Source organism: Strongylocentrotus purpuratus, unplaced genomic scaffold (genome assembly GCF_000002235.5).
Source record: "Strongylocentrotus purpuratus isolate Spur 01 unplaced genomic scaffold, Spur_5.0 spur5_scaffold_9, whole genome shotgun sequence".
In the NCBI taxonomy this organism is placed as follows: domain Eukaryota; kingdom Metazoa; phylum Echinodermata; class Echinoidea; order Camarodonta; family Strongylocentrotidae; genus Strongylocentrotus; species Strongylocentrotus purpuratus.
In genome coordinates, this window is record NW_022145615.1 from 4602671 (window position 1) to 4674759 (window position 72089).

At 38.5% G+C, this 72089-nt stretch overlaps 6 protein-coding genes and 1 long non-coding RNA gene across 14 annotated transcripts in view; 3 read left to right on the plus strand and 4 right to left on the minus strand.

The window, feature by feature from the left end:
• Nucleotides 1-6670, minus strand: part of LOC115920786 (A disintegrin and metalloproteinase with thrombospondin motifs 7-like) — an 11936-nt gene extending 5266 nt beyond the window's left edge. Inside the window, exons 1-9 of the mRNA XM_030977450.1 lie at nt 6579-6670; nt 5717-5861; nt 5135-5230; nt 4048-4193; nt 3445-3508; nt 2556-2661; nt 1830-1957; nt 1226-1346; nt 343-584 (exon numbers count right to left, since the gene is read on the minus strand). Coding sequence (XP_030833310.1) covers nt 343-584; nt 1226-1346; nt 1830-1957; nt 2556-2661; nt 3445-3508; nt 4048-4193; nt 5135-5230; nt 5717-5861; nt 6579-6658 — 1128 coding nt within the window. The 5' untranslated portion in view covers nt 6659-6670. The remainder of the gene's footprint in view (nt 1-342; nt 585-1225; nt 1347-1829; nt 1958-2555; nt 2662-3444; nt 3509-4047; nt 4194-5134; nt 5231-5716; nt 5862-6578) is intronic.
• A 5-nt stretch (nt 6671-6675) lies between these two features.
• LOC115920667 (A disintegrin and metalloproteinase with thrombospondin motifs 7-like) lies at nt 6676-12499 on the minus strand (the record flags this gene model as incomplete). The annotated part of the gene is made up of 7 exons (XM_030977024.1): nt 12257-12499; nt 11654-11819; nt 9400-9566; nt 8861-8944; nt 8258-8382; nt 7426-7572; nt 6676-6727 (listed from the first exon to the last, which is right to left on the minus strand). Coding segments are annotated over exons 1-7 (984 nt in total), but the record flags the coding sequence as incomplete, so codon positions are not given.
• A 15717-nt stretch (nt 12500-28216) lies between these two features.
• On the plus strand, nt 28217-33481 carry LOC588217. Its single transcript, XM_795402.4, has 2 exons — nt 28217-28440; nt 31917-33481. The coding sequence occupies exons 1-2, from the start codon at nt 28407-28409 to the stop codon at nt 32234-32236; spliced, it is 354 nt and encodes a 117-aa protein (XP_800495.1). The 5' UTR covers nt 28217-28406; the 3' UTR covers nt 32237-33481.
• A 2962-nt stretch (nt 33482-36443) lies between these two features.
• Nucleotides 36444-40496, plus strand: LOC115920694 (phosphorylated adapter RNA export protein-like). Its single transcript, XM_030977141.1, has 3 exons — nt 36444-36526; nt 37992-38923; nt 39611-40496. Exons 2-3 carry the CDS (start codon nt 38027-38029, stop codon nt 40163-40165), a joined length of 1452 nt encoding a protein of 483 aa, XP_030833001.1. The 5' UTR covers nt 36444-36526; nt 37992-38026; the 3' UTR covers nt 40166-40496.
• Nucleotides 40497-44223: 3727 nt separating this feature from the next.
• LOC588178 (complement C1q tumor necrosis factor-related protein 4) lies at nt 44224-54449 on the plus strand. 2 transcript variants are annotated; one of them, XM_003723783.3, is made up of 3 exons: nt 44224-44805; nt 50351-50510; nt 51907-54449. In XM_003723783.3, the coding sequence occupies exons 1-3, from the start codon at nt 44724-44726 to the stop codon at nt 52145-52147; spliced, it is 483 nt and encodes a 160-aa protein (XP_003723831.1). In that variant the 5' UTR covers nt 44224-44723; the 3' UTR covers nt 52148-54449. The 2 variants fall into 2 exon arrangements, with proteins under 2 accessions (XP_003723831.1, XP_792968.1); XM_787875.5 differs by lacking the exon at nt 44224-44805 and adding an exon at nt 48524-48685.
• A 3015-nt stretch (nt 54450-57464) lies between these two features.
• LOC100888587 lies at nt 57465-61425 on the minus strand. Of its 2 annotated transcripts, none has more exons than XR_973223.2 (3): nt 61029-61425; nt 59494-59699; nt 57465-58875 (listed from the first exon to the last, which is right to left on the minus strand). It is a non-coding gene; the product is annotated as a carbohydrate sulfotransferase 11 (long non-coding RNA). The 2 variants fall into 2 exon arrangements; XR_004062508.1 differs by lacking the exon at nt 61029-61425 and adding an exon at nt 60132-61021.
• A 10290-nt stretch (nt 61426-71715) lies between these two features.
• LOC583988 (heterogeneous nuclear ribonucleoprotein A2 homolog 1) overlaps nt 71716-72089 on the minus strand; it is a 15046-nt gene continuing 14672 nt past the window's right edge. For 4 of the 6 annotated variants that reach the window (XM_030977160.1, XM_011679751.2, XM_011679750.2 and 1 more), the window contains one exon: nt 71716-72056. In XM_030977160.1, the coding sequence (XP_030833020.1) occupies nt 71824-72056 (233 nt within the window). In that variant the 3' untranslated portion in view covers nt 71716-71823. The remainder of the gene's footprint in view (nt 72057-72089) is intronic. The other 2 variants (XM_011679754.2, XM_011679753.2) reach the window with 2 other exon arrangements.

Here is a 72089-nt window from a genome sequence, read left to right on the forward strand (position 1 = left end):
TCCAAAACCAGTTTAACCGACAGAGATATTTCTTTTCAACCTGTCAGGCGGGTACATATATTACTGATGGGGTATGTCAAATCCATGGTATATTTGCCTATTCAAAAATGGTTCTAGAAACCTTTTCTTTTCTTTTTTGTCTCGTAAATGCACATTTCAAAACTACTTAACAAATTTCAAAAAGTGAGTTTGTTTGTTTTGTTTAGTATTGCTATTATCGTTGCTTGTTAATAATCTATGTCATTTTTTGTTGATATAATATATCAGGAAATCCCTTCCGATTATTATGATTATTATGAAACACAATCCCATGAAAGATATTCCAGTGAAGCCCCTATTTACATAGATGTGCAGTGGTTCGCTGATGGGACCTAGTATCTCCACTCGTTCTTTGTTGTCTATCCTCTCGTAGCTGATAATGGTCCCTGCGGCCTGATACTCCCCGCTCCAATCAATATACCAATCCATGTTTAGCAGGTCATGTCCTGATGCATTGCTAATGGCCAGGTAGTTTTGGGAAGAGACCAATTCATCCAACACGATGTTCCTAGCACCGGCAGGGATGACGGTGATTTCCACATAACCTACAATAATATAAACTACAATTATAATTGGGGTCTTATTTACCCAGGGTAGCAACATCATTATTAATACTGCTCTTCATGTGGAACCCTGCAATTCCTATTACCCCAGCATTGCCAGGTACCTGTTTACACCTGGGTGGAGAGTGGCAAAAGTGGATAAATGTCTTGCCAATTTACGTTGGTGCCGGTATGTGATTCGAACCCTTAACCATTGCATTGAGGGTACATATATTTTTTTTTGGTGATTTTTTTTTTTTTTTTTTTGTGTGATGAAATTATTGCTTGGATAAAATGTATTAAGTCTTCTTCTAATAAAATGGCTGTTCTCAATTCTCAAGCATTTTTTTTTTGTACAATAAGGTCCCACTCACCAAAACCCGATGGCAACTACATTCGAGAAAAAAAATTCAATCAAGGGGCAAATTCAATACCCTATTGTATATTTCATAGAAATCATGTTCAGATTACATATTACGTCTTTGCAATGTAGTCGAACGTACAAGGTCAGTGAAACTGTCTAAGGTTTATTTTTCATAAGAAGTTGCTATCGCGTTGTTCAAATAAAATTTAGGTAATCATACATTGTATGCAATATAACAAAAAGGAGACATAGATGTATGAATCGTTCCAATCGTACAAACCTCGTCCATATTTCGTGTTGAAACTATCCTGAATTGTAAGGCAGGATGACCCATCCCCGCGGCATACACCGCATCGGTCCTCCACCGCCCCTGAGCTGACAACATTATCACAACCAACCATCTGGGGGGAAAAGCGTATTTTTAAAAGGTACCAATCACTAAAAAATATATTTGTTCTTCAGTATGATTGGGGTACCATATGGCTATGCTATATTCAAAATATGAGCTTCATATAATACTTAAATACAGAGATACTGCAAGTTTAAATATATTCTCCATTAACATAAAATGAAATTATTGTAAAAGTAGTTTTCATGTACTAGGACGGGGACAAGTGCCTTTGATGCACCCCCTTCTATATCTTCTGTTCGATGTATTCCATTTATTATTCATAATTCCGAAAATAAACAAGGTTCATTATTCCGAAGGTTCATTCTTCCGAATATTAGATTTGGTTCATAATTTCGAAGGTAAGTATTTCCGAAAAACGATACAGGGTTTCGGTATTATGAACCCTATCTCGTTTGTTTGTGTTTTGGGGGGATATGAACTTCGAATTAATGAACTTTCGGAACTATGAACCTTCGAAAAAAGGAACCCATACCTGACATATACCGTCAATGCAGATATCACGTGAGAAGCGAGTACAGGGAGTTCCATTGGTCACGTGAACTGACTTCTTCTTTATCAATGCTTGATCACGACGTCTGCAAAACAATTCACAAGGTTTATCTACAAAAAAATAGAACAAGAGAAATTGATTGTTTATCATTTATATTAGCCTATAAGAAAAGAGTGAAAAGACAAAGATATATACAGAAAGACACACTGTCAGAATAGGAAGAAAAGAGCGAAAGTAAAATTACATATTTTCATACATTCCGTGTAGAAGATACTTCTACTACATTTTAAGGAGGAATTCTCCACACTTTTTTCATGATTCAAGCCACTCGGTCACATCACCCCCCCCCCCCCCCTTAAAAAAATCAATATCTATAATTCCCAAGAAAAGTCCCCATGTTATTACACCTTTGTCTAACAATGGAAATGTAGATTAACCCTGGCCAAGGGACATTGTGCTGATGTTCAGGGGCCATTATGAGTGAAAGGAATTTGAGGTGAAATTTTTGCCATGAGCCACTCAGTTTTATAGCCAGTTGACTTGTGGTATTAGACACAGTTAGTAGGCCCCAAGCTTCTTTGAAGGAAGAGTGAATGGGCTGGTCACATCAAAATTTCCCAACCGAATTTTAGTCTCAAACCATCCCTGGGGGGGGGGGTAGGATTCGAACCCTCAACTTTGAAGTGAATGAACCACTACGCCACGCACCTTCGACATCGACTGGAATCCATGCGAGTTGAGTACCATTCGATTGGATTGTATCATAGGTGCTACACTGCATGGCACGAACACTCACAGATTCATGAACGCAATCCTAGAAAAAATAAAAGCAACAATGACTTATATTTCACGGAATCAAAGCCACATACATGTTTTACTTTGAAAGTCGAGATAAGGATGAAACAATTTGGTGTGTATTATATTTGTAATAATTATATAAAGAGGCGAGCGACAACTGGTGAAGGCACCGTTGTACCCGTACCGGCAAATCCATGATTTCGAAGAGTGTTTTTTATTTGTAAGTGACATTGAATACACAAAACATATGTATAATTACAACAAGAAATAGAAAACGAACATTAGCAACCAGGGGTCCTATTAATTGTTAATCCCCCTATACGAAATGTTCATGTCACAACTATGAGACATCTAAGAGGTGCTCCATCCCATTGGTTCTACCACTGATACATATCTAAACATTGCAACTATAACATAAATATTTTCCATCTGTATCATAATAGTGTAAGTCCAAGCTATAGTGTGTCCCGTACGTCACAGACCAGATGATATAAGATGTTAGAACATATGATCATTGTCGTAATAGCAATACTAGAGCTTTAATCAGACCAGATACATTTGAAGTCAGTATAATTATGTTCAGAACTTTATAGCACTTGGTGACGTACAGGGCAACAAATGATCAAAACCTTGGACTTGCCCTTCTCTGCACCGATTGATTACATTACTGCCTGAATGAATGAACGTCTTATCTAGGACCAAGGTACGTAAATCGATGTTTCTGAACCCTATATTTTGTCATGCTTCCATCTATAGTTGTTTTTCAAAATTAGTCGATTTAAGTTAATAGTATACGTACCTGAAGCTTACACATGGTATACTTCTTTCTCTCACCAACACAGTATCTTCCTCCATGAGATGGACTACAGGAGCAATGGTAAAAAAAAAAAAAGATTAATTTCTCTGAGTTGGTATTCGTAAAACTTTACCCGGAATGATTCGTCTGGGGACTCGCTGGCTGTCGCCGCAGTTGTGTTTAATAGTGAAGGAACACCGATCCGCAGGAATATGACATGGTCATTATCCCCTAGGCGCCCTGGACGAAGATTTCGTTCAAAACGCCCATTGGAGCTGTTTTTTAGTTTGCCGATCAGTTTCTCTACAGCACGAACATTACTGCACGAAGTATAGTAAGCCCATGTTACGATCTAAGCTACGACCACTGATCAGATTACGACCGTAACCCAGCGATATCTAAAATTGTGTAGCTGCATTATAATCTTCAGCAGGTTGCACATAGAAAGTTTGTACATCAATCATTGGAGCTCTGTCAAGAGCACATGAATTTTGACCACCTCTACTCCATCGTGATATTTCTTTCGAAGCTATAAACCGTAATACATGTACTTCAAAATCTTATAAGATAATGGAGATGGCAATCCGAAAAGTCAGAAAAGAATACCTTGGGTTGTTACAATGTCTCTCTTTAGACTTGACGGCCCGTCCACACGTCAGGGAACACTCAGAGTACTCGCTCCATGGACCCCATCCGCCATCGATGACCACGGGATGTTCATCGATATCGATACACTCTCCAGATATACACCACTGAACACAATCAAAGAAGAGATATCTTTAACAACAATCATACATAATGTCATTGGCCCTGACAGGATCTAGGCCATTGCATTAATGACTTTGAAGAAAGCAATTCAGTCATATTTTTTTATATAAATATTCGTTTATGTCTATATTTGTGAATGGAATGTTTTTAGGCCGTGAATAAAACAAGCCAGCCAAGCATGTGTAACTATGACGGAAGGTCGAGGTAGGGATTTCAGGATCAAATCGGTCGAGACTGTTTGTGAATGTGACATGTACTCGAGTGTTCAATAACGGATTTTTAAAATCATATTGTTCTTACACTCTTTATCAATTTTGGGGGACGACCCTATATCTACTGACCTCACCTTTGTTTTATAAATTTGCATTAGTTATTGCAAGATCTAGCATAGCATTATGGATCCAAAGTATATTACAATTAATGAAGCATTCATGCGGGAACGGACTGGAACTGAAATTCGGTTGGGGAATTCCGTTGTAACCAGGCCAACTCAACCTATAACCGGCCCTCAGAACACTTATCAACGGGGCCTCAAGCCGAATATCTGACAGCCCGTGGAGAAACTGTTCTAAGCTCCCCATGGCTTAGACATTTCTGGAGGCCCCTATTAAATGTCTAGCTAGGGGTTCTAGGGCACCTACCCCTGGACATCCATCCCCCCGGATAACCACCCCCAGTCAACTATCCCCTAGGACAACCACCCTCTAGATGAATACCCCCGACAACTACCCCCAGACAACTACCCCCTAGGACAATGCCCCAGGACAACTACCCCTACTTCCTCCGGACAACTTCCCTCTGGACAACTCCCCCTACGACAACTACCCCCTACGACAACCTTCCTTTGTGACTTCGGGCCTTATTGTGTGAGATTACACCACTAGATGTTTGAAGGTGACCCTTTATTTTTTTTAACGGTACTAACCTTGTCTTTCCCACACCGAGAGCCCTGTGCAGCTGCTGTCATGCGTGATCTCCTCATGACTCCTACGCTACACCACAGGGTAGTACAGAGATCAGACTGGACTCAGCGGAGTGGAGTGATGGAGTATAAGCAATTAGAGTTTATAGAAAGAGATGAAAATGAAAGTTGGAAAATAAAGAGGGAAAGTTAAAAGATAGATACAGATAGACAAAGAAAGGAATGAAGTGAAGAAGGAAAAGAAAGATTTCAAATAAAAGGAGAGACATGATTTAAAGTAGAAATAAACGCTTAAGATTGTTGGGGTATTACATCAATGGAAAATGCTGTAGTCATGCTCATGAACTCAATTTTAAACATTATCCAATACATTGGAATTTCTCGCTAAAATACTTGACAAAAAGCTAAAGATTTAATTTTTATAATCCCTGCCTAATTTTTTCAAATATTCCAAAACTGATCGACTTCTTGATTATTTGTCTGCCTCGCTCCTCTTATTTATCCATCACAGAGTGGTAGTTGAAATTTGTCCTTGTCTTTGTGATATTACACATGTAAGTGTAAGATAATCGCAAAGATTCTTACTTCAAACATGGGACTGGCAGTTGCATTCGGTCCGTACTGTAGACGACATTGGTGGTCTGCCGAGTACATGACACCCGGTAGAACCTTCGGATATTTGTAAGGTGTTGATGAAGGCATATCCTCCAGGCAGCTACCCCGTCCACTACTGCAGAAATCATAATTGTACGTGCAAATAATATTGAATTTTCACGACATGATTCAGAACAAATTCCAATCACTAATTAACAAAATCATCTTTTTGTAAGAAATGTGAGTAATTTGGTATTCTAAATGCCATAGCTTTGTTTTAAATATTGGGAATTTTTAGGTAAAGCAATCTCTAAATCGTATATTTATTCTTTTAAAGAAAAAAGGTTCTTCTGTCAAGCCGTTCATAGTCCGACTTTCCTTCCATCACACCGCTGTCGCCAATATACTCCAAATAGCAATGATCTACTCTTGCTGCTGGTAGATCATGTGGTGTGAGACCACTATAATTCATGAGGACATCATATTTGAACAGGCCTTATATTTCCATCGCTCCAACCATAATTATACTCTGCTGTACTCTCTGGTACGGTGAACCATGAAGTGGTGTAAGATTACCTCCAAGACATTAAGAATGATTATATCATATCATATCATATCATTTGATCAATCTTAAGTCCGAATGGCCTCAAATCCCACTGCTGCCACCATTATAATTTTATTCTTGCTGAAATTACTCACTGGTACAGTAAACCATGTAATTGGTGTTGGACCACTTGGAACCCGGAAGACGTCACAATAACGGACCGCTGTCCATAATTGATTTGATGTGATTCAAAATATAAAAACCAAAATGGCCCCATGATCCTACCGCTGCCGCCATATTTGTACTTACTCTAGGAAACGAGTGATGTATTCTCTGCTGCAGGAGGACCATGCTGTGGGTGTAAGACCACTAGGAACCCGTGAAGACATCACATATGGGCCACTCGGTCATCGTCAAACGAGCATGGGTTATCAATTCCGTCGTGCTGCATGCCAAAGCTATATGAGGGCAAACCATAACACGTTGTTGGGAAGTTTTTATTTTATTTTACCGTAACGACAAAATACTGATTACATAATCATCACAGTCGATAGCGTATACTTTTGTTAGAACCGTGATCTTAATCATTGAGGCATCTCCCTCAAAAACTAATTACCTGCAGACTGAAATTATGCAAAATATTAAGTTGAAATTAGGAATAGTTAACATGCCTACGTTTTTAATATTTGATGATATTGATATTTGATGATAGTGTAAGATGGTATTAACCCGAGGTGTATTTATGGAGTGCAGAGGCGGGGGAAGTGCCCAGGGTGGTACTTGAAAGGCGCACAAAATAGATAAAGAGAGACAGAGAAAGGGAAAGAAAACCATTAAATTTTAGGGTCTTTAAAGAATATATGCACCCCCAGTCAATGCCGAAATGCGTTATAATACTTTGTTAAAGTCTCATATGCCAACAATTCTGAAGTTTGGTCACGTTACTCTCTCGCATGGGTTTCTTCTTGATCTTGTTATTTGGTACTCCATAAATTGGGGTTTTAACGGTTCAAATTTCAAAACAAATAAATGACATAGCTTTGCTTCCCGACTGTTTCATATTTTGAATTGATAAATTTGAGCAGGGGGTCCAAATGTATTGTTTGCCCCGGAAGTAATTCGGCTAGATATGACACTGATTTACGCTTATTCTTACTTGTGTCCCATCTCATGCGCCACGGTGAACCCAACAGCAAGGCCGTTGTCTTCGTTGATGCTACAGCTTCGCTTCCTATTGCACATGCCAGACACGTGGGCCAACCCTAACGTGAAGCAGATATCAGAACCACGGCACAGGTCCTTCCTTCAAAAAAAATTCAATGATTATAAATGTATCATCATTGAGAAAGATGCTTAGAATTTCATGGATAGAAAGAGTATCTAATGGTATTTGCCATGGCAGGAACAAGACGAAAGCTTCTGAATAATATAAGAGGTCGACAGCTGAGCTTATTGGGTCATGTTATTCGAAAGAATGGTTCGGAAAATCTTGCACTGACTGGAAGAATAAAGGGGAGGAGGAGTAGGGGTAGAAGGAGGATTCTCAGGAGGAGTAGCTTAAAGAGTGGGATTTCTGAAAGTGGAATTGATCTCGGGGAGAATGATTATTTCATAGAATATGAGACAGAGAGTTATGGCATTCCATGGTCGACAACGTCTCAGGACATGGCACGCAAAGAAGAAGAACCTTATATCTAAATTTCATTTAAATAAAATCATTATTCGAAAATGAATAAAACTTTGAAGCTGTGTGTAGTCTCTAGTTAGGCCTACTTGAAACTATTTGGACAACAGTTGAATTTTGTTATGTTTGAATCACGATCAGAAGGGGGTAAATAGAAAGAAAGAGAAACGGTGAATGCAGGGGGAAAAAGAATGAGGCAGTAAAGTGTTAAGTGTCAGAAACATAAAGAGAATCACTAAAGAGAATCAAAAAATGTATATATTATAGAGGGAGTGAAAGAGAGCCTGAATGGTAGTTAGCTCACCTGGTAAGAAGTATTGCGTTGTCATGGTGATTGTGTTGCTCATCCCCTTCCGGGTTCAATGTGTCTTGCCATGCACAGAAGCTATTCAATGTGTCGTCTGCGTTGTTAGAGATCTCTAGGTCGTCCTATAATAAAAAAGTGTATATGATATTAATGTCTAAACTCAGAACTGACTGCTGAGTAGAAGTTGAAATAGACATTTACAATAAACATGATAAATATAATACATGGATTACAAACAAATTAAACTTAACACAGCAAATGATAAATAGTTCCTCATGTACACAAAGGAACATCCCTTCACTGCTATTATGTAAAAATGAGTAAAACAGGTGAATATGCATGTGACACCTGTTCTACACATTTTTACATAATAGCAGTGAAGGGATGTTCCTTTATCTACCTGAGGAACTGTATATTTTGTCCGCTTTCTTTGTCCGTCATGATCATAGTGAAGGATACGAAGAAGGATGTGAATGCATTGAGTGGTAATATTGCAAACCAAACTTGCTATCAAATTGGAATGGAACCCCCCCCCCCCCCCTCTCTCTCTCTCTCTCTCTCTCTCTCTCTTAAAAAGAATAAATTCCAGCCATGATTCACCTGTTGGTCTTCTAAGAGGATCAGGCGCACGAGGGCGATGTTCACCAAGTTCCCAATGCTCGGATCACGATAAAACTTAGCCACCTGGGTACGCAACAAAACAAAACAAAAACATTTAGCGATTGATTTTTATTTCACATATTTTTCTTAAGTTAGACTTAATATCAGTACAAGATGAAAAGAAGGCAGGACGATTTATGATAATGTATATATTACCATCGCCCATCGGCCTATCTTTTTATCTTATTTTGTTTTAAATACAAAAGAGTAATGCGCATCGGATTTTGTTTTACATGTATCTTTCAAGGTATTTTCACCACCCCCCCCCCCCCCCCCCATTTAATGTTTGCTCGGATCTTACATATTGTTTATGTCATCACTTCCATGCCTAATTCACAAACTTGAACGATGAACAGCCGTATTATCTCTGGAAGAATTATTTTGTCGCGATACAGTTTATTTACAAATTGTTACCATTTTATGCTTCAATAGATAGCAATGTAAACAAAACTCATTGAATCAAATTGAATGATAGCTACCAGATTCATGATGGTGAGCACATAGGTCTCGATGTCCTCGTCCTTGTGGTATTCAATCATGGACTGGTCGACGACCACTAAGGTTTCCACAGTTCGCTCCATGCTAACTGACTTTCGTACCCGACGTCCAGCTCTCTTCGAAGCAGGGTCGTCATGGTGCCATGTACCTGTAGAATAAAATAGGGATATATGTCATTTGACGGGTATATTGGATGCGGTTAAATTGAATTTATTCACCACCATTGAAAACATCGAAAAAAGAAAAATAAATGTCAATATAACATAAATATAAACATGACATGAATTAAAATACATGTTTTCTGCAGCGATATACATTATAAAAAATTATTAAAATAGTTATACAAAAATTTAGTGTCAAGAGTAAAACAATAAATGACTATTGTTTGTGATCGATGGTAAAGTAGAGTAAAATAGCACATATGCTAGTCGAGCCTGACTCTCGTTATCTAAAGCCTAAAATAAAGTTAAAGAAAAATACACGATGGGTTTCCGAAGTTCGAGGCGTTTAACCATTATAACTTGCCACGTACATTATACACTCGCGTAACGTGAATTGTCACGAAATTGCAGCTTCGCAATCGTAATTCCTGAGTCACACCAATTTCAAAGTCCTTATTTATCTTTTAGTTTGGGATCCAATCTTCTTCTTCAGCTTCTTCTTCTCCTCTTCTTCTTCTTTTTTTCCCTTCTTTTTCTTATTCTCCTTTTCTTCTTATACTTTGGGATCGAATCTTCTTCTTCTTCAGCTTCTTCTTCTTCTCCTCCTCTTCTTCTTCTTCTTCTTCTTCTTCTTCTTCTCCTTCTCCTCCTCCTTCTTCTTCTCCTCCTCCTTCTTCTTCTCCTCCTCCTTATTTTCCCTCTCTTCTCCTCCTTCCTCTCCCTCGTCCTTCTACTCCTCTGTTAGGTGTAGGAGATCAACAGCAGCAAAATGCCTCGGGTTATTTTTTTTCTTTCTAAGTTCATGACTGAATTACAGTCACACATAAATGAACCTATTTAGCCTTCTGATTTTTTAAGTCCAAGTAATTTAGCAAGACAAAAAAAAATCATTTTAAACTAGTGCAGCAGTGTATTCACAGGTCCAAATATTTTTGGTCTAAAGAGTGGCATTGTACATGCATATTCGAAAAGTATTCTACCCGGGGTCTCTGACTACTAGACTAGTGCATCAAAACATTCGTGACCTTAGGAGGACAAGGACGGCATGTCATAATTGACAGGTGTAAGGGGTCATACAAGGTCACACGCGACAAGCAGGTCGCTAATAGATGACCTTCTCATTACGTAATCGTGGAATGTCCACACGCCGCCCTAATGAGGTCAAACCAAGGGAAATGTGTGATCCAAAGACGTAGAGACGCTTTCGCCAAAGAGATACCAGCTACCCTCCTTGCTTTCGCGAAGGTGGGCATACATCGCCCAAATATCGCCAAGTTTAACCAGGGAGGTGAGACTTTAAAGTCTCACCTCCCTGGTTTAACTATTGTGATATTAAAGTTTGGTTTGTCATAACTATTCAGTTGCGTAAGTTTATATCTTGTAATAATCCACATGCATCGAAAATGTGCATTTTCATATGATGTCTTAGTTGTTTACAAATGCTTTTATTGGCATCTTGATATTATCGATATGTTATAAGAAGATGTATATTATATGTAATTTTCCCATAATTCGTAAAGTGTCGATAGAGATAAAATATCCTATTTTAAGTTTCATCTGTTTAAAAGGTATAATGTCGATTGATGTGTAATGGTCAATATACAATCATAAGTTGTGTCTAGAAATGAATGGTTGATCTTCATATGATAAACTTTTTGAACCATCGAAATTGCAATGTATCAAATAGACTCAATATGGTGCCTAAAATTGCACTTTTTGGCACCATCCTGACACCATCCATTCAATGAAGTAAATCCAATCATCAATATTACCGAGGTGCTAAATGGGTATCCGTTGGGATACGATGGTCGATTGATTAAATTAGTATTTTCGCCGCGGCACTAAAAAGGAATGCTTCCCAGGGAGTGGAGAATGCGCGGAATAGAATTTGGTGTCCAGGGTAATAATAATACTGTAAGCCCATTGGTCGGTTGTAACAGAGTGCTTCATAAGAAACAGTGATTATTATTACTAATGTAATCATTGGTCTTATTATAATCATTGTTACTATCATTATCTGTGTCCTTATCATTAGTATCATTATTATTATTGTCATTATTATTTTTCAACTTACCGGTGTCTGAACAGAAGGCATCATTAGGAGTCGAATTCGTTTTTCCTCGATTCAATAAAGGTTTGTAGATGATATGCGAACCGTCGTTACTCTCCTTATCATATGTCGATGCATTGACGGGTTCGATAAAGAAATCCTCCTCCTCTCCAAGTGAAATGAGGCCCCTCTAATGATATAGTCAAAATATAAGTCGGATAAACCAACACGATGATGGCATATCGTTAATAGTAATTACAATCATTATTTTTAACAAGGAAGTATATATTGAACGTAAACATAGAATGATAACGTTAATGACAGCAATATTCACAATGATACCCTTGGCGAGGAGAGTAATTTCACATTGTTCGACATTTTAAGGGAACATCGCAAAATAAATTCCTCTACATTTTTCGGTAACATGAAAATCTTCTTTCCACCCTACCTTTCTCAACGTCATTAATGCCATCATATGAACGCCTGAGAGATTCGGTACTAGGTAAATAACAAACTAAATGGACTGTAATGGACTGTTAAGAACAATACATACAACTTATACATGAACAGTCTTCCCAATATTTCTCCTAAAATTAGTAGTATGACGATATTTCAACAAAGGCTCACCAATCCACGACACACGTTGACAGCGACCTGGGAATTTGCGTGGCCACGAACCACTCCATGATAAGAGCAATGACGATGACGTTCATACGCTGGTTGAAAACGTGTTCGAGACACATTCGACGACGATCGTCTCTCCAGGACGAAGCCAGGCGAGATCAAACCTTCGTTCAACGTCAGTATCAAATGGAAATCCTTCTCCTTCGTGGCAAACATGTACTGCAGGTTTTTGTGATGCTGCGACATCGAGGGAGACGTTGACCGACGATGACGACTGTCGAAACCATCCTGGATTACACGCGGATGCACGATCTCGATATAAGACGAACGTTTGTCTAAAACCAACGGATTCATGTTTGAATATATTAAATAGGTCATAAAGATAATGTTATGACAGACACATGCACACAGTCTAATGTGAGTGTAATAAGAAAAACCGGGAAAAGAGCGAGAGAAGAAAATAGGGATGGGGAGAGGGCTATAAGAGAGAGAGAGGGGGAGAGAGACAGAGAGAGAGAGAGACAGAGAGAAAGACAGACAGAGACAGAGGCAGAGAGACGGAGACAGAGAGACAGAGAGAAGTTGAAAGAATTTTAAAAAGGGAGAGAGAAAACACAAGAGTGATAAAGGGAATGAGAGAGGGGAGGGGATAGAGAGATGGAGAGATGGAGAGAAAGAGAGGGAGAGAGAGGGGGGGTTAGAGATAGAAGGTGAGAGAGAGAGGGGTTAGATACTGAGGGTGAGAGAGAGAGAGAGAGAGAGAGAGAGAAAAAAAAAATCATGGGAAAGAGAGAAAAAGGAGCGTGTTGGAATGGGTCTGCTATTTTACAGGTTCACAATCGACTAAAATAGAAAGGTTTATTTTTATAGATAAAATCAGTATAGAATATGTGGTGGTTATGTGGTGGTTATTTTACCTGACTGCTAAGAAAGCATGAATGCTTGTTAGTAAGCAACCAGACGGCCGACGGCTTTAGGTCCTCTCCGAGGGACCTGGTAATGAGGATTAATGCCTTACCAAAGGGCACTAGCGCATCGACTTGGTTTCGAACCCGGGTCACCGGATTACGAGACCACTGCTCAACCGACTGAGCTATCGCTCATTCATCTATATGAATATGAAAGTTATGGATGCAAATGGATCCAAATCTTACCACAAGGACACGATCTTGTTATTTTGATGTAGTCGAAAAACGACATTTTCAAACGGAAAGAAATACAAGAAAAAGCGGAAACAAATCATCAAGAAACTAGGCAGACGAGAAAGTCACAAAACAAAAAAACTTTAGCAAGTTTATTTTGTATTTGACAAAACACCAGGATTTCTACTCGAAGAACATTAGCAATGGCAATTTGCCAAAATATTCCGTTACGTCACGCAAAAGTTCCTAACAAATAGAGTTTGATACATTCTTCTACTTCTTTTTTTTTGTGTTTATTTTTTCTTAATTGAAAGTACAACTCAACAACATAACATATTTACAACAATATCATATTAAAGGAAATGAATGTTTACAGAACACTTTTTCTTTTTTGTGTTTAAAAACTGTTAATCCCATCTGGAAATGTGATATTAAAAAAAATTCAAATGTTTGACAAGTAATATTCCGTACACTGAATCGAACAAATGTAAAAACAATTGGAAAACAACAGAAAACTACAAAAAACCTAAAGTTGAAATTTTGCAGAAGTGGTTTGTTTTTGTGGAATACAACTTTTTTTAACGTTCTTACCGTATTGTTGATATTCAGTCAGAGCGTGAGAAAACTGGACGTAGAACAAAATGAGAAGGAATTTCAGCATCAACATCGCCCGGCATCGGTGAGTAGGAGAGGGTTGTATCTGGGTTGAAGTGTGAGACGATCCCATGCTGAGAAAGAGGTAGGATGATATGGCACCCCGCATCCCGAGAAATATCATCCGATGAGTTCAAGTCTGCCTGTTATTATCTATTACAACACCGTAAATGTGATCTTCGCGAAGTGAAGTAGTCGCAACGAACTCGTCTTGCTTCGGCGGCGGTGCGTCCGTTCGTCCGTGGTCGACTCATCGGGTCACGCGTGTCAACTCGGTTGTTTATTGAAATATGTGACACTTCAGATGACAAGATCCAGAAATCAACAGCTCGACCATGGTCATGATGAAAGAGATGGATTATTCCCACAACCTTCTAAGGATAATCCAACTGTCTCTTCGTCCTCCTCCTCTTCCGTCCGGCTTCTTGAACGTTTGCCAGAGATCGTCCTGTCTCTCCGACGTCGTCATCAACAGGGGTTTCGGAAAATGCCGGAAGCGGAATCACTTAAAGGTTCAGAATGTCATGAGAAAGAGAAACGTGTTGGTCCCAAACCTGCAAACATACTGCATGCCAGGACAGACATGAGTATGATTCAATCAAAAGGGGCTTAGGAAGTCATGATGATAATATAATGCCAACAGTAAGGCCACAAGTGTCATTAGCGTAGCCAGGTTCCCAATGTAAGGGGGCAGCCTTAAATTTGCTGTCAATTTGAATACACGGGGTCTTCACATGCTAACATTTTCCGACAGAAAGTATCAGAGAAGTTGCCACTGCCACTATCTAAGGCATGATGCCTAATTAATAAAATAGCCCAAAGTTATCCATTATTTCGATGATAAACACAATAGTCGACGATTAATATGGAATAATGCATAGCTGTCACATAGTTGGTGGATTTTTAAGAGGGCGCTTTGACCCCCACCCTCTGGCTGGCTACGCCCTGGCAAAAACAAGAGGAGAAATCATTCATCACTCCACTTGACGCGGGGGTGATAAACCACGCATTCTCCGCCCGAAATAAATTGATGCGCATGTTTTCCAAGGGCACACTGACAGTTCCAAAATGAGCGGAGGTCGAAGTGCCTGTCTCTCATGGGGGAGAGAGAGAGAAAACAAGACAAAATAGTTCCATCGACAACCTCTGACTTTTTTGTTATAAACTACCTGGTGTTTACTGGTGACGTTGCTTCGTTGGAATTCGGGAGAAATTTATGAACGTACTACTTGAATCAAGTTCCCAGACGAGTCTTGCCCAGTAACTTTTGAATATGGGTATTGCTTGCAATGGGGGAACTTATTTTGATTTGACTTAATTTCTACAAATCAAATAATATTTTGTCTCCACTCATGTACATTTTGAGTGGTAGTAGTATTTTAGTAGTAGTAGTAGTGATGGTGGTGGAGGTGGTAGTTATTAGTGGTGGTGGTGATGGTGGTTGGTGGTGGTGGTGTTAATAGTGGTAGTGGTAATAGAGGTAGTGATGGTGGTGATGGTAGTAGTGATGGTGGTTTACTTTTGAATCAGTTTTCCAAAAATAAAATTATGTTCTGTCCCTCATTCACCTTTGGAGTGGTAGTAGTAGTACTGGTGGTGATGGTGGTGGTTATGGTGGTGATGGTGATGGTGGTGATGGTGGTGGTGATGATGATGATGGTGGAGGTGGTGGTGGTGGTGATGATGATGGTGATTGTGGTGGTGATGGTGGTGGTGATGGTGGTGGTGGTGGTGGTGATGGTGGTGGTGATGGTGATGGTGGTGGTGATGGTGATGGTGATGGTGGTGATGGTGGTGGTGATGATGATGATGGTTGGTGGTGGTGGTGCTGATGATGATGGTGATTGTGGTGGTGATGGTGGTGGTGATGGTGGTGGTGGTGGTGGTGGTGATGGTGGTGGTGGTGATGGTGATGGTGGTGGTGGTGGTGGTGGTGGTGGTGGTGATGGTGGTGGTATTGGGGTGATGGTGGTAGTGGTGGTGGTGGTGTGATTATGATGGTGGTCGTGGTGATGGTGGAGATGGGGGTAGTCGATGGTGGTTATGGAGAACTTTATAAAGCCTGAAGTGACCCTATCCCTTTGTTCAACAGTGTGAAAATTTGCTATATAATTATCAATGATTTACAGAAGGATACCATACAACGATATATTTTGGACATCAGTTGAAAACAGCTTCAAATTAATCAACAAATTAATGCAATTATATTTATGTAAGGAGTATGGTCATTCTACCGATATACCAGGAAAGGAGGATGCTTTACTTTGTAATTCTCAAGCACCCCTCTTTCTCTTTAAAGATATCATGATGTTGGCCTCAATCTCTGGCTCTCGAATTCCAACGAGTGCCGTCTTCAAACTGCCAGACACACAACAAAAGGTTACTGCGTAATAAATGGCAGTTATTGACAGAATAGATAACCGCATGTGCCCTTTACACACCCCCATTAAACTCTGTCACATCACGATAAAGCATTTCTTTCCGGTATGACCGACTAGGGACAAAACAGTCGGAAGATGAGATAACGAGAATTTCATTTCCGAACAGCTATCCAAGAATAATTTTGCAATGATATCCTCTAAAAGTGCGTTGCGAATACTTTTAAGAATGCAAAGTGTTTTTTAATTTTGTTTAAGTGGGGGATGGGGGTGGGCGGAGTCGACTTTCCCTAAACCATGTTAACCCATTGACTCTATAACTACCCTCCCCCCCCCCTCTCTCTCTCTCTCTCTCTCTCTCTCTCTCTCCCACCCCCTCTCCCCCTCTATTCTCCCATCCTCTCCCTATCCCTATCATATCCTCCTTTTGTGTCTCCAGTTGATCAGGGCATATACCCCCCCCCCCCCCTCCCCCTCATTTAGCACCCGTCTCTCCTTTGCCATTCTCTGTTCGAAGCCTTTATATTATTTTTTGTTTCTTCTTTCTCAATTGTTGGTCGTATGCTGTCATCCTGCTATTCTGAATAGCGATATTTGTTCCATATCTAACACAAAAATGTACCTGGCCTACTTTTTTTTTCCGGTGGAAAGTGCTTGTTGAAAATGTAGGTTATCTGCCCTAAATTTACTTAATGCGTCCGTTAGTAATGCACATAAAAACAAAGAAATTTCTAAGAAATGATAGAACAACTTTATTTTTGTTTTTCTCCTTCTACTCCTCCTTCTCTTCCTTCTTTTTCTCTTTCTCCTTCTCCTTCTCCTTCTCCTTCTCCTTCTTCTTCTACTTCTTCTAATTCTTTTTACTTACGTATTATAGTAAACGCACTTCATTTTCTTTTAGGAACACTTTGCAGATACTTTTGGCGGTATTTTCCTTTTTTCAAAGCGAGCGGACGGTATGAAGCTTACATGTTCCTGGGAGGACTGATAGTGCATAGCGCCATCTATTCACAGAACATCGAGTGCGTGTATGTACCTGCAAAAACACTATGTCTATGTTTCACAACTAGCGAATTTTAAGGTCGGGAAAGAGGTGCCTATCATGGGTGTCGATCCCGGGGGGATGGGGGGGATATATCCCCCCCCCCCCCCAATATTTCAGGTGGGGGGGGGGTGGCCTGTACAATCATCCCCCCCCCCCAATAATTCACCATAAAAAAAAAAAAAAATGAGGAGAAAAATTAATGATGAGAGCCAGATGGGAGTAGTTAATGGTTATTACTTGCAAGATGACCATCAATATGTTGCTATTTCATTTTCATAATACATACGTAAATGAGACAACCGTATATGAGACAAGAATATATTTAATTCTCGCTCATACGGCTTCATCGGGAATTGATGAATTTATTCAATTTATTCAATCAACAGCATCATAGAAATGCAGTGCGCCACATGCCAAGCCGCAGCGTCAAAAAGCAACGAGCTAAATGTTAAGCGCGAAGCGAAAAAGTGCAAAACAGTAGAGAGTGGGAGAGAGAGAGAGACTGAGAGGATACAGGCGCCTAGCCAGGGGGGCAATGGGGGCAGTCCCCCCCCCCCCCCCCCCCCCAAAAAAAAAAAAAAAAAAAAAAAAAAACCGGCAAAAAGAGAGAGAGAGAGAGAGAGAGAGAGAGGGAGAGAGAGAAAAGGAAGAGGACGTAGGAAGAAAAAAGATTAAGAGTCGAGAACGGTACAACGAACCGTCATCTTTCTCTAATAATTTAATGACACGGTAAAGCTTCGCGCGGGAGGAGGAAAATGAATATAGACAAGGATTAAGAGTAATAGTTTATTGAACCGTCGAAGCTTCCGCGTTTCGCGTGGTAGGGGGAAAACTGCATTAAGACAAGGACACGATACAACGAATCGTCTTCTTTCTCTAATAATGTAATGAAATGCGAAAGCTTCCGCGCTTCGCGCAGGGATGGGCGAAAACGAATATAGACAAGGATTAAGAGTAATAATTTATCGAACCATCAAAGCTTCCGCGCTTCGCGCGGTAGGGGGGAAACTGCATTCAGACAAGGACACGATACAACGAATCGACTTCTTTCTCTAATAATGTAATGAAAAGCAAAAGCTTCCGCGCTTTGCGCAGGGATGGGCGTAAATGAATATTGACAAGGATTAAGAGTAATAATTAAATGAAACGTCAAAGCTTCCGCGCATCGCACGGGAGGGCGGGGTGAATTGGACTCAGATAAGGACACGATACTACGAATCGTCTTCTTTCTCTAATAATTTAATGAAACGTGAAAGCTTCCGGGCTTCGCGCGAGATGGGCGAAAATGAATTCAGACAAGGATTAAGCGTAATAATTTATTGAAATGCAAAGCTTCCGCGCGGAGAAACTGAATTCAGACAAGGACAAGATACAACTAATCGTCTTCTTTCTCTAATAATTTAATGAAACGTGAAAGCTTCCGCGCTTCGCGCGGGAGGGGGGGGGGAACTGAATTCAAACAAGGATTAAGAGTCGAGAACGGTACAATGAATCGTCTTCTTACTCTAATGATTTAATAAAACGTGAAAGCTTCCGCGCTTCGCGCGGGATGGGCGAAAATGAATTCAGACAAGGATTAAGAGTAATAATTATTTAAAACGTCAAAGCTTCCCTGCTTTGCGCCGGAGGGGGGAACTGAATTCAGACAAGGATTAAGAGTCGAGAACGGTACAATGAATCGTCTTCTTACTCTAATGATTAATTGAAACGTCAAAGCTTCTGCGCTTCGCGCGGGAGGGTGAAACAAGAATTCAGAGTCGAGAACGGTACAACGGATCGTCTTCTTTCTCTAATAATTTAATGAAACGTCAAAGCTTCCGTGCTTCGCGCGGGGGTGGGGGGGAACTGAATTTAGACAAGGATTGAGAGTTGAGAATGGTACATCGAATCGTCTTCTTTCTTTAATAATCTAATAAAACGTCAGAGCTTCCGCGCTTCACGGGGAGGGGGGAAACTCCTTCCTCCCTGCACCCAACCCCCTGGGGAGCGCGCTTCGCGGGCTCACTACCGCCCGCCCCCCCCCCCCCAAAAAAAAATGAAATCCTGGCTACGCGCTTGGGGAGGGGTAGCAACCTGCCACACGCTTCTACCTCTTGGTTGCTTTGATCCATTGCCGAAAATATTTTGGCACCTATCATCCCCCCATCCACGGATACAAATCGACACCGTTGGTGCCTATTATTGATTGATTGATTGATTCGAATTTATTCTATTTCATATATCAATTGTTTGCACAATAAAGAGCATAGTTGACAAAGTAAGTTCAAAATTATGAAATGAAACAGGAACCTACTGGAAAGCATAGCTTGTTTTTGTAGGTTCCCAAGAATTAATATAATATGAACATTATTGAAAACTGTTTTGTGGCTTAGTCCACTCAAAAAATAATTTGCTTTTAATAGATGAAGAAAAACAAAAGAAACAGAGCAAAACAAAATAGAGTAAAATCGGATTACTAATAAAGAAGTTATGAAATTTGATTAAGTATGAAAGAAAATCCCTACACAAATTACCAATTTGGTTATCAATTTGTGACGTCATTACCTCACTATTTATCAATTGCTTAAAATGTTGTATCCCATTAGATCACCTTTTTATCCCCAAACTTTGATTTTCCCATGCCTTTGCCCAAGGTTATATGATTTGTATCATATTGCGTGCATGAAATTCACAAAATCTTTTATGATCTTTGAAGAATTTATACTATTTTCTGAATATTGTATATTCATAATCATTGATTTATACATAAATAGTTTATCAAAATTCAAATTTTTCATGATTTAACTGAAAAAATATTCTATATTAGTGCATCCATACACAAACATACTAATAATATAACTTGGATGCTGGTGTGAGGAAGTGAGATTTTTAGGGGGGAAATTGGAAATGTATATTATCGATATAAAGAAACAAATAGGGGGTGGTGATGCAATGATGTCACAGACTCATGAGTGATTTGCCAATTTGTCTTGTGATTTTCAACAATGTTCATGTCATTACAAATTCATACCTTTCTTATCCGTTATCCGATTTTGCTCAATTTTTTTGATTGGTTTGTCTGATTTTTCTGCTTCCATTGAAAGTAAGTTATTTCTGTCCCTCCCCCCTCCTCCTCCCCTCTCTCTCTCTCTCTCTCTCTCTCTCTCTCTCTCTTCCATTCTGTTTCTCTCTGTCTCATCTGTCTCTCCTCCCCTCTCTCTTCCATTCATGTTATTGTTAAATATCCATTGTTATTTTTTTATCCACACTTAACTTAGCTTTTGCTTTTTCATTGAATGTAAAAGAATTTCAATTTAGCTTTCAGCTGCGGTGGGTTGAGTATTTAATAAATCATGTATGACATTTCAAGATAATACTTCATTTTGGTAACAAACAAGAATAAAAACCCAACAGAGTCCCACATAATTATCACATTAGCATCTGCAAAATAATCTATGAACGCAATAGTGTATAATTTCGGTGAACACTAATCTAAATAAACGAGGCATTCCATATTTCCCGACCGCATACGTTGGCTACCTGCAACCAAGGAGCTAAGACATAGCTAATCCTACCTCCATGTTGCAACATTATCATGGTTAATCCCGTGTGTGTTGCCGATTTGTAGGTATTGTTTGCGGTCTCCAACAAGTTTTCGCTATTTTTTCTTTCTTTCTGTTGATTGTTTGTTGGTATATTTATTTGTGTTTACAGTTGGCTGGCCTAACATAATTATGCCACAGCTCATACTGATTGCATGACAACAATTTACACATTTTAAAAGAGCGCTTTCTTGAAATAGAGCTATACAGCATGTACTCAAAATTGACTTTGAGTACCACTGTTACCATGGTTGCTTTGAGGATAATTACCGCTCTCTTGGCTACAGAAAAATCCAATATTTTGACATCGGCCTTAACCAATTACATCATTTCTTTATGATTTATTACATCGTTCCTAATTTGATTGATTGATTGATTGATTGATTTTATTTATTCATTTCATATAACAATTGTTTGCACAATAAAGAATATAGTTGACAAAGTAAGATCAAAATTATGAAATGAAACAGGAACCTACTGGGAAAGCATATCTTGTTTTTGTAGGATCCCAAGAATAAATATAATATGAACATTATTAGCATAAATCATTTTAAAGTGTCTTAATAATCACAGTAAAATAGATATAATATAATAACATATTTTCGTAAACCATTTTAAAGTATCTAAATAATCAAAAAAAATACCAGAAGAAAAGAATGACAAAGCGGGACACAAAGGACAGGAAAATTACATAAAAAGATAAGACAAGACATGACAAAACGAGTATGTGGGTAAGCTTGATTGAAGCAATTTCCTGTAATTAATTGGACTTGCGACCCAGCCTAATTGCTCTGCTACTTAACTGTGAAAGCATGGCATCGTGACAATATTACAAAATGCTATTATAAATATGGAGTACGGTATCATTGAGTATAATATACTTCATAGGTCAAGAAATGCTGTTGAGTAGAATCGCAAATCACTGTCTTTATCCAAACATCTAAAATATGTGAAATTGAATCTCCATCTGTATTATGAAACCTCACCAAAAGATATAATACATTGAAATCACAATAGATTTGTACACGTCACTCAGATGTTTGCATACGGTTTCAACTCGAGGGAGGAGAGGTGGAATAAGCTTATAGAGTAGTTAATTGCATATGCCCTACTTGGAGGCCACCCATCAACTCATTTTTGCGGATACTTAATTAATAATGTCATTTCAAAAGCAATTTTATTTTTCTTTAATGCAACTTTATTTACGATTCGTTTTATTAAACACTCTAAAAATTATTGAGTACAAAATATGAGGACAATTCTTTGGGGCATTCTTTTTATCTAAGTCGAATATTTTGTTTTCTCCATTTTGAAACTATCCGTTTTCCCACAGTTGCTCGGACACATAATTACCCTTATAAAGGTGAAGGTCTCTATTATATCCTGGTCCCTCTCTCTCTCTCTCTCTCTCTCTCTCTCTCTCTCTCTCTCTCTCTCTCTCTCTCTCTCTCTTTCTCCCTCCCTCCCTCTATTTCCCCTCTTTCTGTTTCGATTGCCATTCTTTATAATATTCATTACTCATGTGCTATCTTTCAACTTGATAGCAGGCTCACCGATGTCATAACGTGACGGATGGGATAGGGGAGTACAATGAACTCGTTTTGTCACGACCCTTTTGTTCTAAATCTGTAACCACATGTTCTGCTTATGATTCATGGTATGGGTGCAAGATGGGCATACCAGGGGTGCTATATAGTGGAACAGCTGTTCATTTATTGAATCTTAGCACGCTTATCAGGAGAGTTTAAAGGTGCCCTAGATGTATGACTTTTGAAAATGAAAAATTGAAAATAGGATAGAAGAATGACAAGAACAACCCCCCCCCCTTAAAAAAAAGGAAATAGGAGGTACATTTATCCACCTATGCAAAGCATCCACTGCATAATGCAGTGAAGGTGCAACAAAGGTGTGGAACCTTCGTTTAGAGATAGAAAAACAAGTCGGGAAAAGCGCCCCTTGCCCCTCCGCGTGCACCATTAACGCAGACAAATTTGTTTCACTATTTCTTTAAATACAGTTCTCACTACGACCGATCTTATTTTTTAACTATAAACAGTTCTGTTTAAATCACTTAGAGAAAATGATCACATGTCTGATTTCCAAGGACTCGGTTCAGTAATAAGCTCTGCAAAATATTTTCAGCGCACACATGACTTTGCAACGATATCTAAGCTTGTTAGGAATGCAAACGTATTTTGAATTTCTTTGCAGAAAACGTTCATTAAAAGTTCTATTTTTGAAGAAGAAAATTTAGATAATAATATTATGTAAACTACTTTTTGCTTTAAAGTTGTCCTTTCTTGATCTACAGACGTTGTCTCCTGATGTTAGAGAAGAATACTTTTAAATAAAAATATTCATTTATTCTTAAAATGCATGCTTTTTAATAAGGTTATTATTATTATGCAATGGCTTTGTATCTGTCTTTCTGTTTATCCGTCTGCCTGTGTGCCCACCCCCTTATGTTTCCTCTCTCTCTCTCTCTCTCTCTCTCTCTCTCTCTCTCTCTCTCTCTCTCTCTCTCTCTCTCTTGCTACCTACATCTATATTTTTTCTTAATTTACCTTGTTTTTTGTTTCTCTTTTCCTATCTCCCTCACTTTTTTTCTAAATCTAATACTAAATCTAAATCTAATCTATGTACACAGTCCTTACAACTCTTTATTCCAGATTTAAAGTTGACTGAATATAGAGTCCTCGCTATCCCTGAAAATGCTCATATTTTCGTATAGCCTACACTGATAATGCATTAGGAATGTTCATAATTATGCAACTCATGTATTCAACGAATCCATTCGATGAAAATATCCCCGTGTCAATTCCAATTAACGAGAAAAATATGAAACGTCTATCCTGGCATGATATCAAAAGTTTAACCTCACTATATCACGCGAATTTGAGGAACTTTGGTTAACGTGCGATTTCAAGTTTCATGTTTAATATGTTCAAAGTAAAATCTCAATGCATTGCTATATTTAGAAGTACTAAGTCAGATGATCTCAAATTAGATTTTATACAGTTTGCGGAAAATAAATAGAACGTCGGTCATTTCATGCATCCATGCATTTTTTTTCCTATCAGAGTCTCAGTTTAGATGAACATTAGGTTTTTTGTCCTTGAGTCTGTTAACTATATGACTTTGCACTTATTTTGCATTTGAATTCCAAAATATTAGATATTAAGCTCTTTTTTCTTATTACGTCATGTCAATCATTATAAGAAACAAAACGAGCTCTTTCACAGTGATGCAGTCTGACTGTGATTGATTTTTGGCCAAAAGTTTTATCTGGATACTTTCCTTACAAGATAACCGATTTATTTATTTATTTTTGCTCGTTGGCAAATTTAAGCATCTTAAACATTTCTGCAGAGTTATTCTACACCTCACCCCGACCCCCCCCCCCGAAAAAAATAAAGAAAAAAAGTCTTCTTTAATTTCTTATTTCTCTCTCTGATGTCTTTTCGTATACAATTCCAAAATCATACTCCTAATAAAAGGATAACTTTAACGGATTTTTTTTATTTTTTTTGTCGCGTGCATGTTTAAAAGTGTGTCATAGTACAGACGGGGTTATTAACGTGTATGTTTACCCTCAACCCTATGTTGTGGGCTGTTGTTTACCCCCTTTCTCATCCCCCTACCTGCCCTATATTTCCCGCGAGTTAACATTATGTATCATCAGTGATTAAGTCATAAATATAACTTTCCTCATCGTGTTCATTTTATCCAGTTGTATAGCGTCGGTGCACTGTCACAAACGCTTTGCTTAATTTGATTTGATTTATTTTCTTCTTCATTCCATATAAATATAATAACAATCATAATCAATCAAATAGAGACAATTATTATAGGAAAAAGTGAAAAGATAGATTGTCAAATTATCATATTTCATCAAACTTTATAAAGTCATTTGCGGAAGAAGGACTGACTGACATTGTTAGCAAATCACTTGAAAATATGACAGCCAAAAAAAATCTAATGAAATAGATGAACATAATTTGTTAAGCAGAATGGACAAATATATATTTAAAATATAATAATAATGATGATGATATTACTTATGTTAATATTCATGATGCTATGGCCTCAATTTGTGTACTGTTGTTTCCTATACGATTACTACCATAATGATCATAGATAATAGTCTAGGTATTTAATCGAGGTCAGGATGTTTTCAGTAGGGGGACAGGGGGGTCAACACATTTAGGGGGCACCACCATGCCCTTACATAGTTACAATATGATATAATTAATTGCATTGTTTAGTAATGAAAACTGGCGTCTGAATGCATTACGTATATTGCAGTTCTTAAGCATTGTATAGCTATTGTTCTTTTTCTTTCTTTTGTCAAAGAATCTTTTTTGTAAATGTAATGCTTCCTGGGAGAAATATCAACTGTTTCAACATATTTGTGGCTTACACCCAGTAATTAAATAAGATCGATTGATCGATCTGTAATTGAAAACAAGTCAGACAAAATCTTGGAACCAGCGAGATCTTGTAGAGGGACCGGGTCCCCAGCCCACCCCCCCCCCGTTTTATACGCCTCTTTGTCTTATTTAAAAAAAATATATTATTGCATTTATATAACCTTGAACCATTTTGTTACAGTCATGGTTAGGAAATTTATATAGCGCTCTATATACCGGAATAGTAAATAAAACAATAAATGAACATGACTACTGTTACTTTTTCTTTATTTATTTAACTTCTGAAGGATACATTACTGTTTCTATTCTTGATCTCACTCATTTTGGCGATTTTGTTCCCCCCCCCCCCCCCCCAGCACAGACTCGGTTATGTTCATTTTAATCTATTTTAGGCAAAACGATATAGTTGGGTAAATTAGACAATTATATTTTCTGGATGTTTGCCCATATACCTGTATTTTTGTAATCCGGCCAACATTCTTCGCATTTATAAGTTGCCAATATTCAGCGCTTGCGTGTTGCGCATATGCCTTTTTTTTCTTTTGTATTTTGCTAATAATACAGAAGTGAATTTTAAGGGGTCGAAAGAACCCCCTAAACCATGACCTAAAAAGGCAAGTTTGTTATTTAAGTAGGATGCTGGCAGACAAGTTTAGATCAGTGTCAACAATTGTCACGATTGTTTTACTTTTAATTGGGTTTAAAGTTTAGGGCAGATTTGGGGTTTTTCCACTTATCGCTTATCAATGAAAAAAATGATGATGTGATTTGAGGCTAATTGTCACTCTCAGTCACCATATTTGGGAGTTGACACGGGGGTGACATATGACGTACATGTTACAGTTATAGTAATTAGACCCGTGGTTAAGAGAAATGGTAAAAGCGAGCGGAAAATACTAATTTCCTAAGTTAGGCCCACATAATCGTGGAAAATTAAATTAATGAATTTGTTTGGCTGTAATGATTAACCACTTTGGAGTTTAAGGTATTTCTTTTGTCATCTAAAGTTTTTAGGCACAATGTTTGTATGTTTGCGTGAAGTTTACACACACATTTTATCAATATTGTGAATAAAAATTGTGGTAATGCTCTATCTCCTGATATAAGTCAATGAATAGACTTAGATGTGAAAGATGTCCTGACAAAACAAACGATCATCTAAGAAATATTCCTTTTCTTTTATCCCAAGGAAGCATTTGTAATATCATTTATCATTTCATTCTCTTCTTCTTCTCTCTCTCTCTCTCTCTCTCCCTCTCTCTCTCTCTCCCTCTCCCTCTCTCTCTTTTTCTCTCTCTCTCTCTCTCCCTCCCTCTCACTCTCTCTCTCTCTCGCTCTCTCTCTCTCTCTCTTTACCTGTCAAAAAAAATCACTTGTGTCAACTAGATAAAATCACAGAATGATCACATGCAGTCACATTAAAAGATGGGCTCGCAACTAGATAATAGATATATGGAGAGAATATAAATAATGCCTGATCATGTTGTCGAATGTCGATGAATGATCGACCAACATGAGTAAGATATTTCATGGCTCCCACCTGCTGTGATAGCCCATCAGCATGCCGAATTCTTTCACATAATCACTGATCATTAGCTGACTCGATGAGATTTAATTGTTCTATTGTCAAAAACATTTTATTGTAGTTTCTGAACATGCAATACGTCATTCCAATTGTGTGAGTAGCCTCTACTTTCTTTCTTTCGAAAATGTATTGTTTTGAAGAAAAAACAAATCTAGTCTATCAAATTTATTATTTTCCATTACACAGAATATTGAAATTTATATTTTGGTTTGGTCGCTAAGAAAGCATGTGTATGCTTTTAAGACAGCAACCATGGGACTGACAACTTTAAGTCCTGCCCCCCCCCCGCATTCTTGTTCCCAAAATCCGGCCCGAAAATTGTTTTAAAAAGGTGGGTGTATTTGACTTTTCACCTGGAAATTTCTTTAAAAAGTGGGTGCCCCCCCCCCCCCTTCCTCTCTCTCTCTCTCTCTTCTCTCTCTCTCTCTCTCTCTTTGGACTCTTGAGAAATTTTAAAAGGGGGTAATAAAATATCTCGATAGGGGGTACATTGAGAATTACCCGATAACAACGTGATGGAGTTAATCACAACCCATCAAATACACATGTAGCTTCACAGAAAACAAGACAATAGTGCATTTGAACTTAGCAAGAAGGGCGTGGCTGATGGGGGGGGGGGCTTCGTCGCGACTAAATACGCCATCATACTGTATTATCGACAGGGCAGTGTTTTTATTTTTTTAAGAAGTCCAACACCGATTGTTAACGTGCAACACTGTAAGTTTCTCATTATGTACACCTACCTTTCCAAATAGAGATTGATGTGAGGAGAAAGAAAATGGTCGTTAAACGAACAAAAACCTCGAAAATTGTTTTCACTTACGAGTTACAACTATACGTTTATCGAAAGAGGTCCATTTTTTGGTTAAATCATGCGTAAGTGGAGGCCCAGGATGAAAAGGGTATTCTGCGGAAATGAAGTCACTAGTCACATGTCAAGACTTGACCTTTAATCATATCTAATCGAAGTCGATATCTTCTCTTAAGATACAGTTAAAACTTGTCCAAAAATATTAGAGAACTTATGACAGCATATTAATCTTTTCTGCGAAATAATGCGAGCGCGCGAGATTAACGCGCTCTTTTTTAAAAGTACACTGTCAAAAAGTAGCGCGCCGCTGTAAAATCAATCCTGTCAATGCTTGGGTGTGTGTTTCGAACTAACTCCTCGGGTTAGGTCAGAAGGGGGCCGATATATAAAGCAGTCAAACTTTTAGAGGTACCATTCCATCCTGACATTTAATTGATACGGACTTTCTGCCTCGGTACTGATTATTTATTTCTGCTCCTGCGATCTTTTTACCTCGAGGGAAGTGTGTTTTAATACTCGCCTTCAATATGAAAACTGTACTAGCTATCGTCTGTTTCTTTGGTAAGTCGCAATTACTTTTTCTTTTCTTTAAAACAAAAAAGATTTGTTGTTAAAATGATTTATAGAAAGATCCAGCAAGAAACGTCCTAATTCGCGTTGGTTGGTTTTGGGGTCGGTTTTAGCTCTTGAATGAATAAAAAGATCATAGATCCAATGCAAGGTTGAGCCCTTTGTCCCTATAAGTCTTGGAGAGCCAGTTATGTCTTTAATTTTGAACCGTCCTTCATGTTTATTAAGTTTAATGAATCGGTACGAATATGATCTGCATGAAGGCTAGAGGACCCAAGTGATTAGACCTCATGCAGTTTTGCACTACCTCCCCCCTCAAAATATATATAATTTTCCATAGTCATTAAAAAGAAAGATGTTCACATGTGTAATTTTGTATGTATTTTTTCTCTCATTAAAGTGGAGCTACAAGTAAATTGTTTACTTCTTCCTTTGATATTAAACTGACTTTTTTTTCTTCTTCTTTACGTGTTCTTACCAAGTGGATTTATAATATATTTCATGAATCGCAAAGATCAACTTTATCATAATAGTGTCCTTAAATTCATTTGTTTCCCCTCCCGAAACAATAATTCACTATCAATTTTCGACAGGAAATGTTTACTTAATGCATTCGTACTTAGAAGTGGAATTTAAATTACGAGGTCCTTTTCAAACTACATAGTGATGTCACGTCGTAAAAAGTTTTGCACCGCAGCACCTTACATATTGCAGTATATTTTAAAGCAGGTGGCTTACCCACTAATTTGCACCCCTTATCATACAGGTTGATTTAAATTGTTTAGGACTGAGCTTTTGAGTAACTGACGTCAACTGTAAACTTGTGAGTTATGTTCGTCAGCTTACATTTTCGTTTAAACCAACTCAAGTCTTCAAGTTTTAATATAATTTGTTTTTATATATTTTTGTTTTAATTGGCACACTCTGGTTTTACTAAACGAGTCTCATGAAAGCACTTAATGACATAATGAGATGATAGTGTACTTTTCATAAATAATTAGAACTTTTTTGTTTATTAAATCAACAAAAAATCGAAAGATGCATCGTTAAAAATGTTTGTCATTTATATTTCCAAGAAATTCCAAAAGCTATTTGGGCACTACCTTAAAGATATTGATCATGATAAAACAATATTTTGTGACTTATCTGGTTAATGATACAATTTAGATCTTAAATGCTCTAGACGGCAAGAAAGTAATGAAGAGCAGCGAGTGAAATTACTGTTTAGGGAAAGAAATTTGATAATTCCTTGCATTGAACTCGACAAAGATTTTGCTTTAACTTTTTTTTTTCGAGCATAATTTCACAATTAATGCGACCACTATGTTTTGTTTACTTTGAAAATATTCACGAGTGTCTTTAAAAATATATCAGAAGCTTTGCATTAAATAAGTTTATCCTTCAAATCTCGCAGGTTGACACTCGAACTAATCCCACAGGAAATGCTTTAATTTCATGGAATTTAAAAGTTTCAAAATATGTTAAGGTAGCTAGTTTAAAGCCCAACGAGACCAAATAGCCAAAATAATATTTGTAAATCTGGTGGCTTATGCGAATTATTTTCATCCATTTAATGATGTGTTCCATTATCTGTTTGTTTCATAGATTCATTTATCATAGTTGTCTGTATAGTAGTACTTTTGTATAAAGTTTCTCTTTGTTCGTTCATTTGATTTGAAAGATGTTTATCTATTTTATTGTGTATTACAATCCCCCTTCTCTCTCTCTCTCTCTCTCTCTCTCTCTCTCTCTCTCTCTCTCTCTCTCTCTCTAACAAATTAGTAGCTTCTTCTTTGTGCTATCATTGTTGTCATCACCTTCTTTATTCGTCAATGTTTTCTTAACCTTCATTACTCCACTGATCAGTTAACACGGGTCTGCCAAAATGAATTCGAGACATGTCCTTTCCTTTTATTGCGTAATAGTGGACTTCTTCAAAGACAGTCCAAGCTAAATTTAGACATCCGTGTACCCATTCTTTCAAAGTTGATAAGAGTATATTTATTGTAGGGGGTGCATGCAGAAAATAATCATTGTAATTAGGGGCCCACTTCTAATCATAGCAAACGGGAGGAAACTCCCTGTTAACTTGATAATTCCGTGATATCCTCTATCTTCGTTTAAATGTTGAGCCAGAAAAAGAAACAGATCCGTGTGCCAAGATATTCACATGTGTCCAGCTTTGATGCTCCGAAATAGCGCTTTACAATTTGAATGAATATATATACTAGGTTGTGTGATATGTTCTGCCAAGTTCGTACGATGCCCAAATCCGTGTTAAGTAGTTTTCAGATATGGCTTGTGGAAGGTAGTGAAACTTTCAGCGTCGAGGAGATCCAGTTTTATCTCACTTTTCCGCTTGATGATTAGTTATAATGACAAGGAATTATTAAGTAAATGATTATAAATGTAATCAAAATTTAATTGTAGCTAACAGCAGGCGCGGATCCAGGATTTCTTAGGGGAGGGGGCCCAACTTTTTTTTTTTTTTTGCTCCCGAAAATTTGAAAATCGCGCCGGCCGAAAAGTCGCTCAGTGGGGGGGGGGGGGGTAAGCGGACATTTTTTTGCAGTCCCAAAAGCCAGCCGAAAAGTCGCTCAGTGGGGGGGGGGGGTAGTGAGCACATTTTTTTTTTTTGGTCCTCGAAAATTTAAAAAAAAAAAAAAAGGTAAAAATCGCGTGATTTTGCATGATTTTTTTTCTCAAGGGGGGGGGGCCGGCCCCCCCGGCCCCCCCCCCCTGGATCTGCCACTGGCTAACAGCACACTAACTGAGATGTGTTATTTTAGTACATCATAATCCCGTGCATGGGCTCATGTTTTCACCTTCTATAAGTGGTTGCCATACACACAAATAATACATGTTTATCTGCTCGTTTTTCTTGTTATTGCTTTTTTTTTTTACCTCATAACACTCGTGGATTACTTTACATCAGTCTATATATTATTTCATAGGCGGTATTTATATTGTATATGGACAGCTATAAATAATACAATCCTAGCTTTTCTTACATGTTCCCGTATTAAGGGTCCAGCAACCAGCTGGGTAGCTACAGAGAGGCATCCCTCCCCAGTTGAATTGCAGGAATAAATTAGGGAAAGGAAAAATAGAGTGGAGATGGTAAAATAAACGTCAACAGAAGATGATAGGACCCTTTTTTCCAACTTTACTCTGAATACCCTCTCTTATCGATGGCCTTGCTAATTCACATGTCACACATTTACAAGTACGTAGGCCGCCCCCCCCCCCCCCCCTCAATGATGGTCATCCCCCCCCCCCCCCCCCCCCCATGGCTGGGGCTATACTATGCCATCATAGACTAATGTTCATAATGTGATCACACACTGGCTTCCATGGTAATTGCGCCGTTTATTTTTAACCAAAATACGGTGCCATGGATGTAATTGTTGTGAATCATCCTCATCATCATCATCATCAATTGATCTCATTTTTTTGTGACCACACAGCTTCCCTTGCCCTCCTGGAAGCCCAGTCGTTCGGCGGCTCGTCGGGCGAGCAGTCATCCGTCGGTATGATGGGCGGCAACGGCCTCGGTGGCGGAGGACAGATGAACGGCAACAACTACGACAACGACAACGAGTTGGAGACAAACGAACTGGACAACGAGTTTGAAAGTAACGCCGGCATGCCCAACCTCTTCGGAAACGGAGCCAGCAACCTTTCCGACAGGACGTCCGGTGGTCAAAAGGCCGGCATCGTCATCGGAACCATAATCATTGTCGCGTTAGTAGCAGGCGGTGTATTCTACTTCATCAAAAGGCGCTGATAATGGTGTCGATGATGACGAATCGAACTCGTGTCCTCTTAGTATCCCGAAAGCAGAGATGCTCCTGATTTTATTTTTACTAACAAATACGGCTCCATCTCGTCTCCATGGAAACAATTAGCTGGACTAGTTGACGATGAGTTAGACCCATTGATGTCTTTACTACAACCAGAGTTTGATAATTGCAGCCTATAGTTTGATAATGCCGAGAGTTTGAAACTATTCTTAAACTTCCACTCAGAAAAATATCAAGCAACGATTTTTCTGTTATCTGACCGTATAGTGCGCATCGTGTGGTAGACTGCAAAGGGCCCACTACAATAAGAGCATAGACATGATAAACGTGCCAAACTGGAAGGATTTGTTTCAAAATTTGAAATCAAAATTCGATACACAATATCTCTAAACACCTGCTAAATGTCATGACAAATCTGGATAGGTACTAGCTTCGTTTTTCATGAATCGCTAAATTTTTGTACTGGTCATGTTTGAATATTTGAGCGCCATTTAATGATACCCATTTCTAATAAGAAACGTGTGCTGCAGTATCGTTTTCATTAAACTAGTGCAATAATACTTGATATTTTTATTTATTTGCCATTTTCATTTATATTCATTGCATATTAAGTAACGAAGTTATAACTTGAATAACTTATTTTCCAAAAAAGTCCAACTATTTCAAGCTCGGAATGGTCAAATGCATAACAGTGTTTGTATTTTTATTTTGTTTTATTTGTTTGTTTGTTGTTGTTTTTTCAGGATGTGTTTTTGAAAAGTGCGATCATTTTCTCCCTCCATTATAATGTATGATTATCAATCGTCTGTATATTAGTATTTTGGGTATTTACTGTAAATATAGTAGTAAACATAGCACATAACTATCATTTTAAGGATCTTAATGCTAATCTCAAAAATTGTATGTATCAAGTTGAATCCTTATAATTTTCATATTTTATTTTATTATATAATGTCTACGATGAACAGTAATGTTACATTAATATATAGAAAATTGATGAAAAGACGTTATGTTGGCTTTGCCATTAGTTTCTTTTTTTTTGTGCTGCTATAAGAGATGATTGTTGTTTCTGATTTTACTCTAACTTAAAATATTTAATTTATAGTTTGCACACGAAAATTTGTTCCTATTTGAATGAGATTTTGTTTTTGTATCAGTGGTCGATATTTGTCATCAATGGTATTTGTCTTTATTATGTTATTTTTCATTAAACGTAAAGAAAATATTCACAGTTCGCTTGGACATCGTTCTTTTTATAACTATATTTCAGTCAACTACTTTTTTCATTAACCCCCCCCCCCTCCCCCCTCTCTCCCTCTCTCTTTCTCTCTCTTTCCCTCTCTCTCTCTCTCTCTCTCTCTCTCTCTCCCTCTCTCCGCTATTTTCCTTTCATTTAAAAAATCTATTTCACCTTACCTGTATCAGTTGAATTCGCAATGTTAATTAACGATGTGATGGGCCTTAATCAGTTTGTGAATTGTAGATAAATTTATATCCTAAAATGGAAAAAAATATAGGCCCATACTGGAAATTGTATTGATGACCTGCTGTTCAATTACGCTGTATGACGGCATTTTAAGTTCTATAAGCATCTGTAGATGTTCCCGACGATATTTCGATCCACAAAGTCATTATGTTCATCGCTGATACCAAACCTGTATTTCAGTGGTGATGTTTTCAATGGTTGCTACCAGGGGCGGATCCCCACCCCTGGCCAAAAAAAATGTTTTTTTTAAAGATGGTAACGACAATTTTACTCTCTTTTTTTTTTTTTTTTGCTCAAGGGGGGGGGGGGGGGCGGGGGTGTTGAGTAAAAAATAAATAGTGCTCACTACCCCCCCCCCCCGATTATCTAAATATTTCTCACGAATTGGGTCCCTCCCGGCCTCGTCGCCGGCTGGATCCGCCCCTGGTTGCCACCATGTCGTGAGTAATCAAACAGAACTCTGATCTTACATATCAAAAGATTGACCGCATATCTCATCAAACGTAACAGATTACAAATGATCAAAAATTCGTCAATACATCCGTTCTAAATTACTCTGTTGATCCCACCTTACATAAACTGATGCTTCTGGTATTTTGTCTATGCGTGTACTCATCCTAACGTGAACATGAGCCACATGGTCAATCCTTTTCCTACCCTATGGTCAGTGGCACGCCCCCCCCCCCCCCCAACTAAATGTTGAGAAAGAAAAAAGGGAAAATGGAAAGAGTGAATATAGGGAGGAGGAAAGGACGAGAGAGAAAAGAAGGGGGAAATCCTTCCATATCCCCCCCCCTCCCCTCGGTGCCCTTGTAAATTCGCATTGTATTCATCGAGTAAGGACCTCTCCATTCCCCCCCCCCCCCCCCCCCCCCCCCGCGGCCCATGATCTTAGTGTTCATCCCCTCACCAATGAATGGATCCTGCTACGGCACTTCCGACAATGAAACATGAGTCTAGTTAAATGTACCTATAATTAGAATTATATTTTTTACACGGATGTAGGAAACGAGGCCGTTAAGGTTAATTTCCCAAAATCAGTTTTGTAAAATCTGTTTGTGCAAAAATTCTTGTGAAAATTGATGTTACGAGTCCGCTCTTGTAATTTGCAGACTAATCGATAAGCTTTCATAATTAAAAATTAATCCAATGTCTAATGTGTTGGATAACTATAAATCCGTCTTCCACGAAGTGGGTGATGAAAGCGGAAAGGAATTGCACCGTTGGAGATTATGAGATATGAAGAGAGAACAAGGGAAACGACGAGAGAGAGAGAGAGAGAGAGAGAGAGAGAGAGAGAGAGAGAGAGAGAGAGAGAGAGGGGGGAATGGGATGTAGAGAAAGAGAAAGAGAAAACGGAGAAATGGGAGAGAAGGAAGAGAAATATGATTACCGATAAGGAGTAAGGCCAAATAACAAAAATAACATTTTTCTCGTCCGGATTTTAAAAAAGGGAAGAAGCAGGGCATTATAATTTTGCAATTTTTGTTACAAGATTGCTGCCATGCTTATTTTGGCTGGCCAAGCCTATTTATTCACAGAAATTGTGCTATTTGAGTCATTGATTGTACTCATTCAACATGTAACAAAATGAATGATAATCACTTGAGAAGCTATTTGAACAAAATGTATATCACAGGGGGGTTGCTTTTTTCTGAATAGTAAATAGCCTAAAAAGGAAGGCGGGCGGAGACGAGAAACACTTCATTTTTGTTATTTGGCCTAACGCTTGAGACAATAATATTTCATATTATCTTTGTTAATAACAGGGTAGCCTAGTCACATCAATCGGTCTGCGAGTAAAATAAACGATGCAAGCAATTAATTCAATACAAATGGAATTAGATAGTCAGAAGAAAAGAACAGATATACAATTCAAATTCATTTAATTTTATAGTTATATGACTTATCATTCGATTTAAAAACTAATATTGTCGCGATTTAATGTCTCACCGGCTGGTGCCAGCTTGACCAGTGTTATAACCAGCTTAAGACATGATGAAAATGGTACCTTTTGGTATAAAATAATGATTCATCAGCAAATACTACAATTAATTCGTGATGGAAACAAAGATTCATCATACGCATTTCATTTTCATTATCATCAGTAAAAAAAATAATACGGGACGAACCCGCTACCGGGGGAAAGACAAAGCTTTTTTTTCGGGGGGGGGGTGGATCGATGGAAAATCAATAAAAGGCAGTAAACATGTCCACTGTAATAAAAAAAAATGCTTCAATTTATTTAAAAAATGCTTTCTCTTAGCCCCGGTACGTCCCGGTACCGTGTTATTCGTTACCGATGAGAAAATGAAAGTGAAATGTGTATGATGAATCATTGTTTATCCATTACGATTGTTAGTATTTGTTGATGAATCATTAATTTATAAAAAAGAGAGCCATTCGTCATTATTTCGTTAAGCCAGGCATAACACTGGTCAAGCTGGTACCAGACAGTAACGAGACATTAAATCGCGACAATGTTTTAGGTGTCGAATTATATGTCATACTAAATTAAATTAATTTGAATTGTATATCTGTTTTTTTTTCTTTCGATTAAATACAAAACGTTACTAAATAATTTCGTTTCATGCCGTATATCTAAATTAAACAGTTGTTAAAAATGCACAATGAGACTAACATAAAAAAAATTACAAGATTGAACTCCCTGATTGAACCAAATCGAGGTCTGCCCTCGAAGCGCCATCTAGCGGCTATAAGGCGCGAACGCGTACGGAGATTTAATTTCGTTGGCTATTTGAGTCGTATTTCCTGCATTTTTAGGAAGGTAAACATTGTTTTATCTCTGTAGCTTTTATCAATTTCAATACTAGGTGTATTTGAATTGACTGATACATTTTTAAAGTCTACTTAAGCCCGACAATGGTGATTGAAATGAAAAATTCTTGAGGCAGTTTGTATTAACGTGCCCATATGCTCGTTTTTGTGTGGGTGATTTATATAATATTGACTGGCCTTACTTACTTGTCTTGGTTGATTAGCCCTCTTGTCCTATGGAAAGGGCTCTCAGTTTTCTCTTAAAAGTAGCCACAGTAGGTGCAGACACTATGTCGTTTAATAGGTAAGCTGTTCCAGGGTTGGACCAACAAAAGTGGCCAGCTAGTTTTGTGCGAGTTCGTCTTTGGTAAAGTTTCTTAAGTTAGTAGATCCTATGACCTCTTAAAGTCTTAGATCTTTGTTTGGAGCAGAGAAGAACTTTTCTGAACTATTCCTATATATATCATTAAGATATTTGTAAGTATCAATCAAATATGTCTTCTGTCTCCTCTCCTGTGGCCTTGAACTGAGGGAGATGGCCTAGATCTAGTAGACCCTACAACATATATTTCCCAAACTAGACTCGTATTGCCCCGAGTCAAAGAAGAGGGCAATATGGGTCTTGTGAGGGCAATATATGTGGTATCTCCCGAAAGTTAAGCCAGTCAATATTGTTATTGTTGTTCAAATCAGACATCTACCCTAGACCTGGCCTAGAACTTAAAAGGCTAGAGCAACATGCAATCGATGACAATCTCAAACTCAAAAAAGAACTGAAGAAACTTTGTCAAACCGGCACTGTGCTTCGAGTGCTTGACGAAATTGTTGATACACCACAAATAGTGTGCCTCTGGTGTGATATTATGTCACAATAGATGCGCAATGAAAATGATAAAATATGGCGCTGTGAATGTGAGTGAGACTTTATTTCCTGCTTTTTTAACAGGTAAAGCCCATAGGCTTTTTTATGAGAGGGTAATATGGTCTTATATTTACTGATTAGCTCTTTTAGGATTACAAGAAGTGTAATATGATTTTGTAAAACCACTGCTCAGATGTCTGATATGGGTAATACTAGTCTAATGTGGGATAATGAATGAATTGCTTGTCATTTCAAACAACTATTAGATTATTATTAGTTCTTTAGAGTTTAGAGTCTACCGTTAACATACCCAAATGAAATTGTACAGAGTCTATCCCTCATCTAAATTAATACCATATCACTTCATTACAACAAATTTTTGAAAGATATTTGATTTATACATTTGTCATGTAGACTCTAGTAATAGTCTATTCTTTATTTTTCAAATTTGTACTTGACTTTGCTTTGGTTTTGGGGAGTTTTGCTGTTTTCCCCCTTCTTTTATAACAATGTATTGATGGCATAATTATTCTATTTTATTGTTATCATTATTCAGATGAAGATAAAGGTCCTAGTATTTAGTAAACTGTATTTTTATTTTTTATCTTTGTAGATTCATCTTTTGCGATTGGATTTCAACACAGTCCAATGGCATCCTTCACACACCGTCAAGCAACACCAAAGAAAGATGATGGACACAGAGGAAGCATTAGAAAGTTTGAATCCAGTGATGAAGATGACTCGAGTGACCAGAGTGACAGTGATGATGAACAGTCCTGGAAGCGACAGAAGACCACATCTGCTAAAAAGGTCTCTCATAGGATGCCCTTCTCTGAGCCTACCTCTCGGAGGGATCAACAGGGGCGAGGGAGTAGGTTTGAGAGACCAGATCATTACAGGCCGCCAAGGAGCAGAGACAGAGATGGAGGAGCAGGCGAGGCAGGGAAAAGGAGGAAGAATAACGTCTGGGGTTCTGTAGCCGTGGATCAGAACCAGGAAGCAGTCGAGAGAGAGATCACACATTTTGGGGTTGATCAGGTAATGGAGAGAGATGTGGAGAGCTACAGTTATAAAGATACTGAACAGCTCCCTCTAGGGGTGGCTACAAACATCCCACCAGAAGACGATGTCGCCAAGGGACGAAGGCTCATGAAGGCAGTTGGGGAGAATGAGGATGATGCATGGCTTGCAGATGATTCGCCAAGACACAGCGAGGAGGAAGAGGAGCTAAAGCAACCTCATGATGACCTGCGGGAAAAACTTAAAAAGCGCGGCTCCATGGTCGCTGACCGGTTCCGGCGCTCAAACATAAAGAACAGGCTTGGAACACAGTCCGACAACACTGAACAGGTCATTATGATGAAGAAGGTAGAGATTGACCCCAATGCTGAGATGAAGGTCATCGCAGGTCAGGTTGCGTACAGCCTACAAGAACCCAAGAGAGATCTGATTCTGAGAGTGGTCAAGATCCTAGGGGTCAAGAAGACGCTGGAGTTATGGAGTAAAACAGAGGAGATTGAAAATGATGGTGGAATGATGATAATGGTAAGGATGATGCATGCACAAAATTTGTTTTTTATGTTGCTTCAAACACCACAAATTCCACAATGGTAAATTTTTAGTTTCATTGACAAAGTGTCAAGTTTTGGCAATGATCAAGGTGAATTTCTAACAGAATTCCATGCCGTTTATGGTTGTTGAAAACGAAAACTGTATGATATCTTTAGAAGAGTTTTGATGGAAAATATGAGTAATGTAGTAGTTAGCACCAATTGGCTGATATATAGGCATCTAATCCTGTGTTTCATGTCCTTTGAGATGTTTAACAAGTTATGAAACAGGTATCTTTGAGGTCCAAACACTGGACTCACTACATAAACAAATAATTTTAAAAAGCGTTAGTCTGCTCTTGAATGCTTTTTCCAGAACTCAAGATTACCCTAATTTGGTTATAGAAATAGAAGTCAAAGAAAGTCCCAGAGCTAAAGAAGCTGGTATGATATTTGGAATACTTGTTTTCTCATGTATGGGTCTGCAGTCGATACAGCCAGGTCATGGATGAACTGCCCAATCAAGTTACTGTGCTCTTTTATCATATACACATTCATTGAAATCTCTGATAATTTTAAGTACCACACAAACTGTACCCATTACCCCTTTTGATATCAAAGCCCAAACTCATGAGTTCTGGTAATGACGTCTTTGGATATGACCTTTCATTCTCTCACTCAGAACCGATCGAGGAGGCGATCACCAGGTGGAGTCTTCATCCAGATGATGAAATTAGATGCTGACGTCTCCAGCGAAACTGTCAAAGACATCTTCTCAGAAGAGAAAAAGGTTGAGGAAGCAGAGAGGAAGAAGAAGAGAAGGCACACCAGAAAGTCTACCGCCCTCAGCAAGGAGGGGGAGGATGATCACCATGGGAACAAGGAGGATGAGGCAGAGATGGAAGACTTGGGGGATGGAGGAGGAGGAGAGAGGTTTGAGGGAGATGGAGATGGAGAGCCCAGCGGTGAAATGGACATGAAGGATGAACATGGAAGGTTAGATGATGAACCCTACATGAATGAAATGGGACCTATGCCCAGTGCTAGCAGTAGCAGGGAAGCACCCAACATGCCTACCGGTACTTTAAAATCTGAATTACCCTTGCCTCAACAGGAGTGTACGGATATGAAAGAGGACAGTGATAGCATGATGTTTCCAAAGCTTGGGGACCTTCCCAAGAAGAATGAAGACTCGGATCCAGAGGATGGAGAAGTTCTAGATGACGATGACGATTGATTCCATACAACTGAATTTTTGTAGCCATTCTGATGGGCAGTTTTCTACATCATATTTTGATTAAGGGACACATGCCTTGCTCATGTGGTACCAGAACTTGTTTTATTGGATGCCAAATGAATTCTAGCAGATTTGCAAGGTTTAGAGATACAATTAATGAAATGTAACGCATATTATGGAAACAAGAAAAGAGAACTATTTCTGGATTTTTTTTGAGGATTAACTTTGATGGCTTCCAAGATACAAATGATTACTGCACCCAAAATGGTGGACTATGGTGTCTTTGAAACCGATTATTTTACTTGTTTGGAGTCTTAAGAGCATAACCTTATTATACCCTAACACAGAGTTTCCACTTTTGTTGTCCCAAACAAGTTGACTTTATTGTTTTGTCTGTATATGCTTGCAAAATATTGACAATGTAATGAGGGTGCACAATTGAATTTCTTATCAAGGAAACTGTAGCTATGCTACACAGGTGCTGACTTATGACAGTCGTCATGCAGAACATTCTTCTTCTTTTTTTCTCGAGAAAATGGTATACAATTTTGTTTTTTGACACAGACTTGACACCAAGAAAAGCTTTCCTTCGTATGCACACAAAACATTGTTTTATGTAATGCAAGGGTAATATGTTGTAAGCATCGTTGCTTTGTTCTCAAATTGTATGCAAATATCCTGGAGTTATAGCATGAGTTATGCTACTTTTCATCTGCACTAAGACCTTAGAAGTTGGAAGTAAATGATTTGGTACCTACAGACCAAGTTGCTGACAATGTTCTCAAATTCAAAATAACTTTCCTTGAGGCCAACTTTCATCATAGAGCTGCGTTTGTTCTGATATTTTCTGGTGTTTTGAAGAATAAGCGAGTTCGTAAATAGCTGTGGACCTCTTGACCCCAAAATATCCACAGATCTTAGACACGATGGATACTTCCCACCTGTGCATTTTAGAATAATCACTGCCAAGGTGATGGAGGTGCTTCATGAATACCTTTTGTTTGCCTCTTGAGAAGAATACTTCCACCTGTGTATCAGATAAATGTACTGTTGGTGCATAAATGAGTACTGATTACATAACTTTCATGAGCACGATCTGAGTATTCGTCTCAATGGTTTTACAATTTGGGTACGAATGACCTTTATCTGCCCATGTGCAAATACTAATTACGAACTCGCTTATTAACAAACATTGTTTCATATTCTAATCATTCAGTCAAACCTGGTGCTTGTATTTTAAAAATATTTAGACATTTATCGAACTTCTTTTGTTTAACTGGACATAACATGACATAACATCCTGTGGGATTTAAATTTTAGTAGAATACAGGCATGTATTTTTGCCAATTTACATCAAATAGAGATCTTTATTCCCACTTCCAGTATATCAATTATAGCACTTTGAAAAGAACTCTTTGAATTCTTTGAATGGCAGTTCAATTTGTTGACACTTGAGTGATATGGGTAGGGAAATATTACATCAAACAAAATTCATTTATATCATTCATGAATCATTTTATATTTACATTATTATATCATCTGGTTAGAACATGAAGGGTATAATGTTTGTTAAAAAAGAATATGTATGTGAAGCTCTATATGACAGTGACAGGTATCATTTACAAGGTGATAAATTCAAATCATATGCAATTTTGAAGAATTAAAGGCCTCCTTTATGCTGTGAATGTGAAACATGATTTTACTTAGCCTTAACAGCATTAAAGATGAAGACCAGTTCTGGTCATGCGATTGCATTGTGAAAGAAACGTTGTGGAATCGATCAGAAAAGGTTGATCATCTAGTATATAAGTATTGGTATGTACTGGTGTGTACTGCAAGGTTCTGGAATCATCAAAATGATAAGAAATTAGGCCCAGTCTTGGTAAAGTTACAAGCACTGTACATAGAAAGATAGGACTATGGGACTACGTGACACGTGCGCGATATCTATCCAGTCCAAATAGATATAATAATCTACTAAATATATCAATTAGTAGGCGATTTCTCAGCAAAATTTGTATCATCACGTATTAGTCAAAACATATTCTTTCTCATGATTGGTAATAAGAGCTTCCATTTCATTTTTTGAGGGGGGGGGGGGCATTTCCAAAACTGGTCTTTACCTTTTTTTAGAGAGTAAATGCATAAAGTCAAGTGTTTTCTCCCATATTTCTTTCACAAATAATTGAACACATTTTTACATTAATTATTACATATAGATTATTTTACTATTTGTGCTCACACGATATGAAGATAATGCAGTTTATTATCAATTTGCATATTTCATTGATTCGAAAAACACTGTATGTTGCCACAACAGCTATGTTCATCGAAATTTTTACCTAATGATTACAGTTAAACATTGTATGTGAAGTATAATACAAGTTAAAGGTGAGAATCAGATATTTCTTATACTCCATGGAGTGTAAAACTTGTTACTGTTGTTCAACTTTGTGCTGAAAGCATTATTGGTTTAAAAAAACTTTCTGTTTGAAAAAGAATAATCATGAGGATATTTTTTACCCAAGTCAGAAGTTTTGATGTTGCTTGTTTTAAATCCTGTTGCTTTTAATGCAGGTTTTATGGACGTACAGGGTGAAATATAATTGGCATGATGATGATACAGAGCTGCCAACCATTGCCGGAATTACTCCATTTTTTCCTCCAAATTACGGTAGTACGTTTTTTCTTCTTAAAATACTTTTTTTTTTAAATAATTTTTTGTTGTTGTTGTTCATACCGCACGTCAAACAAATGCCCTAAAATGTTATTTAAATCACAAATTCTGAGCTTCCGGGGCTTCGCCCCCAAGATGCTCATCTTACCTTAATAAATGCCTAAAACCCCAGAGCTCTATGAGGCTCCGACCCTTGACACCGCCGGGGCTTTGCCCTAGAACCCCATGCCAATTTACGCTCCACTTTCCTTTGCTTTGCTCTACCTGATCGTTAATACTTTAACCCCCCCCCCCCCCCACCACTATGAAAAATGTTCCCAGGGCCTGCGTAACATGTAAGAGTGGTGGTGATGCGGATTTTTTTTCTCCCCCCCCCCCTCCCAAACGTTTTTTTGCTCATTACGCCACTGTTCCCTCGTCCCTCGCATTTCGCCCCCCCCCCCCCCCCGGTCATGAAAAGAAATCGCCGCCCCTGGTTCTTTGTATAACTATAAGCTCAAGAAAGATTACCAACAATCATTTTCAGGACTACACACACTCTCCAAAAAGAAAGATTACCGACAATCTTTTTCAGGACTCCCAGATCTTTTTCAGCACACCGAGTCATGACTAATTATTACCACAGATTCACGAGACCTCGTCCTGATGACGAAGGCAAGGGGAAGTCCCCGATGATTGCAATATCGTCACCTTAGAATAATGGCCTAAGTCTCATTTTGAAAAAAATTATATTTTTGCCAAGTCATCTCTTCATGAGGCTATCCACCTTTGTTAAATGACATGTCTGCTGAATTGAACATATTCATGTTGCTTATAAGTTATACCTTGTACCTAGTTAGTATAATGGCCTAAGTCAAGCGTGTGAAGAAGAAACTATATATTATTGAGTAAACCCAAACTTATGAGTAATCTAATCCTCTTCCGAAGCAGATTTGATAGACAGTGTTATTTGTATTTCAATAATCAAATACCTTTCTGTGTAAAATGAGCAAAAAAATCATTTATTCTATGTTTGGTTCAGTTTTCTCTGTTTTTCTCAAATCTTGAAAATATGACTTAGGCCATATGATTTAAGAAGGTGACGATATGTTTGCTTTAAGTCACATGAAGATTTGCAATCCGCTGTTCATATTACTAGGTGCATAATATTACATCATAATATACTGGTAGACATCATTAGTCTGTGTGCATTATTTGTGGAACCTAATACATTATCACATGCTTTCCATAATAATAGAAAGGGATTTTATTTTTTAAAGCTACATAATTGCATGATCGCACGTACCTACCCTGAATTTCGGAAATGCTCACTGGCATCGCTCCAAAATGTGATTTTATGACCAAGGAGCTTTTAGCTATTACGTACCACTCTCTGCAATTCTCTTGCCCACTGTACAAATCGAACGTCTCGACATAATTACCTGAGCTTTATAACCAGTTTGGACATCACGAGATCGAGTAATTTTTTGCTTAAAAACAGCCGCCGGGATTGATGACTTCAATCTCTTTTGCAGTCGCTTCCCGCCGAGTTGCTTCTACATGTAATAAACACTTCAACGCCGGGAGCTGAGTTACAGATTGATATATCCTTCGTTTACTGACATATTTCATACCTTTACACTGGCAGCGAAAAAAAATTAAAAGACCGGAAACTACAATAATCGGGCTCAGACTGTCTTAATTTTGTTTCTCTATCTCGTCTTTTTTTTCATAATCCAAATTGGACTTGACGTTAGCGCTTTTTCTAGACAAAGCAACCATTGTACTGTTGATGCTACATGCAGGATTGTACTACAATCTGAACTTGACAGAATTGTTTATTTCTATACAAAATTTACAATATTTCGTGATTTCTTCAAGTGGGCCGGTCTGTTATCGAGTATGGGGCAAGGTCCGTATGCAGTCGTCCCGGAAACAGCCATGAGGGAGGAGCCTGAGCCGGAGCCTGAGGACGCAAGGAAGGGTAGGTATTTTTAACTTAAAGATACATTTGAGTTCTGAAAGAACAAAAAGAAAATTAATTCTCATAGAATCAAACGAAACTTACACTGAATGTTCAAGATTACATTTAAATGTCCTTTGCCAAACGACTTTGGTAGAAAATGTGTACTGGCTGAGTCATGAGCATAGAAAGATAAGGAAATCAAGGTAAGTAGGCCCGACTCCATTTGTGTAGTCCCATATACGCCTTTCTGTGTACAGTGCTTGTCACTTTACAAAGACTGGGCCAAATTTATTACGATGTCGATGACTCCAGAACCTTGCAGTACCAGGCACGTAGCCACGGGGGGGGGGGGGGGGGGGGGGGGGGGGCACGTGCCCCCAAAAAATTCCAAGATCGATTGAACTTTTTTAGACCCCCTCCAAAGGACGTCGATCAATTACATGAATGTGCCCCCCCCCCCCCCCCCAAAAAAAAAAAAAAAAAAAAAAAAACATCAAACTCTAGCTACGGCCCTGTGCAGTACACACCAATACTTACATGCTACATGATCAATTTTTTTCTGATCCATTCCACACCTTTTCTTTTACAATGCAATCGAATGACTAGAACTCAACTTAATCTTTAATGTAAGTTATTTATCTAGCCATGTAACACCCTGATGCTATAGAATGCTCTATAGATCTTCCTTCTTTTTTAAATAAAGAAATAAAGGGTAGAAAGGGAATTGAAACTGGCATCGGGGAAATTAGCTAATACGCGACCCCCTAGTATACCACCCCCCCCCCCCCCCCCCCCCCATCCGATGGCTATATAGTCTCGCGTATTTCATTACCGAGTGAGATGAGCGCTACCCCCGTCAGGCGCGGATCCAGGATTTCTTAGGGAAGGGGCCCCAACTTCCTTTTTTTTTTGCTCCCGAAAATTTGAAAATCGCGCCGGTCGAAAAGTCGCTCAGGGGGGGGGGGGGGGTCGTAAGCACTATTTTTATTTTTTTTCTCCCGAAAATTTGAAAATCGCGCCGGCCGAAAATTCGCTCAGTGGGGGGGGGGGGGTGGTTGGTGAGGACATTTTTTTTTTGGCCCCCGCTTATTCACCGGCTGGCTTATTCGCTACAAATTTTTTCTCACGAATTGGGCAATTAACATCTCCCCTTAAAAAAATCCTGGATACGCGCTTGGACGTAGATATGTGAAGTAAAGTTCCCTGAAAGGTCAAAAAGCAAACAAAACTATTCTGTTTCGTGTGTGTTGGGAAACTTTATTGGCAAGCGTGAGCGAATTCGGTCTGATACCCTCTTCCCTAAAAATATTTAATTGGCAAAATGATTTCAAGCCTAATTGACTTTTACGAATGCAATATTGCGTTCTCTTCATTGGCTTCCCATACACCATCGTATCACATTCAAAGTTCTTCTTCTTACATACAAAATTCTCCATGGCCAAGCCCCTAAATATCTTTCAGATTTGATTTCCTTACGTTCTTCTAGTTCTTTAAGACCTCTTCGATCATCATCAACCTTGCAGTTAACCCTCGGACCTCGTACCGCTACAAAATATGGCGACCGAGCTTTCTCAGTAAATGCCCCTATCCTTTGGAACAAATTACCAGCGCACTTTCATAATATTCATTCTCTCGACCAATTCAAGTCCTTGCTGAAAACGCACCTTTTTAATTCAAAAATAATATTCTGCAGTTGTGAGTCGGTCAAAGGAGGTGCACACCGTCTTATTTTTTGTTTGTTCGATCCTATGTTTGATCCTATGTTTGACCTCTTGTATGTATGTTTGTTTGATCTCACTCTTATCTTATTTTTTATTATTATATATGCATGATATATTGAATAAAGAACAGATGTATAAGTTGTGTGTTTATTATAAGTTTTGGTAAATAATTGTTAAGTCAGAATATGGTGCGCTTAGAGACACCAGTATTAAGCGCCTTATAAATATTGTTTATTATTATTATTATTATTATCATTTTCTATTTGTACTATAGTTTTTACTTTCATATATTCTTTACTTTTTGAATATTTTTATGTAACTTTATATGTAATTTTGATATTGTTATCTGTTATGATATTCCATCTTTTACTTTCTATGATGCTGGAAATAAAAGTCAATTCAAGTTTAAGTTCTTTTAATCAATATTGATATCAACGCCACTTCTTCTTCCTTACAAATTAAAGACTTATCGTTGAACATTTAACTTGTTTTCTCTTATTTATTTACACCAGTGACCTGCAAACTGTACAATATTTCAGATATTTTCACTGCACCGATAGAAGGTGCGTTTGTATCAAAGAGGTCTCCGCTAGCTAGCTCTGGTAACAAAATAACTGTGTATTTAAATACACGACAAGAAAAATATTTACTTGACAAAATGATTTCATAGCAGACAGCTATATTGTAGCGATGCGCGAAATACATGCAAAAGAAGTTGATTCATGATCCGGCTTTTACGTTTTCATTTTTATTAATGGTTTCATTTCATTTCATTTTTCTATAAAATAGCCATACGTGGTTTCGTTTTAATGAAGCATTTATCCATGTTATCATGCAGAAATGATAGGTGGGGACGTATGCCTATAAAGGATATCTAAATATATCGCAGTCCCGATCGACGTCTACATTCACAGAGGCATAACAGGTCACTGGTGTTATGGGAGGGGACGGGGGCCAGTGGTGGATCCAGGGGAGGGGGGTAAGGAGCACTATTTTGATTTTTAGGTGACCAGGGGGGGGGGGTCATACATAAAACACAGATAAAGGGTGTCTTTAAAATTCTAAAACACCCTCCTTTTGCCAAGGGGAGGGGGATGTTTCAACACCTAAAACACTCCCTTTTTGCCGAGGGGTGGGGACTTGAACACCCAACCCCCCCCCCCTCCATACGCCAATGGCGTGACAGCGTTCACAATAGCAAATATAAAATTAAAACATTATCTTCGCGTACCAATCAAAGCTTTTACCTGCTTTCATTATTATAAAAGATTAAAATGTTTTCGAATTCGTCCTGAACGTATTTTTTCTTCTTCAAGAATTTTTTTGTTTTGTGGCACCATCATAATAATCATGCATGAGGCGGCTACCGAACATCATGTTATGCCAACCGAAATCTGAAATCACTTTACTGATACATGTATTTATATTTCAGTGACATTAACACTCTCTTCTGCGATTGCAGCTTCAAAGCCAAAATAAAACAAACATGTTGCCGCTCCCGGATCAAATTAACTCACACCTGAATTCATAAATTATAGTAATTTGTTTTACTTTCTTTATCTTTTGGTTAGCTTTTCTTTTCTTTACCTTTCTTCGAGTTCAGCTGTTTTATCCGGTACATTCTTTATCACTTAAGCTTTGAAATAAGAGATTGTATTCCCAAATAACTGTCGAATTTAGGTTAGATAGGTCAAGATTGTGTATGTTAACAAATGACCTTTTCCAACCTTGGCATGAATAAAAGTTGGTTAGAGGAAACCAAGTACTGTGGTAGTCTTGAGCGAGATATTTTTTACGATAATGTTATGTCTCTCTCTCTCTCTATCTCCAATGGTATTGATCTTTCTTCCTCTCATTCCTCCCCTTTCTCTCTCTCTCTCTCTCTCTCTCTCTCTCTCTCTCTCTCTCTCCATCTCTCTCTCTCTTTCTCCATCTCTCTCTCTCTCTCTCTCTCTCTCTCTGTTTCAGTACTAACTGTAATGTCAACGTTGAGGGTGTGTTATTTTATCAGCTGATTGGGCGTGCGACTCCGAAACCGTCCCGAGGCGCGTATTTTTGCTATATTATCAATTGGTGCCCTGTCCCGCGGCTTTTACTTTAAATCATCTCGACATTTTCACGTTCCAGACTCTATTCAATCAGTACTCATACAAAAAGCATGGCAGCTCGCGGAAAGGGTAAGACCGCTCTTTTAAATGATTAAATTCGATATTCTGTTGATTGTGCTCGACATACAGCGCAATCTCGCGTTAACTTCGCTGAAGCCGCTAGCCGCTATCATAAATCGCGAACGAGAGACAACATAATAATTTGCGATGTCCATCCCGCATCTAATTTTACGTTGTGTGTGTATTGGTATGACCATGGACCTGGTAGTATGACCATGGACCCTACTTACATGGTATGACCCATATAACCCATGCAATGATGTGTTGTGTATACGTAGTATTCTAAATGAGCGCATCATTATCTAGCTAGCCAGTGTATTTGTGTGTAGTATGAAAGGACGAGGGCGACGATGCATCCCGTATCATTGATAATCGATAATCTGAATGCGAAAGAGCCGCGTTATAGCCTTACTTCATGCCATTTTATTTTAATCATTAGTAATCATGGTAGAGCAGTAAGGTCGGGTGTTTTCATATACGAATGATTGCTACCTCTATGATGTTACACTTTCTTTCGATGACTAGCATTAGCGATTCCTGAATTCCTGCACTGATGCTTGTGACAAAATACATGCACATCATAATTATTTCAGAGCCGGGTTTTGTCGTATAAAGCGCTGAAATATAAATGGACGCCTGTACATGCTGATCCTCCTCAACCGCCGCCCCCTTTTTTCACGCAGTTTGTAAAATGTTTAGTTTCACAGCAGGGAGATACAAACATCGCGAAGGACACATGGGAATCCATTTAATTGTGCTAGACTGTATACCACTCAGAGTACAGCGAATATACCCTCATTAGAATGAAAGGAAAAAACACAGATGCATATTCGTAGCACCGAAATTTTGTTTTCTATGTATGTATATCCCGGGAGATATTCGATCAATGAGCTATTTACTTGCCAACACATTATATAATTCTTGTTTCTAATCTATCTTCTAATGTTCAGAATTTTAATGTCGAAGCCTATATAACAAACAAGCATAAGTACGTTTCATCGTACTGCACTTCCGTCTTTTCTACGTTTATTAAAACTGCGGGGAAGCAAATTGAACTGATACGATCCATTTATTTTACAGTATTTTCGCAAAAAGTTTTAGCCTATCATTCTATTCGGCCATGCAATGGGTCCGACTCTGAAATAGAAACTGAAACTGACGTTTGAGCAAGATGTTTAAGTATGGAGCTTCAAAAGTGCATGAAGCAGCATGCCGAGGTCAAATTACAATATGGCAGGTCATCGTGGGGAAACCTGGGGAAAGAGACGCTCTTTCTTCTTGGAGGCCAGATTATGTCAAAGCTGTCAAATAGAGTTTCTTCAACCTGCCTGAAGCTAAGGGCTGGGGGGGGGGGGGAATATTGACCATTTAGGGTAATTCAGGGGGTTGGGAGAGAGGTGTTTATTGTTGGTCTCGTTGGTAAAACTTGGGAATGTCAATGAAAAGAACATTTTTGCGAGCGTTTCGGTGTAGGCCTATGTATGTAAATTGTATTTGTATTAAGGAGGAAATAAATGTCTAATTTTGAATCTGAAAATCTTAACATAGAATGCTATATCATCCCAAATTCCTCGCATATTATATCAACAGTTTATTATCCTCATTCAAGAGCAAATACACTATTGCCGTCAACCGTCTTTTTATGTATTTCTCCTTCTTTCTTATACTCCCCAGTTCACTTTTCGGTTGTCTTCTCGGCTCTGTTAGAGGGCGGTGATGAAGCACAGCGAATTCCTTTCGAAAGAGCCCTCTCCGAGAGTTCAGAATCTACCTATGACACCGTGGCAAACGAGTTCCGTTGTACCATACCAGGATCGTACTTCTTTACATTCACGTATGTATTTATCGTTCCGGGTACTTACTACACCTGGACAAAGAGTGGCAAATGTAGGTTAATGCCTTGTCGATCAGGCCTGTGGTCAATGGACACTAGTGCCTTTCGGTTCCAATCATCTATCTGTCTTTGAGTCCTTTGACAGAGTAAATTATGATACTGTACCACACCAGGAATCGTGCTTCGTCCACGTATTTATAAGCCCCCAGCATCTTTGTTTGTCTTTTATTTCTGCATTTTCAAAATATTACATAATCATATATATTAATTAACAATAATGTTTTCATTATTGTAAAGTTTTCAGTACATTAAATAAAATGCATAAAAACACAATTATTTTTCAATGAAAAAAAATAAGGTACAAGAAACGCAGGAGACCGCCAATATGAGCGGTAATCTATAAATCAATGTCCGCCTCTGGAAAATTAGCGCATAATAACAGTACTATTAAATAATTTTTATACTAAGACTATAGTACGCACGAAATTGATCAACTTCGCCTGGGACGGTGGAGAGTTGCAAATGTAGATCAATGCCTTTAATATCAAGGAACGTGAATGCCACCCAGGTGTGGAGGGGGGGGGGTGGTACTCACATATTAAGACATATGGGGATGTGCCGCTCTAATGGGTCGTTTTTTTACACAAAAAATCCCTAAACATGGGTCCCATTTTTCACTAAAATATCACTAAACATGTGACCGTTTTTTCGAAATTTGTGAAAAATGGGCCTTTATTTCGAGAGCAATCCCTTCCCAAAAGGATATCTTTTTCTGCCAAAATGACCCTTACAAATGGGTAGGGGTTTCGAGGCTTGAGCGGCCCCAAATCTGAATACCCCCCCCCCCCCTCCCCTCTCCATTCGAGTGAACGGCCCTTGAGTTCGGCATTTAGACCACACTTCCTATGATATTACAACTCCTCAGGTGCATGAGGTAGGTCAAAAAAAGTAAAACAAATCCTCGGGTATACTACTGGAGGGCACTATGTAAAAGCTGTAGGCCTACTCGGCGTTTTATATGCTCAAGAATTAAAAAAAGCAAGCACCATGCGTCATTTGCGTGACGTATAGCACTGCGTCGGTGACAGGCAGTGGCGGATCTAGCCGGGCCCCCTCCCTTGGAAAAAAAACGTGTAAAAACACGTTAATTTTACAATACCACATCGTTGTTTGTTAGGCCTAACCGAAACACCTTGTGTTATCATTACACTTTTAATTTTGATGGTTCTTCTTTGATTATACACACAACGATATAGTTTCTCATATATTATGTATTTTTACAATGTGTGACCAAAACAAATTTCCATGTATTCTTGTGAATTAGGATGAATAAAAAGAATTGAACTGAATTGAATATTCATCAGCGTACTTTATTTTATTTTCCCCGTCCATTCAGAATCCACCCGCAGGAGGACAAGGGGGCGTCGGTCTCGCTGATGAAGAACGGTGTCGGACAGGTGATGCTCTCCGCTGCCAGGAAGAAGCGAGTATCAAACAGTGTGTGCTCCCAGTCCGCCATCTTGGATCTTGTAGAAGAAGATAAGGTCTGGCTGCAGCTGGCTTCAGGGAGTGAGTATGGGATCAGGAGTCATCCCGGTGTACCCATGGTGACGTTCACAGGGATCATGGTCAACTAGACCTTTCTTCGACTCGTTCCGGTGCCAATTTACGCGAAAAATATAGCCTGTTTTAAATATTTCAGTTTTGTAAGGAGCTTTCCTAAAGTCGCATCTCACTGTTTCCAGCGACCATAATAATTAACAAGACCACTTTTTGGATGTTAAGATACCAAGACTTTATGAAATAATTTTATTTCAATTTGCAGCTTGGCATGTAGTCAACAAATACTTTTTTAATTTAAAAAAATAAGAAAAGACATGCAGATGTAATTACTGAACCCTTCGTATATAGTCATAGTCTGTAGACCAAGACTATGCGATTTTAAGGATAATTGAGAGTCAAGAAAATGATAGATATTGTTAATTTATAGCTGCGGGTCGACTTGCATATTCCCTACCGTGTATGATTACGATATGTTGGACATACCTGGTATACTTCGCTACATATTTTGTTTTTGTATGCTTGATGATGATGATGATGATGATGATGATGATGATGATGATGATGATGATGATGATGATGATGATGGAGTCCTCAATTCTTCCGAGCTTATATTATTCTGTATAGTCTCTCTTAGCTTGTTCAGGCTATAGTAAACGTCGTTTGTTCAAGAATAATTGTATAGCGAAAGGAGCGTACAGACTAAATAACATAATTATTTTGATGAAAATGCGTAGACAGGCGCCTACGTTATCGACTTATTGTACTCGAGCTTATGTTATGTTATATTTAAATCGTTCAGCGTAATATGTATTGATTTCCGAATTGAAACGAAATTGATCTTTTATGTTATGAATAAATATGAAACTACTCTTGATTCATATTTCTTCAGTTGCATGTGACTGGAGAGATGTATGTCCGGTCATGTCATCCCTGGATTTAAAAAAAAAACCAAAAAAAATTATTTCATCATGATCTAGAAAAGAATACGTCGCTGGTTTAGGGTGATAAAGGATAGCACGATACGGCATTATTAATGGAGTAGATACGGGGAAAAGGGGCATGTCGCCCCCCCCCCCAACAAAAAACAAAAAACAAAAAAAGAATGACGCCAAAAGAAGATAAAACAAGAGGGAAATAATATAGAGGGTAACTTGGAACAAGATAATGTAGGACCTTCTTCCCCATCTTCCCCTTATCTTTGGCCTTGCTTGTTGCTTTTTTTTTCATCAACCAGGGACCGGACCATCCCCTTCCAATGATGCCAGTACCCTATCCATACCCAAACCTTCGAAACGCTATTGGCCCGGTATTTTATTTGTTTATGTAATATTTTGTATGTATCGGTTTCGCGTCAATGTACTACCCTGTATAATGGGAAAGAGGGACAGTCAAAATGTACTGCATTCTCTCTATTCAATTCAACTTTACCATTAATTTTCAAATTCTCATCCTCGCCGGTTTCCTGCTTGACTTACCCTCAGTCTCATTATAATTAATTATTGTTTATATTGTTGTATGCCTCAAAGTTATTTAACTTCAGGAGATGTGTCGAGTCAGTCTTTTAAAGGTAGTCTGAAGGCTGAAAATATAAAATGATGTAAATCCTATGGTAAGCAAGAGATAATATCAACTAAAAATTCCTCTTTAAAAATTAGAATTGGTAATTTCCTCTATGAGGAATTATATCGACTATTAGGAGTTTTCACGAAATAGGCCTATTATAGAGGGTAGTCTGATTTTCATATCCTTGTACCGCATAGCTGTACGTTTCATGCTGAGTAAAGACTCGATTAGTTTAGTTTTGGTCATTATAAGAAGCGGGTCATTGATGTGTGCCCTTTACAGCTAATTTAAAAAGTCAGTCAGTCACTCAACAGTGTCTGACAGTGAAGACTAGATAGTAAACGGTTTCCCTTGCATAAGTAGGTCACTGCTAAGTTGCTAACGTTTAGATGTCAGGACATACGTGACATACCCGTGACATACTCATGATTCCTGCAAAGTTCTGCAGAGTTTGATGTTGGCTGCAAAAGGGATACACGAATTGAATATTGTGGATTCCATTTTGTTTTCAGATAATACACTTCACTGGCCCTATCGTCGATTACGCAATATTTAAGAAGTATCTGAAATGCATCTCTGTTATTGTAGTTATGTGCCTTTCTCCGTTATATCTTTGGAGAATATAACTATGCTTTCATAATATTTTTGTTGTTACATGTATGTTGTAAAAGCACAACATAATCACTAGGTCACTTACTGGTTTTATGTAAGAATATATTATTGTTATTTGTTATAATGACGTTATGCATCTTAAGAAATCATATTTCCTGAGTGAGAAGTGTGGAAAATAAACCCTCGCGTTGTGTTAAAAGATGTCCATTATAATTGTGTTTACCTATACAGTACAAGGATTCATCGTTATTCGTTAACTATATAGAATATTCCTTGTTATCGCGGTTATCCTCATTATTATGGTCTCTTCCATATCCGAAGATAACGGTGATGATAATCATGATCACAATGATGATGATGATGATGATAATGATGATGATGATGATGATGATGATGATAGAGATGACGATAGAGAATATGACGGTGATGATGATGGTAGTGATGATAGTGGTGGTGATGAGTGGTAACGATGGTGATAATGGTAATGATGAGGATGAGGATGCTGATTGGGTGGTAAAATGGTAGATCTGCTTCTGGTTGTGGTGGTGGTGGATGTGTTGGCAGTGATTGCTAGAGAATGGCAAAACAAGATGGATGAGAGAAGGAAAACGCGTAAAGGGACAAAACAATGAAAAAACAGTAAAAGAGGCTGAAGGAAAGTCAAGAAATATTTTCATCTCGAATTTGAAAAAATTGCTTTATATAGTAGTGTTATCTACTCCTTTCAATATCCATACTTCTTCCCTAAAAAACCTTTACCCTGGAAGTATTGGCAATTTGTCTAATGTGTCTAGCTAACTCCCACTCCCTCCCCCCCCCCCCCCTCCTCTCTCTCTCTCTCTCTCTCTCTCTCTCTCTCTCTCTCTCTCATTCTCTCTTTTTTTTCTCTCTCTCTCTCTCTCTATGTGACGCAATAAAAGTGGATGATAATTATGATCATAACTCATCTTTCAGCAAGTAGGCCTGCATTTACATGTATAGTACACTAACAAACAAAAGATAAAAGCAGTGACTGCGTTATTTCGATCGAGGTTTAACGGCTTAATGATATATAAGCAATTTAATAAAATTAATAACATGAAAAGAGATGCATATGACATAATCTGCAATATTCTGCTAAATTATATCAGATGCATAACAACTGCGCTAGAACTAAAATAATGGGACAACATAATAATACAATTTGGTCAAACAAATGATATAATTACCCACTAATGAAATGCACTTTGATTTGTGTTAATTGAAAATAATTATGTACGACACATATTTTACTACGACAATTTCTCTGCATGAAACACCCCCCCCCCCCCCCACAAAAAGTTTCAAATCTGGCAATCCTTATGTTTTCTCTCTCTCTCTCTCTCTCTCTCTCTTTCCCATTCCTCTCTATTTCGCCTCCCCCCCTCTCTCTCTGTCTCTCTTTCTCTCTTTCTCAGCAATTTTGCCAGCAAATCCGGTCCGACGCCCCATTCAGGGGTAAAATATATGTAAAGCGCTTAAAGACGGTATTCCGTATTAAGCGCTTTATAAATCCAGATTGATTATTTGTATTAGTCAAAATGGTATAGCGACACCCCCCGATTATATGATGGCATCGTCCTGGCTATAAATCAATACTAAATATTCTTTGAGAAATAAAGGAAATACATGAAAATTCACTGGTTCTATATAATATAGATCGTCAAGTTTTAATACCAACTACACAAAACACATTTTTGTGGCTATGTTGTAATACACACACACTTTGTTATCTTCAAAATAATGATTGCACTAAATATTGAATATGATAAGTGAAGTGATATTGAAGTGATAATGCGAGAAACATAAATCGGAATACAAAATATTTCATGGTCTGATTGTCCCGTATATCTTATTTAGCATTGAGAAGTTTCACAAATTACTCGAACAAAATAGTAAGTATATGATTGTGAATTGAAGAGGATAGGTGCCACATGAAGTATCCAATTTTGCATGCATCTGAACTTACGAATGTTGATGGTCTATCGCAATTAACTCATGGTGAAGTGTTTCTCAGCGATTGATTGTATAATGGCTATAAATACTGGTTATGAAATGTATGGTTAGTTGTTCAGATATGTTCAATATATTACCATTCAAGATGATAATAATAATAATAATATTCCGTGTTTATATAGCGCTCAATACAACGATCCAACGATGTGCCTAAGCGCTTTACAGACTATTACCCCGGTCATCGGATTCAGGCTTACCCGCACACAATGTATGCACATTTTCCACTCCCTGGGGAGCATTCCAGCCAGTTGCCATTTTACAAGCGCACACTTGCTCGTCCAACCCCATGAACTTTCGTATCCTACCGGGTACCCATTTAACACCTGGGTGGAGAGTAGCAAGTGCAGGTGAATATCTTGCCAAAGGATATTAGTGCCGTGTCGGGATTCGAACCCTCGACCTTCGCATCTCCAGTCAAGCGCCTTAAACCACTCGACCACGACACAAATGTTTATGGCAAAGTAAAAGACAAGATTTTCATAAATTCAGTTACTAGTACTTTAAAAATATTGTTACTGAAGATGATGGAAAGGCTGATTTGAATTCCCCAACATAAAAATTACATTAATCTAGACTTTTTCATTGATTGGAGAAAGACAACATTTATTTGATAATATATGATATTCAAGGAGAAATATTATCGATTGAAGAAAAAAAAAGTTTATACAAATCAGACATATTAAACATAATATATCATCATACATTGCAGTTGTACAACACCATTTAACTACCTAGCCTATCCCCGTGAATTGCATTTCAACGACTGATTGTAAAATTTAACATTCACTTATGTTTTTACAACTTTAGAAGGTCATACACTGTTGGTCATGATGGTGGAATAATTTTTTTTTTACCCCAATGTATGGAATGATTGTGACAATGATGTATTCCTAATGGATCTAGATAAGGTATACATTCTCAGATTTTATTGAATGATAATTTGTGAGTGTATGTTTTGCGTGACTGCTAAAGCATGTGTGTGCTACTATGCAAATCAACTAGGGGACCTACGTCCTTAAGTCATAACTGACAGTAATGAGGATTAATGCCTCATAAAAGGGCATTAATCGACTCGGTTTTGATCATGGGGGCTCACAGTAACGAGGCCATTGCTTATCCAATGAATCATGACTGTACGCAGCGGGGGCTAGGGTACGTCGCCGCCCCACAAATACAAAAAAAACAAAGAAAATGCCATGAATTATCAATAATTCATTATATTTTCCCCCGGAAAATAATTATTCCACCATTATGACTAACAGTGTATATTTCATGAATATCGAAGATATGTTAAATATATCGTAATACAAGACGGTAGATTATGATTACTATTTCAGAGAATAAACATGTATATATTTCCAAAAATGTTAACAAAATTAATGTTCTGGAACGTTGAACCCGCCAAATACCCATGGATGCATATAAGTAGGTATTGAATATCCAAACATTAAAAAATCATCTTCGTATTTTTCATAGAGCCGTTTGATCTGATTTGTCCATAATTGTAAGAAATAATGATCATAAATGGATCCTTTATGACTGTGTGTCTTACCAGACGGTTTATACTTGACAAGGGAATGTATTTTCGCGCTTTTAAGCATGTTGTTAAACTCTAGCGGACCTTCTTCCAGTTTTCCGATGAAGTCGTATTTGATTTCACAAGGCATTGCCAACTTGGACGTCGGCTGCCAAAGACCCTCGAAAATGTCGTCCCATGAATCTTCCACAAAATACGCGAATTCTTGGAAACTGATATTGGAGGTTTTGTTGGAGTTGACTCCCGTGTTCCATTGTCGGTAAGTCTCTGCAATGATGGTTTCATATTGCTTAGAATAATCAGATGGTGACAGAAACTTTCGGCGGTACGCAGAGACGAAACGCGCAAATGGATCCCGCACAAACAGAAGCTTCTTGTACTCTCGGAGACGGTGACGGATTTCAGTCTTGTCGTAGGTGCTTAGAAGTCTCAAAGCGTCACCTTCAGCCGAAGCACCACTTCGCGACCCAGGGAAAGACAACTGATTGATAGCTTCCTTCCAGAAGCCGGAAGCTGCCATCGGGACAGCCATGATGATGATCTTGAAGCGATCGCTCACGAGGAAATGCGACAGTTTCGTTCGGTTTGCGCTGATGATGTGGGCTAAGGTTCCGTTACGGAGTTCGGGTCGCTTTTCGCACACATCGTTCACAAGCTGCCGACGGGCCGCTTGGGTTTGCTCCCATGTGCGAGTCTTCAATGCTCTCATCTCCGTCCTCTTCATTGCTCTCTCTCGTGAGAGCTTCACCCGTCGAGGTTCCACCAAAATGAGATGTTCTTCCTCAAGAGTTCTTGATTTTTCGTCACCTTGGTGATAAAGATACAGTTTCGTTTTGTTCAGATTAAGGAGACTTCTTGGCAAAACAAACGTTACATTTTTCCCCGAGATTTTTCGTAGATCTCCTCCGGTAGGAAATGAGTTGTTATTTGGATTAATATGAGGTAGCTGATTAATTAAATCGTGGAGATGTTGTGCTTTATTTGAGATGTCCAACTGGCTTCCATCAATAGAAGAGTGTTTTAGTTGCAATGAACCCGTTCTGGTAATGCTCCTTGCTGTAATAAAGAAGATGGAAATTACATTTTAATTAATGTTATAAAGAACAAGAAGGTTGCAAATTATCTCCCCGAAATAATAGGTTATGAATCCTTAATTGTTATAAACATTTAATTTTTAGAACATTTTCTTTATTGACAGTGACAGAAGAAAGTGATTATCAGTTCTTTTCTTGTTGCTTGTTCCTGCTGGCGAATAACTTTGTTATGTAAGTATATTGGCAAAAAACAATATTCATCTTTTTATCTTTCTCTATTAATATCAAATGCTATTATTATCATCATCCTTATCACCGTCGTTATTATTATAATTATTATTATTACTATCATTATAATCATTACTATTTTTATAGGTTTTTCCGCCCAATTTCATCAGAGTTGCATTCGAATTCATGAATAGGCGTTCAAGAATCGAACGATTTTCGTCAACTCTCTTCTCCCATGGTTCATTTTCATTCTTTGAGCATTCAATTTCGTTTTATATTATTACTTTTAAATGTTATTTCATTCAATTTAGAGAGAAATTCATTATTATTATCATTGTTGTTTTTGTTATTGCTATAATCATCATCATTATCCTCTTCATTAATATTGCGTGTTAAAAAATGCATAACCTACCTGTCTGGGGATGTGGAGTTTGCAGCTGCGTAGTGGTGTAGAACAACGAACCGACAGAAAAAATGAATATGAGAATGATGAAGGTACGAGTTAAGAAGGCAGGTCTGAACCTGGCGGCCATTTCGTCAGGAACTTGAATATTAACTACAGTCTCCTTGGTAACCGACTTCATAGCGAGATGGACAATTCGATCTGTTTGCACAGGGCTACAAGAGACAAAAAACGTATAAATGCAATTTCGAAATGTAATTGGCATTATAGGGATGTTTTAAGAAATATACCCTTTGAGAACTATGAGAAAATTATGAAAAAAATAGAGGAGAGAAAGAGATAGGCATAGAAAGATATAGAGATCGAGAGATAAAGAGACAAGGGGGAGTGAGAGAAAAAGAAAGATGGGAGAAAAAGAGAGTGGAAATAAGATTGCATGGAGCAGGGAGGAGATGGTAAACGAGGCAATAAATGATAAATATTTCTCACATCCCCAAGAAACGTTCTTTTTAACTACCATATTGTCACATACTACGTCTCGCTCTAATCCTATCTCGCCCAAAAGTAAATATCTACCTATTCTCTTTATCCCACTAGAGAGAAGATTTCTCGCAACCATGTGCTCGACATCTCACAGTTTACCTTACCAACTATGCGTCGCCAGCCAACTCCATCTCGAACAATGGCCCGCTGTGAATGGAACAAGTAAGCGAATGGCTTGGAGGCAAATAGTGAACTATTGGCTAGCCCGCTTAACATGTTCTCTGTGTTTGTGTGCGCTACTGATTTGAAGTCAAGGTAACGACAATGCATGCCGTATTTCGACCAACACCCATGTGGTCCGAGGTGTAATGATATGCAAATCGGCGCCATTATTTTATTTCGCTCTTTTTCTATGTTCAGTTTCGTTTTTCCAATATATTGCAAAGCCATGTTATGTCAGGGATTTAGTAATTCCAAGTTTATTCTCACGAGAGTTATTTGGATTTTTAATTTATTGATTTTCAACATATATCATGAATATACTGCCTAAGATCAGAGTCTCGAAAAAGATCATTAAACAAAAAAATGAAAGTTCGTTGAATATAATGAACAATTAGATGTATTGTTTGATACGCCTTATTCCGAACCTGGTCAAAATGCAGATTGTTTCAATGAATCATTTAGACGATTAAAAAAATTCCATTTGATTAAATGTAATGAAAGAAAATATTCGTTTGCAATTCATACTTCGCGATAAGACTATTCTTTTCCTTTTGCCTTGCTATTTTTTACGGAAAATTGGGTTTTTAAAATAATAATGAATTTCGTTGATTCAGCGATGTACTACATTTTATCATACTAGTAAATGATATTGAGAACAATCCAATCAAATATTATGTGTAAACGACCACAAAACTAACAAATTACACAGTTATCATCCACTTAATTACTTCTTCTTCTTCTTATCCTCCTTCTTCGCCTTCTTCTTCATCTTCTTCCTCTTTCTTTCTTCTTCTTCCTCCTATACGTGTAGTCTGAGATCACTGGACAATGTTACTCACCAAAGTGTGTAGACAAATCACTGTATAGTCCGTGAAAAGAAGTTAATCGGCTATAACATCCCGAATCTTATACTCCGTCTTATAACACGTTGATCCCTCCCAGTCCTTTCGCATCCGTAGTCGAATACAAAGTGTGAACCAGGGGACACGGACCTTCTTCGCATTCCAACCCCCGATTGTTAGACTGATTGGTGTATGTTTACTAAAGAAAGCGTATGCGAGACGGTGAAGCCCTACCAGCGCGACCAATGCATGGATACGAGCAAAAATACGGTTTTAAAATAAAATCACAATTATAATATCCTTGTTACGTAACACGGTGTAAAGCTTAGGCTTACCTTAGTTGCACGATCAGACCGATGTTCTATATCTAGGAAATTATTTCGGAGAATCATTAGGCTATACCTATCGCTAAGGGAGTCATTCATTCGACGAGATCTTTATGAAATACCGTATGCTTCATTTTTTCCATTTTGCGCCATATTCCTCTTGGATTACCTGTATTAGTTTATGCTTTGCAATTTATTTTAAGATCGTTAATCAGTAAATTTTATAAGTTGTCTTTAATATTTGATTTGAATAGGCTTACTATGTCACTATAGGACTATCGTATTTTATAACAATTATTGTGCAAAACGCTTATAAGCTTTTGAATTAAGCGCTATTATAGAAATGTTACCCCCCCCCCCCCCCCACACGGAGCCAAATGTCAAATTTTTCAAATTTCGAGACCAAAAAAAAAAAAAAGTGTCCTCTTACCCTCCCCCCCCCCCCCCCCCGCCCCCGCTTATTCAGCGGCTGGCTGATTCGTTGCGAAATTTTATAAATGTTAACCCCCCCCCCTGAAAAAATCCTGCGTACGCGCCTGCCATCACGCCTCATCAAACGGAGTCTGATTTCCAAGACCACTCGCTCCTATTTAAATTTTATCTTAATACAAAAGGCACACTTTAATTGATGCACGTCAGTTTCATTAAGCGCAAGCGAGTGACAAAGGGTGAACACCAGGAGAAAGGTAAACTCTCACTGCCCCCTGTTACATCATAAGTACTATGCAAATTGCACGAAAGAAAACCTCTCTATTGATGTCAGGTCAACTAAAAAGGGTTTCTTTTCTTGTCCGATGTGCAGTGAAATGGGTCAGCTTATAAGCCAGGAGTTCGATCATCAGCTGTCGCGGCCGCCAATTTCAATTTCTTACACTTTTGATAGAGAAAACCGAATAATTCAAATAGAGTGATCATAATGATGTTATAGTAGAAGCAAATTATTAAAGCGACCATTTTGTAAGCCTTTTGGTGCTTTTTTTTTATCATGGCAAGGCTTAGTGCTTAATTATTTTTATTTATGCTAACCCTAAGTCAGTTGTTTGTACACCAACACGAAATAATAACAAATATGTCATTTTTATACATGTACATACAAATATATATTTTAGTGTATTTCTGTTGTTTTGGCAAGAATGAAAGCTAAGATTCTTAGAAACAGAAAGGTTCTATTTTTTGAAATCATTTACTAATAATTTTTGATCCACGTTTCGAGGTAGGACAACTACGACGAAGACAAATGACTAGAACTAAAAGAGGATCACTTTTTCAAGTTTTTAGAGCCAAATTTATTCCTGAATGGGTCACAATTTCATTTATATGGGACACGTTCTCTTTACTTCGAATTTAATGTGTACCCATGGGTGTCGATCCGTAACTGATACCTATTCATCAGGGGGGGGGGGAGGTGATCTATTCATTCATCCCCCCCCCCTGATGAATAGGTATTACGTAAGTATCGACACCCATGTGTGTACCGTTCATAAGATTCATGAGAACATCCCCCCCCCCCCCAAGATCCACTAATGAAATGACTTGCTCAGTGTCGTTTGAATGGAAGGTGCCAATTATGAAGTACTAGGCCTAATCCGTCTTTAGCCCACATAGTTATAATACAATGGGATTAAAGGGTTATACTTCTCCTCTATACAATATCGTTTCCACGTTGTCAATAGGATTAGGTTAGAGCATTCAATGATCTGCAATCAATTTAATGTCAATCACGTGAAGAGGTGAGCATGTAGGGATTGACTTCGAACAATTTGTTGTGACCTATTTACTTAAGATGAGTACTGATCATTATTAGGGACTTTTAGATTCGCACGAAGACAATGGGGATAGCTACGATCGACGTCCTTTTAATGCACTGTCTTGAATGGACGTCACACGTATCAGTCCACGCAAATCTAAAAGTCCCTATATGCAGGCGCGTACGCAGCGGGGGGGGGGGGGGGGGGGGTTGGGGGTTAACCCCCCCCCCTTTGGTATTTTTATGTGTGTATTTTGGAGAACCCCCCCCCCCCATTTTTTATTATTTTTTAATTTAAAAAAAAAAAAATTATACCAATGGCTGACCTAAAAAAGTTGACCTTACCCCCTTCCCCCCCCCCCAACGGAGCAAAATGTCAAATTTTCTTTTGTCCTTCCTCTTACCCCCCCCCCCCCCCACCCCCAAATGATCATCCTGACATCCGCCCGAGTCACAGGCCCTGAGATTGCAGACATTTGCTTTTGTAAATAAAGAATTAATGACGCGTTGGATAATGATTCGCACAAAAATCAGGGGAAAGTATAAATCATTTTGAAATGTGTCGATCTGTGATGATATAAGAATATCTCATTTACAATGCAGTCATTACTTGTGATGACACAGGCCTACACAGAATGTACAAGTAATCCCCTTGCTTATTTTGATGGAACTATATAGTAATATAATATTGTACAAATTGGCAATTTAGCGGCCTGTACAGGCCTTTCAAAAACCTGGCAAAAATGTTCAAGGGCATCTGTATATGCCCCCCCCCCCCGCAATGGGTTTGCTGCAAACAATTCGTCTTTGTTTTCACGAAGTGACGGTAGTGAGGAAAATCGTAACGCAAAGTGAATGCAATTTTTTTTCACTACCGTCACTTCGTGAAAACAGCGACGAATTAATGTTGCCCTAAAACAAACGTGCCATGAAAACACTTCCCATCCCCCTCCCCTGGATTCGACTCCTTTCCCTGTGTTTATTAATTTCTGAATACGTCACATGTGCATATTGCCCTTCAATATGTTGAAATGTAATCCTTTAATATCTCTCAATCTGACAACTATTCGAAGTTTCTCAAAATATTCCGTTTCCACTGGGGTCCATTTTCAAAGACAACAACTAATAATATTCTGCCCTCGATCGGCCCTTGGAATCTCTCGGAACCCCCTTCCCCCTCTCCCACAACGTTATTGTGACTGCATGCCATGACACTCTTAGATTGAGAACTTTATATTGGCGTCTAGACGAAGACGCCGAGATTTACCAGTACAAAACACCGTTGCTAGGCGGAAGCCCTTCATGTATATCAATAAAGGTAAATAAAGATTGGAAGAGCCAGCTCTGTGTATTCTTTGTAAAATCGACAATGGATAGATTTTCGCGGAACACTCGAATGATTTATTTATAGCATGGAATGCCGAGGCAGAGAGCATGCAAGAGGGACGATTGTTTGATGTAACTATATGCCTTTATAATTATTTATGGACGACGTCTTCAACAACGTAATGTGACTCAGTTCCGGCATAATTTACTTTTAGGAAACAAAAGTGAAAGTACATGAAGTCTATTAGAGGTGTCGTGGTCTAGCAAAAAGGTTACCCAGATAGATCACATAGTTCGCGGTTCGAGTCAGAGCCACGGTAAAAATGTCATTTAGAAAGTTATCAAATCTACATTTGCCACTCTCCTCCCATGTGTAGTCAAAGGGTATACCTCACTATGAATATGACTGACAAAGAAAGCGGACAAAATATACAGTTCCTCAGGTAGACAAAGGAACATCCCTTCACTGCTTTTATGTAAAAATGTGTAGAACAGGTGTCACATGCATATTCACCTTTTATCATAATAGCAGTGAAGGGATGTTCCTTTCCCTACCTGAGGAACTGTATATTTTGTCCGCTTTCTTTGTCTGTCATATTCAGGGGCGGCCGAGCGACTTTCAAAGTGGGGGGGGGGGGCACCAACAAAAAAGGGCACTTTCTGGAAAAAAGGGCACCTACAGTGGGAAATCTCAAAGCGAAAATATACAATTTTTAGACATTGGTATATACCCCTACATTGTGATTACATTATCAGGGATGATTTCAATATTTGTTTCTCTTCATACATCATACAAGATATCGCTTAAGCATCAAACTTTACAGTTGGGTGTGATGTCTGAATATGCATTTACGAGCGAGCGAAGCGAGCGAGAAAATTTTTTAAGATCTGTGAGGTCGCAGTGCGAAAAATTACATCTTATAAAGAGGAAAAAAGCCAATCGTGATGGGGTTATAAGCACATTCTCATAACGGAAGACTGAAAAGACCTTTGATAAGTAACATAATTATATAATCTTTAAATGCGAGCGAGCGCAGCGAGCGAACTTTGGGGAAACTGCTCTTAGTCGCTTTAAATAAGGGGCACGTTTAATGATTACATGAAAAGGGGACAATTATCGAAAGGGATAAGACACTTATTAGAAAAGAAAAGGAGCACGTGTATAAGTACAAAGGATAATTATAAGAGGTGAAAATGAGGCATTTTTTCACTTGAAAAGAGGCACTCACCAGTGATGAAAAGGAGGCGTTTACGAAAATGGGAAATAGGCATTTGTTGACGGAAAAGGGGCACCCATCAGATTTTAATAGGGTCATTTATAAGAGGTGAAAAGGGGATAGGTCCCTTATTAGAAAGGAAAAGGGGCACGTATCATTATTAAAAGGGGAATAATCAGAGTTGCAAAAGGGCACTGACCAGATATGAAAAGGGGCACTTATGAAAATGTAAAAGGGGCACTTATAATAAAGGAAAATGTGCATTTGTTGAATGAAAAGGGGGCACCGTTCAGATGTTTAAAAGGGGCAGTTATGAGAAGGGGAAGGGGAAGTTATAAGAAGGGGAAGGAGCTTTCTCTTTTTAATGGGGGCACTTATCATAAGGAAAAGGGGCACTTATTAGAAAGGGAAAGGGGAAGTTATGAGAAGGGGAAGGAGCTCTCTCTTTTTAATGGGGGCACTTATCATAAGGAAAAGGGGCACTTATTAGAAAATAAGAGGGCCACATGTTAAAATGAAAGGTGCGCTCATCCGAGTTTAAAAAAGGGGTAGTTATTAAAAGGAGAAGGGGCACTTCTTACAAAGTAAAAAGAGCACCTCTCAGTTTTGAATAGGGCAATCATCAGAGGTGAAGGGGGCACTTATTATAAGTGAAAAGGGGCACTTCTCGTACCTGAAAAGAGGCACTTACTAGAGATTAAAAAGGGCACTTATTCAAGATAATTTCAAGATTCATGAGAATGGATAATGAACATTTATTGCAAAGGAAAATGGGAACATGTCGAAGGAAAAGGGGCACGTGTCAAAAATAAAAAGGGCACTCGTCAGAGGTGAAAAGGGGAAAGGGGCACTTTTACCAAGTAATAGGGGCACTTGTCAAAGTAAAAGGGGCACCTTTCCTATGTAAAAGGGGCACTTCTTACAAAATAAAAGGGGCACTTTTCCTATGTAAAAAGGGGCATTTTGGGGGTATATGAAAAAGTGGGGGGCACTGTGTGATTTATTAAAGCCCATCTGCACTAGTTAGGCCAAGAGGGATTAGGCCACCCAGCGTGGTCACTTACATGTTGTTATCTCATCAAATCAGCTCTCCATTAACATAAGAAAAAGAGGATCATGGGGGCAGGGGCGGATCCAGCCGGCGGCAGGGGAAGGGGCCAAAGAAGGGGTCCAATTTCTGAGAAAATATTTAGCGACGAAACACCCAGCCGGTGAATAACCGGGGGGGGGGGGGGTTAAGAAGCACTAATTTTTTTTGTTTTGCCCTCCAAAATTTCAAAATTTGCACCCCCCCCCCGCCCCCGTCACCAAATAAAGGTAAAATTAACGTGTTTTACATGTTTTTCCCAGGTGAGGGGGCCCCGGCTGGACCCGCCACTGCATAGGGGACTTGCTCCCTCTATGCCCGTCGCGACGGGCATAGAGGGAGCAAGTAGCTATTTACAAGTAGTGCATTTATTTCTGCGGGGGGGGGGGGGGGGGGGGGGGGGGGGGGGGGGGGGGGGGGGGGGTAGGAGCACTTTTTTTTGGGCCCTCGAAAATTTGAAAAATCGCACCCCCCCCCCCCCCCTTGAGCGCCAGGGGGGGGGGGCCATCCCCAAAAAGCTAAAAATCACGTGTTTTTAAATGTTTTTTTTCCGGGGGAGGGCTGGGCGCCCCCCCCCCCCTGGATCCGTCACTGACACTACTACTTTACTGCCACTAGTACTGATTCTACTCCTTTGTGACAGCGATCTCAATGTTCACAGTGTCATACAATTCTTATTCCTTGACTGACTTATCTCATAATTTCGAAAGCCCATTACCAGGCGCGTAGCCACGGGGGGGCACGGGGGGGCACGTGCCCCCCCTAAAATTTCCAGGATCGGTTGAAATTTTGTAGACCCCTTTTTTTGACCTCGATCGATTACATGTATGTGCCCCCCCAAACATCAAACTCTGGCTACGCGCCTGCCCATTACTGCCGCTGAAGAAGAGAAATAACTTCTTGTTTCATGGAGAAGACAAAAATTGTGTTTTTGTTTCTGAAAAAAACTTGTTTTCTGGAAGAAGAACTTTTTTTAAAGTTTTCTGGAGAAAAAAAACCTTGATATGTTTTGTGGATTTTTTTTTAATCCTAGCGCTGCATGCATGATGTTCTCACGTGCACGGCGCGCAATTTTTTTTTTCCCTTACAGATTTGCTATTGCTAATATTTCCGGTATTCTGATTGGCCGATTATGTTTTATGTCATTTGCGGCGTCCACAATTCTTCCGTTAGAGACAGCGGAGTTGCCATTCCCTGGTCTGTTAAGGAAAGGCCTTGAACGTGTGGTGTGAGTATTATCGTCAAAAAAAGAAGGGAGATACGATCTGAATTGACAAAACGAGCATTAAAACCAGAAATGAGCCTACGTACAAAGGAAATTAAACTAAATAAATTCACGTTTGATATTGGATCTTTTGCAAGAATGCACAATGACATTTTTACCTCCGACTTTCTCGCCTCTGACCCAATTTCACCCAATAAGACTAGTACCCCCCCCCCCCCCAAAAAAAAAAAAAAATCCAGACGCATACACGGGCAGCATCACATTATGAAAACTAGCACAGAACATTCCATGATCCTTCGTTGTAAAATATGATTTTAAGCCATTTATAGACATAACATTTCTGGCGTTTTCCTTAATTTTTTTTCTCTCACATGCAACTGTTCTTAGGCATACACTTTATTTCATTTCACCATATTCCCTGTTCTCTCTTTCTCTTTCTTTCACCCTCCCTACCTGTTCTCTCTTTCTTTTCCCACTCCCTCCCACCTCTCTCTCTCTCTCTCTCTCCCTCAGCTCCCCCTCCCCCTATAAAAGGAACTCGATACAGGAAAAGGAATCATAAAAATACATGTATATAACAAGTGGCAGAAGGAATGCAGATTGTAGACCACACATGAAACTAAATACACATTTACATTTATATCAGAAAACTTCCATACTCCCCAAGCAGTGCTGTGTAGTGCAGCCTTAGCCACTGATTTTTATACGATCATTTATTCATATGGGCCCGTCATATTAAGAGTTACAATTGATTCGAGTTGATCCCAACATGAAATGAATCGCAACTGTGTTAAAAAGAGACGGGAGATTGTTATTTTGCGATTGATCCCCAATCAATCACAGCATGGTCCTAAAATAAAGAGAAACAAACGATACAAATGACTTTCTAGTTAAAAACATGTGGAATCTTTTAATCAATATTCTCTTTCAAAAATATAGAACGAGAAACAAAAAAACAATCGTAATAATTCATGGCACACTGATAAATGAATATGATAGTACATGTTAAATATTTAAGTTGTTTTGTAATGTATATATACCACATCCTTATGTATCTTCAAACTTTTTCAAACATTTTCAAACAGACCCATACAGATGATGACATTGTAGTAACAATAAAGACCTCAAGATAATCACGTATGAGGATTGATGAAAAACACCTGATGCAACTAATTTTCAAGAGCCTCTGCCCAACTTTAATCAGCCTCCCCCAACATGCAACACTACATGTACCGAGACAATCGTGCACTGTGAAGGAAGAGGGAATTTCATGTTTGGAGCCAGAAGGGCGATAACACATTTTTTCAGACCGACTTAAAGGGATCCGGTAACTTTGTCTCAGATTCTGAAACAAAATTCTGGATTTAGCTCATGATGCAATGATAATTATTAACCTTTAGGTCAGTCAGGAACCCCATGACTTTTACAAGCCGATCGCCTGTCTGATTATCAAGATATTTATGATTGGAATTAAAATTTTGAAAACCGTTCGCCTGACGGTTTCCATAACACTACAGTCTATTGGGGAAAACGAGTAGGTAAAACCGGTCACTCAAAGATTTTTACTTTTTTGAGGCACTTCTTGATCATTTTGAAGCGCAATTTTTTTTAGGGCTTCAATATTACACCACATCACAGACACTGATAACACGTAGGGCTGTGTATCTCAGATTTAACATTGTTAAATGATCCCTTCAAAACCCTCCTGGCTCTGAACATACCATCTGCAAAAGGGGAGTGAATCCTTTTTGTCTATTTGGAGCCAGAAGGGCGTTAACTCATTTACTTTCACACCGAGTTAATGCCCTTCTGGCGCTGAAGAAAATAATTGCAGTATTTGAACTCTTCCAATGAATAGTTCTTACAAGACTTGCAAGAAGATAGTTATTTGTTGGCAAAATTAACACGCATATACAACTCTGCTCATTATATACATGACAAAGGATCAATTTTTTAATATTTTTTAAGTGTTTAATTTGAATGCTTAGCTAACCAGTTTATTTGATTAGGTATGCAATTAGAAACTCCTTCATATTAGAAAAAAAAGGTAAGGGGATTATGTAACTAATGTCAACAATAAAAAACAAACTAATCCAACACACATAGTGTAAAGAACTTGTAATCACAGGTGATAAATATTGGCTTGTTCATAATCGATTGTCAATAGTAGATGGCGACCTTCTTCCGACAATGCGCAGGTCAGCAAATGCGCAGGTCAGCAAATGCGCAGAATCAATACAGGGCAAGATGATAAGATAAGGCTTCTTCCGGCTTTCATAGAGAATGCACAGCAATGCCAACTAATTCCTAATTTTACTTAATTATTGTTCAGGTTTCATGAACCCCCCGATGATTTGATGAGATCTATGCAGGCACCATCATAATCTGTTACGTATAGCTTATTGATACCGAAACTATGATTTCTATCAGACTTTCCAGTTCTCGACCCATTGTATTTGTATGGGAACCAGAAGTGCCTTTGCGAAATATACGCATGGCCTGTACTGCCCTCTATGGCCAAATACCGTTGTTGCAGTACCAATAATTACAATTGCAAGTGTGCTGTTATACACAGGCATTCACTATAATCTCTATACAATTAGAATTAGCAGCATTTCACGACACATCTATGATATAGAGAACAGAAATATAATCATTAATGACTGTGTTTATAATTCATTCACAATTCCATCAAATTCCATGTGAATGCCATAATTTGTGATGGCAGATATGGAAACAATATTTTAAACATAACTTTATTATTCCCCCCCCCCCCCCAGCAACAACAAAAAACACCACTTTCCTGTGAAAATGTAAGAGTAGGCAATTAATTCATTATAAACAGCTCAAGTACTGCCTTTTGACAAAACAACATCAGAGAAAGAATTTGTCAATCACCAGGTTGAAGAAAAAAAAGTTGTAATTCATGATTTACTGAGCTCAACAAGAGGAGCTCTCAGATATTCTAATTGTAAGATATGAAATATGTTCTGTTAACAACATGCATGTGTGATCATAAAGGAATGGAATTCTAAATTAAATGAAGTGCAAAATGTACAAAATAAAGATAAATATGAAGGATAAAAGCATGCCTTTGGCATCGAACAATCACAAGAAAAGTACTCACATTTCATTTTTAACAAAACATTTACATTTCATTCATTGAATTGAAAGTCTCTAAGATAACAAACACCATCATGCAGAGAAAAACCATATACATCTTGCTCACCGGGCAAGTCAGAGTTCAATCAGAAACTTTGGCATGTATGTGGCCGAGATTCATGAAAGTCTCCTCGGTCAGTCAACAAAACATTTGATTGAGGGTGAATAACGACATGAAATGTTTCTTGCTGCTAAACAGCAATCATTGATTATTTGAACAAGTTACATGTCATAGAACTTTCTCTGGTTTACAGTGGTTGTATATATTTGTAGGTAGTAGCTTAAATTTAGATAAGAAATTATTTTCTTTGCTCTCGCCTGTACAAGAAGGCATACGTAAAGTCCTCTCCCCCCCCCCCCCCCCACAAAAAGAATAATTATGAAAAGGTCTCCCATATGCCTTTCATATTTTCCTGTATTTCTATCATAGTATTTCCCTCATTTTATTTACTTGTACATGAGGAAAAGTGAATTTGAATAAAGTTGACAATATCCTTATTATGAAAAGCAGCTGCCTGAGTAAGAATAAAATGGTCATTGCATGTATACGAGCTGTCAGCATTTATCATTATATTTTAGTCAACCATGTGATGCGGCTAGATGCAAGTAATGGGATCCCTGTCAGGTAAGTAGTGAGAACAGCCCTCAGGACAACATATCCAGTTCAATGGCAAATCAACAGGAATATTTCCATTGCCACCTTTATTGAACCTGATTGCCTTGGAATCGCCTGTAGGGATGGAACTGGTTTCCTCCACCCAAGTTGCCTCTGCCAAAGTTGTTGTTGTTGTTGCCGTACATGTCTGGGCCACCTTCAACTTGTTGCCCGTACCCTTGCTGTGGCTGCTGTTGCTGTGGTGGTTGTGGTTGTGGATGTTGTTGCTGTTGCTGAGGTGGTCCGAAGTTCTGGCCGGGCATGTTGTTACCAAACTGTCCTGCAAGGGGGTGACGATGGGTTTGTAAAAATT

What these genes read in the sequence shown, in the direction of transcription:
- LOC588217 (XM_795402.4), top strand. Translation starts at nt 28,407, where the DNA reads ATGAAAACTGTACTAGCTATCGTCTGTTTCTTTG. An exon ending in AGCTATCGTCTGTTTCTTTG is followed by an intron (nt 28,441 to 31,916) that starts GTAAGTCGCAAT and finishes GTGACCACACAG; the next exon opens with CTTCCCTTGCCCTCCTGGAA.
- LOC115920694 (XM_030977141.1), top strand. Translation starts at nt 38,027, where the DNA reads ATGGCATCCTTCACACACCGTCAAGCAACACCAAAGAAAGATGATGGA. An exon ending in ATGGTGGAATGATGATAATG is followed by an intron (nt 38,924 to 39,610) that starts GTAAGGATGATG and finishes TCTCTCACTCAG; the next exon opens with AACCGATCGAGGAGGCGATC.
- LOC588178 (XM_003723783.3), top strand. Translation starts at nt 44,724, where the DNA reads ATGGGGCAAGGTCCGTATGCAGTCGTCCCGGAAACAGCCATGAGGGAG. An exon ending in GCCTGAGGACGCAAGGAAGG is followed by an intron (nt 44,806 to 50,350) that starts GTAGGTATTTTT and finishes TATACTCCCCAG; the next exon opens with TTCACTTTTCGGTTGTCTTC. An exon ending in TCGTACTTCTTTACATTCAC is followed by an intron (nt 50,511 to 51,906) that starts GTATGTATTTAT and finishes CCGTCCATTCAG; the next exon opens with AATCCACCCGCAGGAGGACA.